This window comes from Rattus norvegicus, chromosome 10, assembly GCF_036323735.1.
Source record: "Rattus norvegicus strain BN/NHsdMcwi chromosome 10, GRCr8, whole genome shotgun sequence".
NCBI classification, from domain to species: Eukaryota; Metazoa; Chordata; class Mammalia; order Rodentia; family Muridae; genus Rattus; species Rattus norvegicus.
Window position 1 is genome coordinate 44810232 of NC_086028.1, and position 60881 is coordinate 44871112.

The 60881-nt window shown below is 46.2% G+C and overlaps 2 protein-coding genes and 1 long non-coding RNA gene across 14 annotated transcripts; 1 reads left to right on the forward strand and 2 right to left on the reverse strand.

Moving 5' to 3' along the window:
• The first annotated feature begins 16067 nt into the window (after window positions 1–16067).
• Window positions 16068–43142, forward strand: Nlrp3 (NLR family, pyrin domain containing 3). 12 transcript variants are annotated; one of them, XM_006246453.5, is made up of 10 exons: window positions 16072–16432; window positions 17954–18579; window positions 22661–22774; window positions 23742–25497; window positions 26862–27032; window positions 30479–30649; window positions 33216–33386; window positions 40816–40986; window positions 41401–41571; window positions 41717–43142. In XM_006246453.5, the coding sequence occupies exons 2-10, from the start codon at window positions 18297–18299 to the stop codon at window positions 41814–41816; spliced, it is 3108 nt and encodes a 1035-aa protein (XP_006246515.1). In that variant the 5' UTR covers window positions 16072–16432; window positions 17954–18296; the 3' UTR covers window positions 41817–43142. The 12 variants fall into 12 exon arrangements, 10 of the variants coding, with proteins under 10 accessions (XP_063124680.1, XP_063124679.1, XP_006246515.1 ...); XM_063268608.1 differs by having other exon boundaries at window positions 18259–18579; XM_039085394.2 differs by lacking the exon at window positions 16072–16432 and adding an exon at window positions 17153–17405.
• Window positions 16492–17695, reverse strand: LOC134480694 (uncharacterized). The gene is made up of 2 exons (XR_010055371.1): window positions 17523–17695; window positions 16492–17159 (listed from the first exon to the last, which is right to left on the reverse strand). It is a non-coding gene; the product is annotated as an uncharacterized LOC134480694 (long non-coding RNA).
• A 4578-nt stretch (window positions 43143–47720) lies between the features above and the next one.
• Or2b11 (olfactory receptor family 2 subfamily B member 11) lies at window positions 47721–48677 on the reverse strand. Its single transcript, NM_001001097.1, has one exon. The coding sequence runs from the start codon at window positions 48675–48677 to the stop codon at window positions 47721–47723; it is 957 nt and encodes a 318-aa protein (NP_001001097.1).
• Window positions 48678–60881: the final 12204 nt, after the last annotated feature.

A 60881-nucleotide genomic window follows, 5' to 3' on the forward strand; every position in this document is an offset into this window, starting at 1 on the left:
AGGTTCTGCTTAAGAGAGGGAGGAAAAGCAGGATGGAGGGAGAGAAGAGGGAGGGAGGGAAGGAAGGACTCTATCTGCTCAGTTGGAGCCCAGCGGAAGTGCAGAGCAGTCAGGAAAAGCATTGCAACAGCCTCTTGAGACCAGTTCCCTTTTTTTTTTTTTTTTTTTTTCTGGTTTAAGAATCTCAGTTCATTAAAAGGGAAGTGGCAATGCCGCTGTGACATATAGTGTTTCAAATGCCACATCGTCTAAACCCTTCTTAAAACTCGAAATTCAGCGCACCGGTAAATTTTAAAGATGTTCTTTATTAGTATATAAATTATAGGTAGTGATGGGATTAGTTGTAATACTCTCCTATGTGCACGTTAGTATATTTTGATGACATATTTTGATCATGTTACCTTCTCTCTCCCACAGGCCCCTTTCCAAAGCTACTGTGTGTGTGTGCTCCAGTGAATTTCCTTAGGGCTGTTCAGGAGTACCTGTACCTTACTAGTGGCTACACCACTAAAGAAAACATCTCACTCTTTCATCAAGCATTAGGGGTATAAGTCCTTAGATTATACAACACATTTGGGTTTGTTTTTTTTTTTTTTTTTTTTTTTTTTGGCAAACCCAGAAAAGGCATAGGGCAATGGCTCTCAACATGTGGGTCACCAGCCCTTTTGTAAGCCTCTGTCTCCAAAAATATTTACATTACAATTCATAAAAAACAGTAGCAAGATCACAGTTATGAAGTAGTAACAAGAATGATTTTATGTTTAGGGTCACCCTAACATGAAGAACAGAGTGAAAGGTCACAGCATCAGGAAGGTTGGGAACCACTGGTGACTGAGGCACAAGTTAAATGATCTCATTATGGGATTTTTTCTTTCTTCTGTGCTGTGGATCCCAGGCCGTGCCACTCAGTTGCATTTCCGCCCACACTCCTTACTCTGGGACTTTTGACATTACACCATTAGGAATCAGAGTGACAGATGTTATTAAAGATGAAGAAAGGGATCCTGACCCTAGTTGAAATAGCAAGGGAAACTTTACTCAGGACCACTGAGGGCTGGAGGGAGCAAGTGAGCGAAACTGTAATCCAACAGAACAAGTGGGGGTTTAGATATACAACAAGGTGGGAGTCAATGAATGGAGAGTTAACTGTGGTGTGTGTGTATCTGTGTGTGTGTGTGTGTGTGTGTGTGTGTGTGTGTGTGTGTGTGTGTGTGTGTGTGCAGGTATAAACACTCTGAGAGTAGCTCAGTGCTAGAGGGGGTAGCATGCATGAAGGCCTTGATTTTGCCTACTAAAAGGAGATAGCAGGGGTCACAAAGACACAAAGACCAACCAGTGCTCTTGGCCACCAAGTCATCTCTCTAGCCTCCTGTGCTGCTGCCTTAGTAACTTCATCTATTGTCCCCTTCCTCAGTGTCCCCAGCTGTTGTTGGTTTTGTCAGCCTGACACAAACCTAGACATTCTGGGAAGCAGAAATCTTAATTCAGAAAATGTTTCCAGAAGTTGGGCCTGTATGTGAGTCTGTGAGGATTAATTGTCTTGATTAAGGATTGGTGCAGGAGGGCCCAGGTTACTGTGGGCTGTGTCACCCGTGGGCTGGTGGTCCTGGGTTATTTGAGAAAGCAGGCTGAGCAGGCCATGGGAGCAAGCCAGTAAGCAGCATTTCTCCATGGCTTCAGCAACAGTTCCTGCCTCCAGATTCCTGCTTTGAGCTCCTGCTCTTACTTCCCTCAGTGACTGGAGAGAGTCATAAGAGGAGATAACCCTTTCCCTACCTAGTTGGTTTTGGTCATGGTGTTTTAGCACAGCAATAAAAACCCCAAGACAGCCAGAGATTGTAACTTTAATTTTTCTCAAAACACTTAACCCTCCCTTATAGCCTACTACCCAGCAGAGGTAGTAGAAAAGAAAGGATACAGGAGAAGTGGACCTGTTTAGAAAGGTTCTTTGGACTAACTCCCATCTGTGTTGTCTAGAAATTAGCAGTTCAGTTCACAGGTCAGCAGCAGCAGCTCGATCCACTTGCAAACACTTCATGGATACACCAGCAGCCCAATTTAGTAGAGTCAGGTTAGCAGTAGCAGTGACACGACCTAGCAGAGACAGCTAGGCCTTAGCCTCAGCACTCATCAGCAGGAGGGACCAACAGGAACACCAGGAGAAGTTTTCGGCCTCTATCCAGGAAGCAAAAGTCAGTGAAGACGGGAGACCCATAAGTGTTACGCAGCTAGCTGTACTAGCAAGTCAAGCTCTGCCTCTGTCACTCAGTGGAGTCCTATTTATACCCTCTAAACATCACGTGTCCTCCACGTGCCCTGCTTCAGTGTGTGTCTTGTCTCAGCACATGCATCCGATCTGCCCAAGTCCTTGGAAGTGGAAACAAACTGCAGCACACCGCCACACACCACCACACGCCACCACACACCACCATATACCACCACACACCACCATACACCACCACACACCACCACACACCACCACAGGCTTTTGGTGCATTTCTGTCTATGGAGTTCGAACAAATGCAGCTCAACAATGCAATGTAAGGCAGACCAATACAAAGAATCCTTCATCACATGTCCTTTCATAGGCTTGCCTCTCTCCTGTGCCTGCTTTAGTGAAACATTCCTTCATGAGTCTGCCTTAGCCTTTCCTACCTGTGTCCACTTTAATGAAATGTTCTTTTATGTGTTTGTCCCAGCAAAACACCATCCAACCGATTTTCCAAAGAGCCCTTAAGTTTCTGCTACAAGAGATGCTCTGTTTTTGTTATCTTTGTTGAATTTGGAGTTAGGCCCAAACTGTACTGTAAAACCAGATGGCTAAGGTCCAGAAGAGAGTCCTCCTTGCTGACCTTAACATATTTGAAATGATTTTCCTCTTGCAAGGCTCAGGGAAAGCATTTTGGGAATGTTGGGAATGAGTAACAGGGTTGAACGTTGAAGGTAATGAGACCTCTGATATGGGGGATGTGTCGGAAGGATTCTTGGAACTTGGGCAAGACTGGTGAGGACCATGTGAACCGAGGCTTGATGAGAAAAGGAGAGCCCAGTGGAACTCTGGGAATCTGTTCAGGAGAGTGTACTGTTACCTGAAAGTCTGGGTTTTAAAAATTACATTATCTGTCACCTCCACTTCATCCCTCCCACTCTGGCAACGGTCAAAGAGACACCTCGGCGGTGTTCCTATATCAGTCAGGGGTGAACAGATGGCAGTCCTTTGTTCATCCTAGTGTGATGGCTGCCTTAGTGGCCAAAGCTTTCGTATGCCTAGGTCTCATAGAAATCAAATCAAATCTAAGCAGTGCAGCACACGAGGAGGAAGCCAGAGACCTGCAGACTGCCATGCCACCCACAGACCTGCCCTCCACCACATGGCACAGGCAGGCCATAGACTCCTGCTTGCTGCCACACCATGTGGAACGGATGGAGGATGTTGCCGGGGGGGGGGGTGTCGCCAGCCACTTGGCCAGCCTGCAGTAATAGCCACTATAATGTGTGAATATGTGGTGGTCAGATGGGAGAGCACGTAGATCAGCTTGAGCATTATGAAGAGAGATGGGGCTGGAGACTGTAGGGTGGAGAAGACTGTTACAGGTGGCCAGCCCCACCCTCTGCGGTCATGGTGAGGACCAGCCTGAACTGCCGCAGGGGCAGGTCTGAGTCCGTGGCTATACCACAGCAGAGGTTGGTGTTGATGTCTGAGGCTCACATTACCATTAGGAGCATGGGGATGTCCCTGTCTAGGGCAACCATGGAGACCACGTGGATGTCCAGGGGCTGTGCATAACCGGCCCCGCTTCTCACTGGATGTGGCATTCTCTTACCAACAGCAGCACTCAGAAAAGCAGGCCCTGCACCTTGCCTGCGCAGCCCTGGTCAAGGGGAGCAAATAAGTCATCCCCCGAGGATAGTGTAATAGAGAACTGGCCCACCATTTTTCTGCTGTGTGGTGGGTGCAGGAACGGGGTGGAGGGAGGTGATGCCCTCCCCACTTGCTCCTCACCTCTGTGGCAGTCCGGAGAACTGACCCTGAGGTCATGAGAGCTGTTGAGGTATCACTGCCCCTTACCAGCTGCAGCACTTGGGAGAGTGGGCCCTGAGCCTTGACTGAGCAGCACAGTGGACCTGGCCCCGATGAAGGCATGGGTGAGCCAGCCCCAAGGGTGTGAGAGGAGGAGAGTTGACCCTGCCTTCGGTTGATTGTGGCATTGGGTGGGCTAGCCTGAACAGTGCTGGAGAGCTTGCCCGAGTGGTGCAGATAAGGGAGCTCACAGGCTGACCAGCTCAGCTACCATCCAGACCCGGGGCCAGGGTTCTGAATTGGCTCACCCCAAAATCTGTATCACCTGTGAACAATTGGGATGCGTGAGAAGGCCAGTCCTGCTGATCCAAAGCTGCAGGACCTCCATGACACAGGACAGCAACGGGATAACTGGGAGGAGTCCCCATGAGGATCCAAGGTTGATGGTGTCACGAAGCCAGACCAGCGACTCGTTGCAATGAAGATTGTGAACAGAGGGGTACACTGTGGGTACCCCTCACTATGACGTACTGCAGCTTCCACCATGAGATGTTCTCTATCCTTTTCGTTTTGTTTTTGCCTTTGTCTGTGTGTTTTGTCTTGAGAGGGAGGGTGCAGGGGCAAAGGGTAGATATGAGGACATGGGGAGACAAGCAGGACTGCGGTGCATGATGTGAAACTCACGAAGAATCAGTACAAAGTTTTGTTTTGTTTTAAAGAATAAGGCTGGGCATGGTGGCATGCGCCTTTAATTCCAGCACTCAGGAGGCAGAGGCAGGTGGATCTCTGTGAGCTCTAGCTCGGTCTGGTCTACAAAGTGAGTTCCAGGACTGCCAGGGCTACAGGAAGAAGCCCTGTCTCAAAAAAACAAACAAAAAAGAGACAGGTCTTACATAGCCTGGGCTGGCCTTGAACTCAGGACTCAGTGTAGTGGAAGATAACGTCATCTTCCTGCTTTTCCCTCCCAAGCGCTGGGCTTGCAGCAAAGACAATCCTTCTGACGCGTCTCTCTCAATGCAGTGCTAGGGACTGAATCCACGGCCTCTTGCATGCCAGGCACTTTTCCCCCCCATCTTTATTAACTTGAGTATTTCTTATTTACATTTCGATTGTTATTCCCCTTCCTGGTTCCCAGGCCAACATCACCCTAACCCCTCCCCCTCCCCCTCCCCCTCCCCTTCTGTATGGGTGTTCCCCTCCCCATCCTCCCCCCATTACCGCCCTCCCCCAACAATCACGTTCACTGGGGGTTCAGTCTTGGCAGGACCAAGGGCTTCCCCTTCCACTGGTGCTCTTACTAGGCTATTCATTGCTACCTATGAGGTCAGAGTCCAGGGTCAGTCCATGTATAGTCTTTGGGTAGTGGCTTAGTCCCTGGAAGGTCTGGTTGCTTGGCATTGTTGTTCATATGGGGTCTCGAGCCCCACTAGGCCCTTTCTTAACTGTGCTACATTCCATTGTGTTTGAGACATGTATATATGTCTGTAATCCCAGCACTCATGTGCCGAGGTAGGTGGATTAGAAGTTAAAGGTAAACCTCAGCTACATATATATATATATATATATATATATATATATATATATATATATACATACATACATATATATGTATATATATGTGTGTGTGTATGTATGTGTATGCATGTATATGTATATATGTATACATACATATGTATATGTGTACATAAATATAGAGTATGCTTATTAGAGCTGAGGCTATAGCTTAGTGTAGAACTCTTACATCGTGTGAATAGGGTCCTGAGTTTCATCTCTGGCACCGGAACAAACAGAACAAGCGCCATTGTGTTCTGACCAAAGTTATTGTGGTTGGTTTAAATGTCAACCTGCCACAAATTAGAATCACACGAGTAGGGAGCCTCATCTGTAGAACCATCCTGGTTGATGTGCAAAGAGCCACCCTAGTTGTGCTTTCTGGTAGCAGCCCAGACAAAAAGGGGAAGGAGGAAGATCATCTTGCCTTTTGCTCTCTTGACCTTCCTTTTTGCCGCTGAGTTGATTTGCTTTGTTAGCTGCTGCTGCTGCTGGGGCTGCTGCTGGGGTTGCTCCTGCTGAGGCTGCTGGGACTGCTGCTGGGGCTGCTGGGGCTGCTGGGACTGCTGCTGGGGCTGCTGGGGCTGCTGGGACTGCTGCTGGGGCTGCTGGGGCTGCTGCTGCTGCTGCTGCTGATTCCTTTGCTGACAGTATGTTGTGTGAAAGCTTTTCCTGGGGAAACCCAACGCACACATCTCCCCACCCCAGACTGGGAGCCCAGCACAGACCAAACTATGGGTACCACCAAAGTCCAACTTGGTGAGCCAGTGTGTTATTGGGATGACTTGCAGGGATACAAGGGAAGATGGTTATTTATAGGAGTGGAAATGGCTCAAAGACACCAAAAAAGTCACCCCAACCTGGAAACCTGGAGCATACCGTACAGCCTCCAGGCAGCTCAACAGGCTGGGGCATGTCTCTTCTGTGCCCCAGATGGTCTGCAGCTCTCCCACACAGCTTGGCAGACCTCCTTTGCTTCTCTTTGCAACTTGGCTTGTCTGAGACCGACTCTCAGCAGCTTTTAATGCTAACTCCTGAAATGGAGGGGACTAGTGAATCTGATCACTTTCAGGGACTTCCTGAAGGTTTTGAGTTGCTTATTTTCTGTTTTAAGAAACTTCCCTGCAGGATGGAGACTTTCTGTCTCCAGGCAATTGCTACTCAACATAATAGATACAGTATTTTCTAAGCTTTCACCTTGAAACAGTGACTGTAGCTGTCCAGGAACCTTTCTGGCTTCTGGAACAGACTGAATTATTGAGGAGCCCTGCCCTGTGGGCTGACTACTGGTCATTGCCCGTTCCCCTCCTCCAGAGAGATAGCTATTCTGGGATACTCTAATTGTTGGATACCTAGCCTCAAGTACTGAGTAGGGGGTTCTCAGTTCTAAGGCGTGATTTGGTCATTGTTACTAAGGGGACTCTGGCCAGCCCAGCATGATAAACATGGCTTTGGCAGGCCTTGCCCTTCTCCCCCATTCCCTCTGCCTCACTAAAAACTGTTAGAGCACATTCCTAAAGTGAGCCGCCAAGATCTAGTCCTGTATTTGGTCACTTCCTCATCCTAAGGCTGACTACCAAGGTCCGGCTAGCAAAGTATTGAAATACAGCAACCAGAGGCCCCATTGGGTCACCTAATTAACATGTCCAATTAAAGCAAAACACTTTTTTCTAGCACAGGATTTCCACTTTACCTTTATAAACCATCATTTGTCTGTGAACCACTTATGTCTCCTCTCTGTCCAGAGGCAGTCAGTGCTTTGCCCCATTCCAGGACAAATGCCCCTTCCCCCTCCTCCTTCATCCTCTATCTCCTGCCTTTGTCCCTCTCGGGCTAATAAATCTTCTTCATACACAGAACTTAGTCTTGGAGTGTCCTGGGCTGATACTTTTCCTTTTAGTTACTACTTTAAAGTTTACTGAATGAATTCTGCACAAGTGTGTATGTATATGGTGTATATGTATAAACACACACACACACACACACACACACACACACACACACGTTTGTTTCCTCTAGAGGACCTCCACTAAAACAAAGTAATCTTGGGACTAGGAGGAAGGAACGAGGTAGGATGCTCTGTGGGCGGCTGGCTGAACCTGTGGTCACAGTTGTATGAGGAATTTGTGTAGAGATAGACCAATGTGCAACTGAGAGGCTTCTGGGGATCTCACCTTCCAGAGGATGCTGAATGAGCTTCTTCTTCTTTTTTTTTTTCTTTTTTTGGGAGCTGGGGACCGAACCCAGGGCCTTGCGCTTGCTAGGCACGTACTCTACCACTGAGCTAAATCCCCAACCTCTTTTTTTTTCGGAGCTGGGGACCGAACTCAGGGCCTTGCGCTTGCTAGGCAAGCGCTCTACCACTGAGCTAAACCCCCAACCCCGAGCTTCTTCTTTTAACTTGCTTTCTGTTATGGGAACCACATCCTGAGTCCAGGTAATTTAAAAAGAATAGAGGTGTCCCGTCCTGCAGGACAGTCAACGAGGGTCCAAAGGGTACCTGGAAGAGAATGGGGGACAAGAGACACGAAGAAGGACGCCAAGACAAGAGTCTGATCAAGGCAATGAGTTTAATGCTTGCAGGCTCTGGTTATGTACAGGAGCGGGGGGGGGGAAGTCTTCAGGGGGCCTGGGAGACCTTGATGCACTAGCCAATAGGGTGGCTGGCTCACTCCTGCAGGATGTTGGCCTAGGTCTTGTAGGAAGTGGGCTCTCAGCAATCTGTGTGCAGAAGGTCACAATCCATGGGTCTGTAGGAAATTGGCTCTCAGCAAAAGGTCACGAGCCCTGGGTTTGTAGGGGTCTGTATGAAGCTAGCTCCCAGCAAAAGGTCATGAGCAAACCTGTGGGACCACCAGATTTGTATCAGCCCTTCTAGCAAGCCAGTTCCTGAGCGACGCTGACCACCGGATTGGTATCAGCACTTCTGTAAGTTTAGCTAGGACATTGGGTTTTTTCCACTGAGCTTGTCCTTTAGATGAACTTTCATATGTTCTTTGTCTCTCTTAATTAGCTCAATGTTGGGGTCTCAGGCAAGTTGGCTCCCCACATGGAGGTTTATCTGGCTTGCAGTTCTGGGGTTTAGGGTGCTTGGGAACATGGTGCTAGTAACGTCTCCTTAGTAACAGCTGGAAATCCTCTCTTCCTCCTCTCCCACCCATCATCTATCTATCATCTATCTATCTACCTATCTATCATCTATTTATCTATTTATCTATCTATTATCTATCATCTATCATCTATCTATTATCTAATTATCATCTATCAGTCATCTATTTATCATCTATCATCTATCTGTCATCTATCTATTATTTAATTATTATCTATCTATCATCTAATTATCATCCATCTATCATCTATCTCTCATCTAATTATCATCTACCTACCTATCTATCTACCTATCTATTATCTATTATCTATCATCTAATTATCATCTATCTATCTATCTATCTATCTATCTATCTATCTATCTATCTACCTATCTATCTATCTTTGTGTCTGTGGATGTCTGTGTATCATGTGCATGTCAATGCTGGTCAGAAGAGAGTGGTGGATCCATTGGAACTGGAGTTGCAGATGGTTGTGAGCCCCCATGTGGCTGTTGGGAATTGAACTCAGGTCGTCCAGAAGAACAGCCAGTATTCTCAGTCCCTGAATCATTGAGACACTTGACCAACTGCTTTTTTTTTTCTTTCTTCTTTTTAAGATGTGGTGTTACGACTCCCAGACTGGTCTCCAACTAGCTATGTAGCTGAAACTGAACTGAATATCTGATCCTTCAGCCTCTGTCTCCCGAGTGCTAAGATGACAGATGTCCACACAGTTCATCCACAGCTGGTGGCTACTCCCAGTGATTTGTACAAGTGAGGTAAGCACTCTACCAACCTAACCTTTGTTGTTGTTAATGCAGAATGGAAAAATTTTTTTAAAGAAAAATTGAATAGGTGTGATGGACAGGCCTATAATCCCAGCATTCTATAGGCTGAGGCAGGGTGATAGAACAGTCTGTCTGGGGGTTGGGGACTTAGCTCAGTGGTAGAGCGCTTGCCTAGCAAGCGCAAGGCCCTGGGGTCCTCAGCTCCGGGGGGAAAAAAAAAAAAAGAACAGTCTGTCTGGGCTACACAGTGGGATCTCATCAAAAAAAAAAAAAAAAGAAAAAAGAAAAAAATTAGATATCTTGTTGATCATAGTCGGCCCGATGGTGTGTGTGTGTGTGTGTGTGTGTGTGTGTGTGTGTGTGTGTGTGTGTGACCAAGGGCATGTTCTTGTGTGGCTTTTTGGCTCTATCACCTCATGCATGGTAAGGGCCATACCAAGTGTGGGAAGCCAGAGAGCATTTAGGAGCCAGGGTTATCCTTCTAAGAACTCAAGAGCTCAGGGGCTCCACGAGGTCTACCTCGATCCTTTTCCCAGGAAAATGACCACACCAAGCACCGGGCGCCGACATAAGGCTCTAGGGTTACCACTTACAAACCAAGAGTTTTACCACAATGATTCCACCTGCTTTGCTGTGAACAGCTGCAATCCCTGTGTGTTTGTGCCTTTCGTCTGCCGATGCCTTTTCTGGTTTTGTTCTGTTTATGCCTTTCCCCCGCTTGCATTTTCTTTTGTTAATTTCTATAGTTTCCATGATGGTTTCTTTAAGAAAATCGTAACTTTTATTCAGGATAATGGATCCCCCTCCCCCATCTGTTGAAATTTGGTTGTAGCATTCAAGAGGCAGAGGCAAGCAGATTTCTGTGGGTTCAAAGCCAGTGTGGTCTACACAGTGAGTTCTAGAGCAGCCAGGGCTACATAATGATACCCTGTCTCAATAAGTAAGTAAGTAAGTAAGTAAGTAAGTAAGTAAGTAAATAAATAAATAAATAAGTTAGAAGGGGGTTGGAGATATAGTTCAGTGGTTAAAAGCACCTGCTTTTTTCAGGGGACCTGCGTTTGGTTCCCGGAACTTAAGGCAGGAAAGGTTTATTTAAACATTAAAAATTTTTATTTATTCTTATTTTACATGTTTTGCTGTATGCCTGTGCACTACATGTGTGTGGTACTCTTGGAGGCATTGGAATCCCCACAAATGAAATTACAGAAGGTTGTGAGCTGTCACATGGCTGCTGAAAACCAAACCCAGGTCCCCTGTAAGAGCAGCGAGTGTTTTTAACAGCTGAGCCATGTCTCCAGCCTGGGAAGGTTTGTTTTAACTCAGGGTTTCAGGGGGATTTCAGTCCGTCATGGTGGGGAAGGCAAGGGGCCTGGAGTAGCTCCATCTGTAGAGGTGGGAGTGTGTGGGATCCAGAAAAAGAGTTAAACTTTCTGGGTGCTCTGCCAACCAGGTCCCACGCTCTAAATGGTCTGCAACCTCCCAACACAGCGCCACATGCTGGGGGTCAGAGGTACAAACACATGAGCTTCTGGCAGACCTTTCTCATTCAAACCCTTACCCCTGTCATCTGTGGCTTATTATGTGCTTGAAAATGTTATTGTAGAAAGGATCCATATTTGCCTCAGGCCCACAGTGGGGTGGCAGCTCAGGCAGATGAGTCCAGCCTTCCTGCTTTCATATGCTTCTGATGTTCTGCTCAGAGGGGCGTGGTCCTCTGAAGGCCGATCAGAATCTTGTCACATATCTCACCCCTCACACCACAGATGTCTTCTAATTTAACTTGGGCTACTCCCGCTGCCCCAAAGCAGCAGTTTCCTCTCCCCACTGACCACAAGAAACCTCCTGCTTCTATCATATACACACCCCTCTTCGCTTGTCACAATGATGGTCTACGGTGGTTAAAGCCTTTTTGGGAGTTAGTGTGCAAATTCAATTTAGCATTTACAAGAAGGGACCAGAGGTTCAGGGACACGGATTCCTGCTAGTGTGAGCAGCTTATGTGCAGAGCCTACATTCTGTTTAACTCCCCTATGACATCATCTCACCCTCCTCTAACTGTGGGAGCAAGCCTGCCGGGGGCACCATGTAGCTAGCTGCTCCTAGCCTGTCTTCCCTCTTGTCTTCAGTGGTCTTTGTACCAAACGTGAGTGTGAGTTTTACATGGTTTCTGTTTCCCTCGAGTTTATTTGAGTTTAAATAATGTGTGGTAATTTAGCCTTCCGTTTCGGGTCACTGCTCAGAGTAAGATTTTGGGACTCAGGAAAGGCAGTAATTTTTTTTTTCATATACTTACTGCCTCTGTGTGGCAGTTTCTGCCTCTGTGTGGCTTGTGTTTTCACAAGATGTGCAGAGAGTGGCTGGGTTCTACTATGTGTCCCGGCAATGTTTGTTGGTTTGGATGTCCTCATATCTGAAACGAAACATGGTGACTGTCTTCTTGACCAAATGTCATCATCGTCCGTCTTAGTCAGGGTTTCTATTTCTACACAACCGTCATGACTAAGGAGCAAGCTGGGGAGGAAAGGGTTTATTCAGCTTACATCAACGTTGCTGTTCATCACCAAAGGAAGTCAGGACTGGAAGGTCAAGCAGGTCAGGAAGCAGGAGCTGATGCAGAGGTCATGGAGGGATGTTACTTACTGGCTTGCTTCCCCTGGCTTGCTCAGCCTGCTCTCTTATAGAACCCAGGACCACCAGCCCGGGGATGGTACCACTCACAATGTGCTGGTTCCTCCCCCCTTGATCACTAGTTGAGAAAATGCCTTACAGCTGGATCTCATGGAGGCATTTCCTCAACCAAGGCTCCTTTCTCTGTGATAATTCCAGCATGTGTCAAGTTGGCACACAAAACCAGCCAATACATCATTAGAGGATCTTTTAAAACATGAAAACCGTAAAATACTACTGTTGTCTTCCACTGTTGACCATTGTCTTACAGAAGAGGTAGTGAGTGAGGGCTGGGCTGTCAAGTGGTTGCCATATTTGGGAGTTGGGGACGCTATTGAGCCCTCAGGCTGGAACACTGCCTGTTCTCCAGGAGCCTCCAGTTTCTCTGAGAGACCTGCATTCTGAAATGGTTGCAACCAGCTTACGACTGCACAATCCCTCTCAGAACATTTCTGCTGACTTCCCTAGCTTCACAGAAATTCACGAGAAGGGCTGGCTTTGCAAATAAGACTGCCAATTTTGGAACCACATGCTGGCAAGGGAGGGGAGCAGGTGGTGCCCTTGCAGCCTGCTCTGGAAAGCAAAGGGTGTACAGCCATTTTCCAACTAGTCTGGTCATGCCTTAATCAGGGTTGTGTCGCAATAACAGAGTGACGGGCCTGAGCTTTCTTGATCCTAATACAAACAGCAGTGTGCAGGGAGCATGAGGAGGCCCATTTATACCCAGAAGGACGGCTGAGTCAGTGATATTCTATTCCTAATGCATTTAGAACCTCCATATTGGTTTCCCACCCCCCGATATACAGATTTATATTTTTAGGATCATGGGGTTGTTCCTTCTCCCCTAGCCAACGTTTATCGTCTTTTTTGGTAATATTTATTCTATCAGGCCTGAGCTAATAATGTCTCATTATACTTTTTGTTTGCTTGTCTGAGACAGAGATGTATACCTGAGGCTGGTCTGGAACTTACTGTGTAGCTTAGGATTTTTCTGTCTTAAGTTCCAGAATGTTAGGATTACAAAAAAGTGCTTCTAAGCTTGGCTTGGTTCCAAGGGAAAAGATTGATGATGATGATGATGATGATGATGATGATGATGGCAGTGGTGGTGGTGATGGTGATGATGGTGGTGGTAATGGTGATGATGGTGGTGGTAGTGGTGATGATGGTGGTGGTGATGGTGAGGATGGTGGTGGTGGTGGTGGTGGTAGTGGTGTGGTGATGATATGGTGGTGGTGGTGGTAGTGGTGGTGGTGATGATGATGGTGGTGGTGGTGAGGATGGTGGTGGTGGTGGTGGTGGTAGTGGTGTGGTGGTGATGATGATGGTGGTGGTGGTGGTGGTGGTGATGATGATGGTGGTGGTGGTGGTGGTGATGGTGATTAGTTTCTGTAGTATTAACCAACCAGGTAAGATGAGTCTACTGGTGTTATGGTGTTATAGGAAGTAAACAATCAGCTTCCAATTAGTTTTGAGCCCTGAACATAAAAGGGAATTCATATCTAGTATTATAAACATGGTCAAACTCCAGTTTCAGGGGTTCTGATGCCTTCTTCCCACCTCTCTGGGCACTAAGCACATGCCAGGTGCATTTATACACATGCAAGCAAAAACACTTATACACATAAAATAGATACATCTAAAAATGTTTTTTTAAAAAAGACTGCAGTATCCATTCCATACCCAGGAGACAGCATTTTATACCTCCCACTCCTTCGTCTCCTCTTACATTTCTTTCTGTCCCTACTGACAATGTTTCCCAAGCCATGAGTGAGTGAAATACATGTCCCATCTAGGGCTGAGCATACAACGGTCCCTTCTTTCCAAGTGTTTTCAGGCCAGGTGTGGTAGTGCATACCTGCAATCCTGGCCCTCACGAGGCAGAGGCAGGCAGATCTCTGTGAGTTTGAGGCCAACCTGGTCTACATAGCAAGTTTCAGGATAGCCAGTGCTACAAAGAGAGACTCTGTCAATAATAATAGTAATAGTAATAATAACAGTATATTAAAGAAAACTTTTCTATAGTAAATTTTATTGATGAACATTTTACAATCCTATAAATTATATTTGTTGGTTTGCTTGTTTGGAGGGGGTGGGGCATGCCACAGCACAAGTCAGATGACAACTTCTAGGAACTGCTTCTCTCTTTCAACCATGTGGTCATCAAGTTCACAGCAAGCTCCTTTACCTGCCGAGCCATCTCGCTGACCTTTCACCGACGCTTATCTCAACACTTTGGCCAGTTATGAGTCTCGGCAGTATTCACTCTATGTAGATAAGGCTGACTGACCTTTAGCTTTCCGGTGCTGGGGCTCTACGTGTGTGCTGCTAGATACCATTTTTATGTGGGACTGGGGCTCGAACGGGGGGCTTCATACATTCCAAGCAAGCACTCTATCTGCGCTCTGTCTATGACTTCTTGCCATTTTGATTTGCTATTACCGGAGGGATGGTGATGTTGGACACTGTTCACACCCCTGTGGGCTTTTGGCTTTCTTTTGAGTGGTGTTTGTTCATGTCCTTTACTATGGAGTCGAATGAGGGTCTTGCATATTTTTGCTATTAACTGCTTATCTAACCCGTGGTTTACAAATGTCTCCCTCAAGGTCGTTAACAGCCTCTCCACGCCACTCCTTGTGTCCTCCGAGCGTTTTAGATTGGATGGTCCTGGTAGTTTATTTTGCCTCTCGTTCCATTGCTTCTCGGGAGACAGAGTCAGCACTGCCTGTATTAACAGGCTTTCCCTGTCTTCTGGGTGTTCAGGGCTTCAGATCCGCTCAGACCTGTATCACTTTGAGTGGATTGAAACGTGGTGTGAGATCAGGCAGGGTCCAGTTTTATTCTTCACCATATAACTACGGTGCAGTCTTTTGGAGGCCAATCATTTATTACTTCTTACTTTTTGCAGTACTAGGGATGGAAACCAGGATCTTGGGCATGCTAGGAAGGCTCTACTATCTAGCTGTATCTCCCCACTTCCTCTTTATTTTGAGACAGGGTCCCACTCAGCTGCCTGGGATGGCCTTGAACTTGCAATTCCCCTCTTCAGCCCCCCAAGCAGCTGGTATTGTGGATTTGTACCACTGGGTCTGGCTGAAGAACATTTGTTGGCGAGATCAACCTTTCCTTTTTACCTTCTTGGTTGTCCTTGTCAAAAATCAGTTGCTCACGTAAACTTGGGTTTATTTTTGCACTTTCTACCCTTTCCTATTGATCTATGTACCTCTTTTTATAAAGGTGTGGATTTTTGTTACATGCAAAATATAGTTCAGTCAACTCAATTTTTAAGAAAAAGTTCTCGGGTGCAGATAGGTCTCCCAACCCCCTTGCCATCCTGAGTGCGACAGGTCTGCTTCTTTTCAGTTTTAGCATTGAATTCTTGTCACTTCTGTCCCTGTATCAGCAGAGTCCCTGAGATGTGGGTCTGCCCTTTCACCTGCCTCATTCAGGACACTGAGAGAGTACCTCTTGCTCAGAGTTTGCTAGAACTGTGCCCTTTCAGACAGTGGACTTGCAGTTACCAGGAAACTGCGGCAGGGGAAGCAGGTCTGTGTGGTCATCAGTTCCCTCCTTCTTCAGGGGTAAAGAAAACCAACCACTTTGGCCTTTTCCTGGGACACAGTCAGTTCTCTACCTCAACCTGACAAGTGAGTCCAAAAGTCATGGAGTAAGACTCCTACTTTTAAAAAGTAACAGGAGATGTCAAACACTTGGAGCTGCCCGCTGACCACCTCCATGAGAGGAGAAAGAAATTAGAATCTGGGGTTTCAGAGCCTGACCCTGTCTCAACTCTCCACATACCAGTTCTGCTCACCACTGCTTACTTCCCTCTCTCTGGAGTCCCAGCCCTGCTTTCAGAATCTGACCCTGTCTCAACTCTCCACATACCAGTTCTGCTCACCACTGCTTACTTCCCTCTCTCTGGAGTCCCAGCCCTGCTTTCAGAATCTGACCCTGTCTCAACTCTCCACATACTAGTTCTGCTCACCACTGCTTACTTCCCCCTCTCTGGGATCCAAGCCCTCACGGAGCTGCTCACTGCCTGTGCTGAACCCTGCGGTTTCACCTTCTCCCACTGTTTCTAAAGGCTTCTTCATGGAACCTGGGGAATTCTGGTCTGCAGCCTATGCTTACACTCAGAATTCTATTGCTTGGGTTTGGAAAATCCATCCAGATGAGTAACTGTTAGTCCGCCTTTGACAGTGATGCAAGCTTGCTCACGTCTTGAAGCCACATCCTTCCTACTTCCAGTGTCACAGTGACCCCTATAAATTCATCTGGTTTCTCCTTTATCTGTACCCAAAGCTGCTGTCTGGGTGAGTACAGTTTCATGGAGCAGTGTGGGTAAAATGTCCAGGGAAGGAATGGGAGGCTATTTTTTTTAAAGATTTCTTTATTTATTAATATCTAAGTACAGTGTAGCTGTCTTCAGACACACCAGAAGAGGGCATCAGATCCCGTTACAGATAGTTGTGAGCCACCATGTGGTTGCTAGGAGTTGAACTAAGGGCCTCTAGAAGAGCAGTCAGTGCTTTTTTTTTTTTTTTTTTCTTTTTTTTTGGAGCTGGGGACCAAACCCAGGGCCTTGCGCTTGCTAGGCAAGTGCTCTACCACTGAGCTAAATCCCCAGCCCCCAGTCAGTGCTCTTAACCACAGAACCATCTCTCCAGCCCGGGAGGCTATTTTTAATGGCATGATTTATCTTAGACAAGGGAGTTCCTTTAGACTAGTCTAACTTTAAAGTATTTCAGGTATGTTCTGTTTGCTGTTACGTGGTTCGTGCATGTTGGGGAAGTTTGTGTGCATGCACACAGAGAAGAAGCAATCATAGCTTCCTAGGACTTCAGTGGTATCCACTCAGGGCAACAGAGGGTGGAAGGCCAGTGAGGGAGTATGCTGACAGCCCAGGGTGCAGCTAATGTAAAGACCACAGCTATGGTGGTAGCAGAGATCAGAGGGCAGGAAACTTGGGGTGAAGGCCAGGAGCTGAGGGCTCAACTTCTAGGAGGATCCATGGAGCTGAGGCAACAGTCAGCAAGAACCCTGGAGATGACAGAAAGAAAGATGTGAGGTGCTGCAGGAAACTGGAGAGGTGGTGCAAGAACGGACACAAAACAGGGATGGTGAGCTTGAGGCACCTCGAATGTCACCTTGCCGTCACATGAATATCATTTCGGAGGCTGTCACTATCTTCCAGACCCTTTCCTCTACCAGCTTCAGTCTGAGAAGGCCACTTAGTGTCTCTACTACTCAGCAGAAGGAACCAACACACCTCAGTTGGGAAATTAGGTGAGAAAAAGAAAAAGAATCAGGGCAGCAGCATCTAGTCAGGGGCTCTGACTGAATGTGAATCGTGATGCTTGTTATAGGTATGAGATGCTCAAGAACTGTTAAAGGGATACTCACAATCAGTCTTCCTCTTTCTGTGCACTCAATTCCACCCGATCGGATTCTGTTCATCGGTGGGAAATGGAGGGGCATTGAAAGATTGTCTGTCTGTCTGGGCTGAGCATTGAAAGACTGTGAGTGTTTGTTGCTCTGCCATTACTATAGCTGATTCTGCTGGCTCCCTCCTTCCTTTGTTCCTTCCCGTCAGATGAAAATAGAAGCAAGAAACCAGAGCCTTCCATTCAAAGAAATCGGGAAGCAATCTCTTCTGCTTTCTCAGTGACTGAAGGAGGAAGCTGAGGTTGAGAAACTGTGAAGGCCATGTCCAGGTCCCAGACTCATCACCATGGGTTCTGGTCGTACACGGGTCCCGGTGACCTTGTGTGTGCTTGTTCTCTGCATGCCGTATCTGGTTGTGTTAATGCCTTTCTTCTTTTTAATTTCTACAGAGGAACTTTGCTTCCATGGCTCAGGACATGATCCTGGATCAAGCTAAGAGAACTTTCTAGGAAGCCTTTAGCTTGCTCAGCTCTTCCTAAGTCAGAGATGACGATTCACAGAATCAAGTCGTAGTTTTTTTCCTTTGAGTTTTTCGAGTTAAGAAACTTTAAAAACTGTGCCAGTCTATGGGGTACCCTGAGATGTTTCAATATTAGCATCTAGTTTCCTGGATTTCTGCTAACGCCGTTTTCCGGAAGTGGAGACTTTTGACTCTTTTTTTACTCACACGGAGTTTTCATTCCTGCTCTGCCAGCGTGGATCTAAGCCCAAAGACCCTCGCAAGAGGTGCTGATGAAGATGATGAGTGTTCGCTGCAAGCTGGCCCAGTATCTAGAGGACCTGGAAGATGTGGACCTCAAGAAATTTAAAATGCATTTGGAAGATTACCCACCCGAGAAAGGCTGTGTTCCGATCCCCAGGGGCCAGATGGAGAAGGCAGATCACTTGGATCTAGCCACACTCATGATTGACTTCAATGGGGAGGAGAAGGCGTGGGGCATGGCTGTGTGGATCTTTGCAGCGATCAACAGGCGAGACCTCTGGGAAAAAGCTAAGAAGGACCAGCCAGAGTGGAGTGAGTGAGAAGGTTTTTTTTTTTTTTCCTTACAGTAAAGTCCACCGGACACAAAAGGTAGAATTTTAGTAATTGGACGTGTGTAGCTTAGTAACAAGGAAACATATAGTTATGCAACCAACTTCTCATCTTGCACAACTGAAGCTCCCAACACATTAGATGTTAAGTCCCCATTACCTAACCCCATCTCCTAGCAACCACCACTCTGCTTTCTGTCCCTGTGAACATTACCACTATGGGTCTCTCACACAGGTAGAATGATGAAGTGTTTGTCTCTTGTGGCTGGCTTGTTTCACTTAGCGTAATGTCTTCAGATTTCCTTCTTTAAAAAGATTAACAAATTTAATCTTCATTCACATCTTCATTTTACATCGTGAGCATCTCATCTGTGCATATCCGTTTGCTATGATCTGTGCATATCCATTTGCTATGATCTGTGCATATCCATTTGCTGCCATGGAAACTGTGTTTATTCAACATCTTCCTTTCTTTGCTTTTGAGTTAGAGTCTCAAGGATCCCAGGCTGGCTCCAAACTCAATCCTCCTTCCTCTGCCTTCTAACTGCTGGGAGATGATGTCCTTTACTATACAGAAGTTAGCATGTTTGAAATGTTAATTTATTATCATCGGTTTTCCTTCTCCCCTGGTGAGGTATGAGAGGGTGGGAGGGAGCAGTGTGCTTTTTCTAATTCTGTAAAAGCTCCGGTCTTTGCTTTACTCCTGGGGGCCTGTTGTGGTTGGTATCACACTCTCCTTCCCCAACTGGCTCAGAGCAGATGCTTGTCTGCTCTAAACCAGGGAAACAGCAGAAAGGATTCAGAATAACCTGAGAAGTCCCAGGCATCCTCTGCCGAGTAGGAGCAGGGCGGAAGGAAGTAATCACAGGAGATAAGGATGCCTGGGGTGGTGTTATTCAGTAGTAGAATGCCTCCTTGTTATGTACAGAGACCTGGGGTCCATCCCTACAGCACTGGGCCAGTTGGAGTTGAGGAGGTGTGTGGCAAGGCAATGGTGACCCAGGAGAAAGAGATGGAGCTATGAGGCAATCCAATTGCCTGTCATTGTTCCTGTACCGAGAATGGGTACAAGAGGAATGAAGAGTTAATCTCAGCAATAGAAGCCCTGACTGAGCAATTTTAGATCTTTTTCAAATTAAAACGTTAAACCTTTCAGCTATTTATTTTGTGTGCTTGTATGTGTGTGCTAATGTGTGTGCACATGTGGAGGTCAGAGGACAATTTGTAGGGTTTGGTTCTTTTTACCGTGTAGGTCTTGGGGATTAAGCTGTTACTCCCTGAACTGGCTCTTTCTGGCTCTATACTAGGTAGTTGGTTTTGTTTGTTTGTTTTTTGTAAGATTTATTTTGGACTGGATGTAGTAGTACAGGCCTTTATTTCCAGTACTTGAGAGGCAGAAGCAGGTGGATTTATTCAAGTTCGAGGCCAGCCTGGTCTACAGAGCAAGTTCCAGGACAATCAGGACTATGTAATAAAGAGATCAGGTCTCAAAGAAAATCCAAAAAGCAAAACCCAGAAAGCAACACAAATTTTACTTTATATGTAGGAGCGTTCTCCTGCATGTCTATGTGTGCACCATGTATTGGCAACTGAAGAGGCTAGAAGAGGGTATCGTATTCCCTGGAACTGGAGCCACCATGTGGGTGCTGGGAACTGAATCCAGGTCCTCTGGAAGAGCAACAAGTGCTCTTAATCACTGAGCCACCGCTCCAGGAGCCCTGTACAAGGTGGCTTCAGTGGGTTTTGTTTTTCTTTCAATAACCCCATGACATAGTTCCTAGTACTGTTGGTGCTTTCAGGTGAAGGACGAGAGACAGGGCGTGGTTCTAATTACCCAAGGCTCTCCCGTCAGGGCCAGCCAGAGTAAGAGCAAAAGGCCAGGCGAGACTATAAAAGTATAGCCATGTGATGTTGGCTTTTATATCTAGATTTTAGGCATAAAAATTGTCATCAATATTTGATGTTCTTTTGGGGGTTGAAGTGAGATATTATGGGAGAATTGGGCAGAGGTTTGGGGTTGCATGAGTGTTTAGATTTTTGTTTTGTGATTCCATTACCAGTGGTGCTCTCTCCTCTCCTCTCCTCTCCTCTCCTCTCCTCTCCTCTCCTCTCCTCTCCTCTCCCCTCCCCTCTTCTCCCATCCCCTCCCCTCCCCTCCTCTCCCCTCCCCTCCCCTCTCTTCTTCCTCCTCTTTTGTCCATCCTTCTTTAGATCTCACATATCCCAGGCTGGCCTCAAGCTCACTGAGTGGCTGAGGATGACCTTGAACTCCTGATCCTCCTGCCTTCACTTCCTGGGTGCTAAGTATGTGTACTAACACCCCACCTGGCTTATATGCATGCTAGGAAGATATTCTACATCCCTGACATTATCTTCCAGAATAATTCTACATCCACAGGAGTATGTCCGTGTCTTTGATCTGCTTTGTGTGCTTTGTGTGGGAACTTTTGTTATATTCCTAAATTTCCCCTAGGAGGAAAGTCTATACCATTGGGATTCATAGCTCTTGGCTGTAGGTTCCCATTGGCATCACCTTGGCCTTTTCCATGGGTAATAATGCCTAAGCCTCAGCACAGAGTAGAAAGAACTCCTTTGAGTAGGGTATTACCCAGCATTTTCAGACCTCTCCATGTGAGTTCAGTAAGCCATGGTTCTGAACTACTTAACTGACTGACAGTGTTCACTTGTGAAGACCTGGAAATCTAGACAGGACAGCACAGGAAATGACCCTCATGGGTTTCATACGTCCAGCTGAGCTCAGGGGAGGGTGAACCTGTCAGGAGAGCATTGTGACTCTTGCACATAGACCCTAAGTTAAGGTGCCAGAGACAGCCAGGGACAGGTGACAACGGCAAAGGAAACACCGTTTGATCTCATCTGTTCTCTAACGGATTTCTGGGCCTGGGAAAGACATTCTGAGCTTGGGGACGCAGTTCTGTCTAATGATTGACAGCTTCCCTTTGAAAGCGAGGTGAGCGGGGTTGGGGATTTAGCTCAGTGGTAGAGCCCTTGCCTAGGAAGCGCAAGGCCCTGGGTTCGGTCCCCAGCTCCAAAAAAAAGAACAAAAAAAAAAAAAAAAAAAAAAAAAGAAAGCGAGGTGAGCAGAATCATGCCTACTAGGCTTTCAATGCCATAGCTATCAAGATCTGCAGCTCTTGAGCCATGCTTACTCCCCTATCCCCCTACCTTTTTTTCTTTTTTTTTCCTCTTTGAGATGTGACCTCATGTAGCCCAGGCTGGCTTTGAACTCATTGCGTAGCTGAGGATGACTCTGAGGTACTGATTTTCCTGCCTCCATCTCCCAAGTGCTGAGCTTAGAGGGATCTGTTCTCATGCCTGGCTAAGCCACATTTAATTCAGAAGGAATAGGGAGTAGGGGGGCCTTTGACCTACCCCAAAGACTAGACTCCATTCTATCCTTTGTGTTAGGACATTTTATGTATTTTGTGTTCCTGTAAAATTGTAAAAAAGCTTTCTTTTACTCCACACTAGATCCAGCACCTCAGTGCCCCAAGATATTTGGTAGACATCTTCATCTCAGTCAGCAAAGCGTCTTACCCGCTCTGCTCCATCCCATATCACACTGCTGATGGCTACTCTCTGAGCCTGGCAGCAATCTCTCTACCCATCTAGTTTTCAAAGCAGGTTGCCACCATGCCAGAAATATACATCCCAATTCCGTGGCAGCCTAGTGTCTTTGGCCACCACATACTCTCTTAAACTTAAATCACCACAAGAAAGAACACACAACACAATAACCTCTGATCCAATTGATAAGGTATAATTGCCCACCTAAACATACAAAGCCCTGTACACATCCATCCCTTAAGAATATTCATAACAACCTGTAAATGTGCAGAGAGGAATCTCAACATCTGCCTCCATGTTCTCTCCGCTGCTTCTCCTGACTCCTCCAGTCTCCTCCTCTCTCTAAATCTTTTCTCCCGCCCATCCTTCCTTCTCATCCAATGACAGGCCTCGTTCTATCCTGTACCTGCCTTCACCTGTATGACATCCTACAACTTTGTGTTTGTTTTTTTTTTGTTGTTGTTGTTGTTGTTTAGATGATGCATGCACGTCTAATCTCTCCATGGTGTGCCAGGAAGACAGCCTTGAAGAGGAGTGGATAGGTTTGCTGGGATATCTCTCCCGCATCTCGATTTGTAAAAAAAAGAAAGGTATGCATCAACCTGCTGTTCTCAACTTTGTTTTGAGACTTGGGACAGGGGACTAAGGAACTAGAAAGCAGAGACACTTGGCCACTCTACAGGGAAGGAGGCCTGCCTCAGGAACTCCACCTTCACTGAAGAAGCAGATGCACATTTTCATGCCTTCCTTCCTAAAGTCCTGGGGAAAGGGTTTACTGCAAGCAGATATGGGCTTCAGACTAAAGGTATAAAGGCTTGAATAACATTTTCTGGCTGGAGGCTGCAGTGCTGACTTTCTGCCCTATCGTGAGTGGGAAGTGATTGACACCAGAATTTTGGGGACCTGATAACACTTGAGCAATAGGGACAAATTACACCTCCTATTTTTCTTGTATTTTTGGTTGTGAGCCTAGCCTTTAACAAACTAAGGCCCCGTCCATCTGAACCACCTATTTTTCTAAGCCAGTCCTTCCTTTCTCTAGAGCATAAGCCACTGGCTTTCCTTCTAGGCACGTGGCCATGCCTCTGTACAAATTCAGAAAACAGTAATAGATATAATGAGAGATCCCTGGAGAGCACATTGCCACCGGGGCTTATGGACTGCAAGCACATAGGCTTCAAACCAATCACAGAATGGTTGGCTGTTGCCATAACAGTTGCACCACCGCTGCATCAAGGACTACACCTCGCTGTGTACAGTTGAACGTTTGGCGAGCACGTTGCTCTCTATCTAGTTGGCAGTCAGCACTCTGCATTTTGTCATTGTTCTCGAATCCTCATAATTCTTTTTTTTTTTTTTTGGTTCTTTTTTTCGGAGCTGGGGACCGAACCCAGGTAAGCGCTTCCTAGGTAAGCGCTCTACCACTGAGCTAAATCCCCAGCCCCAATCATAATTCTTAATGTTCCTCCTGTAACAGCACAGGCCTGCTGACCGCTTATTGTTGGGGAATAGATGTGTGGGCTCTTCCTGGATTCTGCCTTTCTGTCTCTGCTGCAGATTACTGTAAGATATACAGAAGGCATGTGAGAAGCAGGTTCTACTCCATCAAAGACAGGAATGCACGTCTAGGTGAGAGCGTGGACCTCAACAGACGCTACACCCAGCTCCAACTGGTCAAGGAGCATCCAAGCAAGCAGGAAAGGGAGCATGAACTCTTGACCATTGGCAGGACTAAGATGTGGGACAGGCCCATGAGCTCCCTTAAGCTGGAGCTGCTCTTTGAGCCTGAGGATGAACACTTGGAGCCCGTGCACACAGTGGTGTTCCAGGGAGCAGCAGGCATCGGAAAAACAATCCTAGCCAGGAAGATTATGTTGGACTGGGCCTTGGGGAAGCTCTTCAAAGACAAATTTGATTATTTGTTCTTTATCCACTGTCGAGAGGTGAGCCTCAGGGCACCAAAGAGCCTAGCAGATCTCATTATCAGCTGCTGGCCTGACCCAAACCCACCAGTCTGCAAGATCCTGTGCAAGCCTTCCAGGATCCTCTTCCTCATGGACGGCTTTGATGAGCTGCAGGGGGCCTTTGATGAGCACATCGAGGAGGTCTGCACAGACTGGCAGAAGGCTGTGAGGGGAGACATTCTGCTAAGCAGCCTCATCCGAAAGAAGTTGCTGCCTAAGGCCTCTCTGCTTATTACGACGAGGCCAGTAGCCTTGGAGAAGCTGCAGCATCTCCTGGACCACCCCCGCCACGTGGAGATCCTAGGTTTCTCTGAGGCCAAACGGAAGGAGTATTTCTTTAAGTATTTCTCAAACGAGCTGCAGGCCAGGGAGGCCTTCAGGCTGATCCAAGAGAATGAGATCCTGTTTACTATGTGCTTCATCCCCCTGGTCTGCTGGATTGTGTGCACAGGGCTAAAGCAGCAGATGGAGACTGGAAAGAGCTTGGCCCAGACCTCCAAGACCACGACTGCCGTCTATGTCTTTTTCCTTTCCAGCCTGCTGCAGTCCCGGGGGGGCATTGAGGAGCACCTCTTCTCTGCCTACCTGCCAGGGCTCTGTTCATTGGCTGCGGATGGAATTTGGAACCAGAAGATCCTATTTGAAGAGTGTGATCTGCGGAAACACGGCCTGCAGAAGACCGACGTCTCTGCTTTCCTGAGAATGAACGTGTTCCAGAAGGAGGTGGACTGCGAGAGATTTTACAGCTTCAGCCACATGACTTTCCAGGAGTTCTTTGCGGCTATGTACTATCTGCTAGAAGAGGAGGAAGAGGGGGTGACCGTGAGGAAGGGACCAGAAGGCTGTTCAGACCTTCTGAACCGAGACGTGAAGGTCCTATTAGAAAATTACGGCAAGTTCGAAAAAGGCTATCTGATTTTTGTTGTACGCTTCCTCTTTGGCCTTGTAAACCAGGAGAGAACTTCTTATTTGGAGAAGAAGCTAAGTTGCAAGATCTCTCAGCAAGTCAGACTGGAGCTGCTGAAGTGGATCGAAGTGAAAGCCAAGGCCAAGAAGCTGCAGAGGCAGCCCAGCCAGCTGGAACTGTTCTACTGCTTGTACGAGATGCAGGAGGAAGACTTTGTGCAGAGCGCCATGGGCCACTTCCCCAAAATTGAGATCAACCTCTCTACCAGAATGGACCACGTGGTTTCTTCCTTTTGCATTAAGAATTGCCATAGGGTAAAAACACTTTCCCTGGGATTTCTCCACAACTCACCCAAGGAGGAAGAAGAAGAGAAAAGAGGAAGTCAACCCTTGGACCAGGTCCAGTGTGTTTTCCCAGACCCTCATGTTGCCTGTTCTTCCAGGTAAGGAAATTTGGCTTCAGGCAGATAGTAGCTGTAACTTTTGCTTTCTGGCTACTTTTCTTGGTCCGTCCATCAGTCCTTCCTTCCTTCTTTCCTCTCCTCTATTTCCAATTATTTTACAAATATAATTGGCGAGCTTCGTGATAACGTGACTGCCACCCTTTTGCTGAGAGCGGCTTACGCTAGGTAGATGAATGGGATGAAAACAAAACCCAATAAACTAAGAAATAAGCATCTGGGGAGAATATGGCTTCGGCGCACAGTATGGGGCACGTTGTGGCATCGCGTGGCTATGTCTGTAGACACCCACTGCTTGTACTTTAGCTTACATCTAGCACACTGGCTGTTCCTCAACCCACGCTGCTATATGGATGCCCTGGACTAGGTTATTTTTGATTTGAAAGGCATATGTATTACAGTTGTGGAGGATGGGAGGTGTAAAGACAGGGTCCCACAGGCTGGATTTACCTGGCAGAAGGAAGAAAAGCAGCTCCACAGGTCTCCCTTGCACAAGATGCTAAGATTCTCTACGAGGCCCTGCCAGCATGGTCAAGCATCCTCCTCCTGATCCCGTCCTTCTGAGACGAGGGTGTCTATCTGTTTTTTTAAGGGTAGGGTGAACATGCAGACTGTGCCAGTGGGAGAGGGGAAGAGAGAGGAGGTAAGGGAAGGCAGACTTGCTACTTCAGGGCCTAATACAAGGTGGAGAGAGGATGAAAGGCCTGATAAGGACTGCACTCTGATGAGGAAGGGCAGGGACTCTGCTACAGCCATCGAGAAGAGAGCTCTTACTTCAGGCAACGGCCATTTCCCTCACACCATAGAGGTTTATCACAGAACCTTCCAAGAGGACAAGCTAAGCGCATATCCCCCATCAGAGGTCCAGAGTCAAAAACCCAGACCTGCATCTATACAAAGAAACTGCTCTTTTTTTTAAAGCTAGGGTTTCATGTAGTCCAGGCTAGCCTTGAACTTGAACTCAATTCTGTAACTGAGAATGACCTTGAACTCTTTATCTTCTAGCCTCTGTGTTCTGAGTACTAGGATTAAGGGCATTGACAAACATGCGCTGTTGTTATGTAGTGTTAGGGGCCAAATCCAGGGCCTCAGATAGTCAAGCCTCTACCCCTGAGCTACGTCCAGTCCTGAAGGCTCTCTGCATTATAATAACTGCTACGGGGTATTCCAATGGGACTCCCTGGAAATGACTATTGTTGCTTCTCTCCTCTGGAAAGAACAGTGGATCTGTGACTGGTGGCTTAACACTTAGGAGACAGTTAGGTGCCAGGACCCCTGTCCTGAGCTCTGGTTTGTTGTTATTGGGAAATAATGTTCTCTTCTGGCCTCCTCCCTTGCCATTCTAGACTGGTGAACTGCTGCCTCACCTCTAGCTTCTGCCGAGGTCTCTTCTCAAGTCTCAGCACCAACCAGAGCCTCACTGAACTGGACCTCAGTGACAATACTCTAGGGGATCCAGGCATGAGGGTGCTGTGTGAGGCACTCCAGCACCCAGGCTGTAACATTCAGAGACTGTGGTAAGTCTCTGTGTGCGTGCGTGCGTGTGTGCGTGCGTGTGTGTGTGTAAAAATGTATGTGAGAGTGAGTGTGTAAGTGTGTGTGAGTGTGTGAAAGTATGTATGAGTGTATATGTGTGTGTGAGAGTGTGACTGTGTGAGTGTGAAAGTGTGAGTGTGTGCGTGTGAGTGTATCTCTGTGTGAGTGTGTTCGTGAGAAGGATTGGGAGGAGACAGTAGACAAAGATGGTTGATAGGTCAGGTCAGTTGTCCCTAGAACTACTGTAAAAAAGGACCAAGGGCCAAGCCCTAATGGCTTTAATTCAGGTTTAATATTAGAAGCCCAAAATCACATATCCATTGGTTGATTTGTTCTGAGTCTCTCTCCCTGGCTTGTAGGCGGCCATTTTCTCCTTGAGCCTGCCTCATCTTCCAGCTGTGTGTCTGTTCTCTAACCTCTAACAACCTTTCCTTGAACTGATACCAGTCCAACTGCACTAGGGCTAACACTGGATTCAGTTCACCTACCTGTTTGAAGTGCCTGTTTCCAAACATGGTCATACTCTGTGGTCTTATGGGGTGGAACATTGGCACATGAAGGGACACACTCGATTCTGTTCTAAGTGAGCTGACTGAGTGGACTGGATGGAAGTTTAGAAAGCTGTAGATGGGGAAGATGAAGAGGAACTGAAAAGAGCTGTTTGTTGGTGGCAAAACAAAGGCTGTGTCTTTCATTTCTTCACGGACCAGGCTTCTGGGTGAGAACCAGGAAGCTTCATCGCAGATGCTGTTCTGGGATGAAAAGTGTATCTCCCAGGGCTGGCCTCGCTAGGGCTGGCCTCTACCCACGCGTTCAGCCTCCTGTGATTTACATAGTCTGAGCCTGAGTCTCCAGCTGGGCTCCATTTAACACACACTCTGGAGGCCCGTAGCATCTGAATTTCTTAACAAGGTACTCAGCTCTTTAGATTTTGTTTGCTCATTTATCTACTTATTTAAAAGACAGGATCTCAGTGTGTTGCCCAAGCTGACCTTACATTTTCTGGCTCCAGCAATCTCCCTTCCCCAGCGTTAGTGGGACTGAGGGTGGGGTGGCGTCCTGGCCATTAAGTTCATATCTTTTGAGCATTTCTGTATCTCCCGATTGCTCCCACTATACACCATCCCAACGCCATTTTTTAAAACTCAATGTTATTTTCTGTTTAAGCTGCTATTTAGTTTCTCTCATCCTCACTTGGCCAGCCCAGGGTTAGGAACATTGTGCTGGATGTTACAGTAATCCTATGACTCTCAGGGGAACAATTTCTGTTATTTCGTCATGGTCTTTGCAACACCAGCGCATGCAGGTCTCTAAGAGTGTGCATCAGAAGAAGGTTGGGTATTTTGTCTCTCCGTATCTGCTTTTTCTTTTCTTTTAGATTTATTTATTTTATGTGTATGGATGTTTTGCCTGTACATATGTGTGTGTGCCAAGTACCTACCTGGTGCCCTTGGAAGCCAGAAGAAGGTACTGGACTCCCTGGAACTGTAGTAACAGTTAGTCGTAAGCTACCACGTGGTGTTGGGAACCAGACTTGGGGTGTGGGAGAAATAGGTTGGCAGCTAAGAGCTCTTGCTGTACTGACAGAGGACCCAAGTTTGGTACACAGACAGCATGCAGGCAAAACATTCATAGCACAAAAAGTAAATAATTCCCCCACCCTACTTTCCATGTGGTTTCGTATTATTGAGAATTATACATTATTTCTGAATGTATTGAAGACTAATGATTATTCCATTCTCCTTTGTGGGCTTGTTAGCTGTGGATTTTTGCTGTGCTCTTTTAATGAATTTTCTTTTGGATGTATTCCCTATATATTTAGCTTACTATAGCATTGCCACAAAGTCCATTCCATAATATACTTCAGTGACTCCCCTTCTAGCCTATGAACTATATAATTGTCTTATGCTTCTGAATTTCATATACCCACATTCTGTGCTTTATTTTGTTTAACTCCAAATATAAGGAACAAGAAATTTTAAAATTAAAAAACCCATACACTTAAGAAAGAAAATTTCTAATTTGTAGTGTGTGTGTGTGTGTGTGTGTGTTGTGTTATCTATGTTTGTGTGACCTGCACATGTCACAACATGCATTTGGAAGTCAGAGGACAAGTTTGGAAATTGGTTGCTGACATAGATAGAACTGAGGTCATTAAGTTAGGGTGGCAAGAACTTTTTACCCAGTGAGTCACTTCCCTGGCCTTACTGTGGAGAACTAACTGAATTCTGAAAAAACTCCTCTAACTCCATTGGCGAGCAGTGCTTATAGTGACATCATTATTTCAGACTTAGCCTCACCGCTTAAAGGTTTCAGCTCCTTTCATATCACCATACTGAAGAACAAGCTTCTGACTGTGGCCTCCTGGGGACAAACCACAGCTAAACAATAAAAAGAATCACAAATTGGGGCTCTGACAAAGACCTGAGCTTTGCTTTGTTGACATTTTCCCTACAGCTCTTCTCTGTGGTTCACGAAGATCTGTTCACTAAGAAGGAAACTGAGTCAAGCACACGTGTACCAAGGTGTTGGCACTTTAGGAAAGTGCTAAGGACCAGCCCAGCATAGAGAGACTCTAACTTCCCCCCAGCCTTCCTATCTGTGTCTTCCTCATTGTGACTTTGATGTCCCTGACCCACCCAGAAGAATAGGAACGTTATGAGATTACCTGTCAGTTCTGCTTCCTAAATTTCTCCTCAGTCTAGAGAGAACACTGGGATTAAATTGTCATAGTGCATGTAAAGCAACACGCATGCCTAGTGAGGGAGCTTCAGCCATTACAAACTCTGGAAAGCAGGGGCTTCAGGCTCACTACCTTATTCATTTACAAACCAGGATGTGCCCATTGTGCACCTGAAATATAGATCAACACGAGCTTGGTACATTCCCCACAAGGCCCCCTCCCACTTCTAAGGCCCCCTCTTGCATGTTGCTCAAGAACTCTGGTTACCCCAGAACACATCTGCTCCTGACTGAGGCAGAAACTGCATCCGGACTGGAGAACGATAGCAGTGAAGGAGGCTGTGTGAGTAGGCTCTCCATCCATTAGATGAGTGCCTGTTTGGGCTCATGGTTTTAGCCCATGGTCAGTCTGTTGCGATAAGCCATCATTTCGTGGTAGCATTGTATGGTAGTGGAGTCCATGCACATCATCATGGCTAAGGAAGAAAGGAGGAAGAGAGCAAGAACAAGGGGGAAAAGACAGACAGACAGACAGACAGACAGACAGAGCGCTCGCAATATTTCATTATCTCCTTAAGATCACCCCTATCATTGTCCACATGTCCCATGTGTCTTCCTCTAGGCTCCACTTCCCAGAGGTTTCACCCCTCCCCGTAGTTTGTATGTGTAGGTGTGGGGCACACATAGGATCTTGATTCCGGAGAGAGGCCGCACTCTGATGTCTGATTCTGTACTTGCTGTGAAGGTTGGGGCGCTGCGGACTGACCCATCAATGCTGTTTCAACATCTCCTCTGTCCTGAGCAGCAGCCAGAAGCTGGTGGAGCTGGACCTCAGTGACAATGCCCTGGGGGACTTTGGAGTCAGACTGCTGTGCGTGGGACTGAAGCATCTGCTCTGCAACCTGCAGAAACTCTGGTGAGTCTGGCCCACCTCCCTTAGGCAGATCGGCTGTGGAGGCCCTGTCGGGAGCTCTGCTTCAGGGAGACACAGGGAGCTCTCAGCTGTGTGAGGATGAGACTATTCTCAGTGGCCTGGAGGACGTCCTGCGCTCCCTTCTGCTAGTTTGACAGCCAGTCAGTCAGTGGTTGCTGTGGGGGGAAGTTACATGTGAAAATAGAGCAGTGGTGTGTATGCGTGTGCATGTGGATATGTGTGTAAATAATCAGGTAAACTATGTCTGTCTTTAAGATACCCGAGAAAACAGAAGCACTGCAAAGCATCATAGTAGAACAGTTTTGAGAATTCATGATAAATCGTCACACTAAGTAGAAAAAAGAAGCAGCAGCGCTGAAGAAATGGAGCGTTTATTGTGTGGCGTCCTTACTCGATGCTTCTAGGAGACTAAAATTCTAAAGAGATAAGACAGTGCTTGGGGGCTGGGGTGCAGCTCAGTTGACAGAGTGCTTGCCTAGTACATGTGAGGCTCCTCAGCACCAAATTAAACCAGCAGACCAGATGAGGTGACAGGAGGACCAAAAGCTCGAACTCATTTTTGGTTACATATTTTTTGGCCAGCCTGGGCTACATAAGGCCCTGTCTCAAAAAACAAACAAACGAACAAAAACAAAAACCAAAAAGACAGAAACAAACAAACAACAACAACAAAAAAAACCCCACTCGATCAGGTGGCGGCAGCAGTGGCGGCCACCATGATTGTAGAAAACAAACCCACATCAAACAAATAAGAAACCAGACTAGTGTGGGTAAGGACTTGGAGAACTGGCCCTTGTTGTCTCTAGTGCAGATGTCTAGTGTTAACTTGTGGGTGGAGACCCTGCTGGGGGTCAAGCAACCCTTTCACAGGAGTTGTCTGAGAGCATCAGAAAACAGGGATATCCACAGAAGCAAAACCACCATTATGAAGTAGCAACGAAAATAATGTTATGGTTGGGGGCCGCCGCCACAGGAGGAACTGTATTAAAGGGTCACAGTGCTAGGACGGTTGAGCAGCCCTGCTCTGGCAGGAGTGTAAAACAGCAGAAAGAACACAAAGCAAGACAGTCAGCACAGTGAGCCTCACACATGAGTATGGACCCGCGCCTGATCCGTGAGTTTTCAGGTGTGTCTGCTAGCTGGGCAACCACGATTGCACACATGAAGTCCGGAGCACGTCAGTAACAGCAGCCAAAGGTTAGGAACTTCTCCGTGTCTGTTGATGGACAATGGTCAGAAGGGGCTTCTGCACATAGGCGGCTTTGAACAAATTGTGACACTTGCTAAAATCTTCATGAGCCTGGAGGGTGTTCTAAGTGAGATGAACCTGTCTCAAAGGGCAAATATAATGTTACTTAAATTCATAACGCAAGGCATAATGGTAGTTTCCAGGGACTGGGAGGGAATGAATGGGAGGCTTTTGTTTACTTGCTTGTTTTGTTTTGTTTTAGTGGGTAGAGAGAATTTCAGTTTTGTAAAATAAAGGTGATCAGAAGTGGATAGTGATGATGAGTGCTCTTAAGGGCACTGAATTCTACTCCTCCTCCTTCTCCTCCTCCTTCTCCTCCTCCTTCTCCTCCTCCTTCTCCTCCTCCTTCTCCTCCTCCTTCTCCTCCTCCTTCTCCTCCTCCTTCTCCTCCTCCTTCTTCTTTTCCTTCTCCTTTTTCTTCTTCCTCCTTCTCTCCTCCTCTTTTCTTCTTCCTTCCCTGCTCCCCTTATCGCCTTCTCTTCCTCCTCCTCCTCTTCCTCTTCCTCCTCTTCCTCCTCTTCTTCTGGTACTGGGGACTGGATCTAGGTTCACTCACATGCTAGGCAAACACTCTAACCTCCCCCCTTTTTCACATTGAGTCAGGGTCTTGCTAAGTTGCCCAGGTACCCCTTAGCTTTTGATCCTCTTGCCTTAGCCTCCTGGGTAGCTAGAACTGCAGGCCTCTGTTACCAGGCCTCAATAAAATTCTGCTCTGAAAGTGGTTAAGATGACAAATTTTTATCTGTCACATACACATACATTAGAAACATGAGAAGAGGGGGTTGGGGATTTAGCTCAGTGGTAGAGCACTTGCCTAGCAAGCACAAGGCCCTGGGTTTGATCCCCAGCTCCGGAAAAAAAAACCAAAAAACATAAGAAGAACTCAGAACACATACAGTAAAAACATGTTTTTATATTATTTATTTGTGTGTGCACGTGTGTATATGTGTATGTCATGGAGTTTGTGTGAAGGTCAGAGGACAACTTTTTGAAGTCAACTCTCTCCTAGATGGGTTCTGGGATTAAACTCAGGTTGTCAGGCTTGGTAGCAAGCGTATTTACCCACTAAGCCGTCTCCCCCAATCCCATATATACACCTTATTTCAATAAGGCAGATGAAGGAGAAGGAAAGATGTTATTGCAGGCCTGCTGCTTCTTCAAACGGGGAAGGGGATGAGAACTGTATGGAGCCAAGGTGCAGATTTCAGCGGGGGGGGGGGCAGTAACAGGTGCAGCCCCCTAGCCCATGGTGCAGAGTACATGAGAGATGGCACTGACCTTGTCCCCTCTGCATGGAAGGTTGGTCAGCTGCTGTCTCACATCTGCGTGTTGTCAGGATCTCGCATTGGTTCTGAGCTCCAACCATTCTCTGACCAGACTGTACATTGGAGAAAATGCCTTGGGAGACTCAGGAGTTCAAGTTTTGTGTGAAAAAATGAAGGACCCACAGTGTAACTTGCAGAAGCTGGGGTAAGTAAGCCAAATTCTCTTTAGAGATCTTTTATTGGAGAAGCATGGATGGGGCCCCTCTTGAGAAGGTTCGTCGGCTGGAGATGATGGTGGGAATCGCAGCATCAGCATCAGAAGTGGTTTGAGGCCCCAGCTTCATGTAGCACACAGCTGGGATTCTGTACTGTGGATTCAGGTAGCCGTGGGTTTAGCCAGCTGTGGGTTAAAAATATTAGGAAAAATCATGTCTGCACTTAACTTAGATGAATGGTCCTCTGTCGTTATCCTCTGAACAGCACAGCATAACTACTTAGAGTGTAACACCCCTGCCATGATGTACCACAGGTGACCAGAGACAAGTACAGTCCCGTGGGAGGAAGCACAGGGGTGATGTACAAACACTGCATTTTACACAGGGGCATGGCCATCTGCAAATTTCAGCACCTGTGGGGGTGTCTGGGGCCAGTTACCCAAGGACATTGGGGGATGGCTGCATTACTGGTGAGACAGGTTCTGCTGACCTCTGGCTGTATAGCCAGGATTTAGGGGTTGGAATCTCTGCTTCCCCCATGGAGCACAAAACTTGCTTCTAAGACATGCGCAAGAACAGTAACCCATTTAACACGTGAGCACTCTCAAGATGACGAGTTACTTCTGCAGAGCAAGTCCTCGGCAGAGTTCCCACCTCCGACAGCAGCTCCTTAGGTGCTGGGCCCTGGTGCTTGCCCTTCTCCACAGGGCTCGGAGCAGCAGCTCCGGTCCCTGGTTCCCAAAGGCGACCTCACACTTACGTGGCACAGATGTCTCTAAATCTGAGGCTGTGGTGTAGCTCAGCATCGCACCGGTCTGGCTGTGCTCTCTGAGGTGACAGCCAGATTGCGGATCTTCCTCTTGGCAGGCAGACCTGGAGACCCAGTGAGACTCTTACCTTCTGTGGCAGGCCGCTCTGCTTTTCAGGGTGGTTTCCTGACGTTTGGTAGTTTTTTTTTTTTTTTTTTTTTTTTTTTTTTTTTTTTTTTTTTGGTTCTTTTTTTCGGAGCTGGGGACCGAACCCAGGGCCTTGCGCTTCCTAGGTAAGCGCTCTACCACTGAGCTAAATCCCCAGCCCCTGTAGTTTTTAAGCTTTCTTTTTTTCACTTATATATTACTTCATTTACTTATTCAGTGTGCACCACAGCACACGCACGTTGAGTTAGCTCTACTTTTACATGGATTCCAGGGATGGAACTCAGGGGGTCTGGCTCTGTAGAAAGCGCTTGTACCTGCTGAGCCATTTTCCTGGCCCTGCATCGGGTTCTTGAGTCTGGAATTCTGCAGCAAATAAAAAAACACAGATGGCCAGCCAGTGGCCACCCGCTGCCCTTCTCCATCCTTGCGTGAATCAGTTCCTTCGACCTCAGGGGAGTGGAGCTCAATAGTTAGCGATGTCTGTATTTTGAGGAGGGGAAAATGAAGCGCAGGAGTTCCAGGGCAGCCGCCTGTTGCTGCTGGCTAGGAAGCAGACACCCTCGTGTGGCCCCTCAGCCTGCAGACTGGCTGTGCTTTGTGATCGTGCTCTCTCCAAGGCCTTGGCATTTGCTCCCAACCCTACCTCTGCTGAATAAGCTAGAAAGACTAAATGTCCACCATGTCGATATCTACAAATAAACTGAATGTCTTTATTCACATTAGAAGTGCCAGTTGGATAAATATTGAGGGTACAATATAACAAGCCTAGCATTGTGGCACAGGCCTTTAATCCCAGTACTTGGGAGGCAGAGGCAGGTAGATTTCTGTGAGTTCGAGGCCAGCCTGGTCTACATATTGCGTTCTAGGACAGCCAGGGCTACATATGAGACCCTGCCTCAGAAAAAAGGTAAGTACAATGTAGTGAGTCTGGAGATGTGGCTCAATTGTTAGTTCGTTTAGCATGTATTATGCCTTCCATCCCTAGTATAGAATAATGTGGGTTTTAGGGTTCACACATGTAATCCTAGCACTTGGGAGGGAAAGACAGGATGATCAGAAGTTCAAGGTCGTACTTAGTAACAAAGGAAGTTTGAGGCTAGCTCGGGCTACATAGGACTATGTCTTAAAAACAACAACAACAAGCACTAACACTAACAAGAGACTTTTTCTGAGGGAAAATCAATTATTCATAATCAATAACCAGTATTAATTGGAAAAACTCTAATGCTTCCTTGGGCTTGTCCTGTTAGCACAGCCCCAGACGTTACCCAATTGCTTTCCTAGAATTTTTTTTAAAGATTTATTGATTTATTTATTCATTTATTTATTTTATGTTAGTTCACTGTAGCTGTTTTCAGACACACCAGAAGAGGGCATCCGATCCCATTACAGGTGGTTGTGAGCCACCATGTGGTTGCTGGGAATTGAACTTAGGACCTCTGGAAGAGCAGTCAGTGCTCTTAACCGCTGAGCCATCTCTCCAGCCCGCTTTCCCAGAACGTTAAGGTGCTGCCATGGCTCTTCCAGAGTAGTGTGGCTTCCGATGCTTTGATCAACACACTGATTTGGCCTCTGAGCTCTCCAGGTACCTTGGACTTGGTTCTGGGTGCTGATGGCAGAAGTGACCTTGTTTGCACACACAGCACTACAGGGTGTGTGTGTGTGTGTGTGTGTGTGTGTGTGTGTGTGTGTGTGTGTGATGGCCTAGAGCACAGAAGAGCGTGTAGCATGTGTTGCCCCTGTCGGTCCTTAGCTTGGCTCTTGCCTCCAGCTTTAGTCCAACCATCACTTCCTCCTCGAGTTCCTTTCCCATGTTTTCTTCTTGGTTTGCTAGCTTCCTCTTCTGTACATTCTGCACTGGCTTCTCTTCCTGTGATCTTTGGGGTTTGCTGCTTACTTTCTATTAATTGCTTCTACACTCATCTGGGATACCTGATGCACCCCTAAGCACCAATGACTACTCATAGACAAATGTCTTCCCAAGATAATCTCACACCCAGATACCACTTGTGAGGTGTTTTGTTTTTGCTACAAAAATAACATACACTTAAGTTTAATATAACGAATTATCCAGACATGCAAGGGAAAATCTTTCTGCCTCTAGAAAGAGCCGCTTACAAACCTGGCCAACAAAATTCGAAGCGCCGTGTTATACACAAACCCCCATCCGTCCACATGCTCTTACATCGTCAATTGCTTTATCCATATACTGACCCATGAGTTTGCTCACCAGTGTATTTATACAAGTATCCATCTTTTTATCCAGACATTCTGTATGTCTGCGTTTACTAAGGTTGCTTTAGCACAGTATCCAAAACATAATGGCTTAGACAACATAAACTGTCTCTCAGTTCTCGAGGTGGGGGTTAAGGGATTAGCAGAGCTGGTGCTTCTGAGGGCCATGAGCAAGAGTTCATTCATGTGTCTCCCTTACTGGCAGTCCGAGGTACCTTGCCTTGCAGAGGCATCACCTGATTGCGGCCTTCATCTTCACACGAGCTTCTCTCTGCGCCTCTGTGTGTAACGCTGAGCCCCAAGTTCTGGTTTTATTTACTTATTTTTAATTATGTGTATGAGTATGTGTTGGGGAGACCAAGTGCAGTGCCAAGGAGGCAAGAAGAGGCATTGGACCCCTGGAGTTAGCATCGAAGGTCGTTGTGGTCTGTCTGACATTAGTGCTGGGAACCAAACTTGGGTCCTCTGGAAGAGCAGTAAGCTCTCTTAACTGCTGAGCCACCTCTCCAGTCAGAAGTTCTGGTTCTGATGAAGATGTCAGTCATTCCAGATTTGGGCCCACCTAGTGACCTACCTCATCTTAACTGATTACATCTGTGAGGTTGTGAGGTTTGGTGTCCAGTTATGGTCACATTTTAAAGAACTGGGATTTCAATATAGGAAGTTTTGGAAGAACAGGATTCAACCCAACACTATAGTTAGCTATTCAAAGTACAAACACAGTAGAGGTATTTTCCTTTGACTTGCTTTTTATGTATCTGGATACATTTCCCTATGGCTTCTAGTTTGGAGCACAAAAACCCGTAGTACCAATCACTAGCATTCATCCAGCCACTCATTAAGCCGAGGACTTCTGGGTAAGTTTCTACATTTTTACTGTTACAAGTCACTCTGTAAAACACATGCTTGTATATGTAACTTGATGCATGTGTGTGTGTGTGTGTGTGCACGTGTGTGTATTTCTTTCACAATAGTGTGTAGCATAAATGAACTAAAAATTTTAGCCATCTTATATATTATCTTCTTCTCTTGAATTTTAGCACAATATATTCTAATCTCACTTCCCCTTTGCTACAGAAGTGTCACACATGGACACTGGGCTTGGCTGTTATAACACCCCTTCCGTCCACCACTGTTAAATCCCTCCCTGCCCCGGCTGGAACTTGCTGAGCAGAGGACTGTCCAGAGGTTTCCCACAAGTTCACAGAGGGCACTTAAACTTTTTACTACTTTCAGTTCCTTCTTTCTCTCCCTTCCTTCAGAGGAAAGCCAGCCTTCGTCCCTACTTTCCCCTGGTTCTGTGTTGTACTGAATTAGTTTTCTGTTCCAAAGCCTGCTCTTCTGTCTTTCCTCATCATTCAGAATCTCCTTCTTATGGAAGCTTGGATCCTGCTCTTCCCATTGACAAGCAGCGATCTTTCATTATCTGTCAAGTAATCATTCTGGTTGGTAATTTTAGGATATTCATTTATCTTTTGTGGGGTGTGTGTGTGTGTGTGTGTGCGCGCGTGCGCACGTGTCTGTGTGCACACCGTGTCATGCATGTAGAGGTCAGATGACAACTTGTAGGGCCCTTATTCTCTTCTTTCCTTCACTTTGTGGGTCATGGGTTCAAATTCAGATCAGGTTTGGCAGCAAGAGCCTTTTTCTACCAATTCATCCCGCTGTCCTCAAATAATTATTTTCCTAATTATAGGTAAAGCTATGATGGCTGGGGTTGTAGATCAGTCAGTAGAGTGTCTGCCTAGCATGAGCAAGCCCTCCGTTTGATCACTAGCACTTCTTAAATAGGGTTCGGGGGCACATGCTTGTAATCCCAGCACTTAGAGGCAGAGGCAGGAGCATCAGAAGTTCAAGGTCTTGTTAGCATACACAGCAAGTTAAACACCATTCTAGGTTACAAGGGATTCTCTCCCAAAAAGAAACAAGGGAAGGAATAAAAAAGAGCTCCTCTCTTGAGTATGTAATAATGAAATAAAACAATCACACTCGACACCGTTATCCCACAAAGTAAGTGGTCAATACTGTTGGAACTTTGGTTTTCATCAGGAGGCAGTTTTAGGGAACAGGGGGATTGCTGACAGGTGGGAAACCCACATGGGGTTAACTGAGTGCAGCACCTATGTTCAAGACACACAAAAAAAAGCCACCTGGTGATTAGTGGCTTTTACTCAGACAGTACACTCGAGGGAGGGAGGGAGGGAGGAAAGAAGGCAGGCAGGCAGGCAGGAAGGCAGGCAGGCTTATTGTGGTTCACACTGTGAAGGGACAGCTCATCACAGGGAGGGGATGGGAGTAGGAGATGGGGGTAAGGAGAATGGGAAGGCACAGCGGCAGGATCCTGAAGCAGCCAATCGTGCTGTTCTACAAACAGGAAGCAGAGAGAAGAGTACAGGTGCTCACTTCCTCATTTTTTTCATTAATTCAGTCTGGGACCCCGTGGGTGGTGTTACCCACATTCCAGGAATGATTCCCCACTTTAGTTAGCCCAGTCTAGAAACTTCCTCACAGGTATGCCCAGAGATTTGTCTTGAGGGTGATTCTAGATCTTGCCACGTTGACAGTCAATACATAAACTGTCACAGCTGGATTGACTGGAAGTGAGCTATTACCGTGGGCGGGCTGACAATGTGTGTGTGCTCGATTTTCTGAGCATTATATCCTGCATTAAACACACTTATCCCTCAGCCTCGATGGGTACCAATATCCTACTCACATGGATTTTCTGAGGAGATAGGAATGGAACTCAGGACCTCACACATGCTAGGCTTGGATCTAGGTGACCCCATGACAGTGGAGATTGTTCCTCTCTGGGAGGATCTGGAAGCAGAGCTTGGGTCTGAACCTGGATTCCCAGGCACGCCCTCTGGTCTACTCCCTCCAGGGAGGCCACACCTCCTGAAGGTTCCACAACCTGGCTAAACAGCACCACAAGCATCCAGTGAATCTGTAGACCGTGTTCGACTTGACCTCAGAATAGTAAATCAAAAATTCTTGGACTTTTGCGAGGTTCCAGAGGTAAAGGCTCCTGCCATCAAGGCTGACATCCTGAGTTCAATTCCCGGGACTCACAGAGTGGAAGGTGTCTTAGTTATGGTTTCCATTGCTGTGAAGAGGCACCATGACCAAGGCAACTCTTATAAAGTTAAACATTTGATTGAAGCTGGCTTACACATTCAGAGGTTCAGTCCATTATCATCAAGGCGGGAAGCTTGGCGGCGTGTAGGCAGATATGGTGCCAGAGAACGAGCTGAGAGTTCCGAATCTTAATCGGAAGGCAGCCAGAAGACTGTTTCCAAACAGCTGGGAGAAGGGTCTCTAAGCCCACTCATCCAACAAGAGAACATCTACTCCAACAAGGCCACACCCACCCTAACAAGGCCACGCCCACCACAACAAGGCCACACCTGCCCTAACAAGGCCACACCCACCCCTAACAAGGCCACACCCCCTAATAGTGCCATTCCCTGGGCCAAACATGCAAAACCACTACAGAAGGAAACAGCTAATTCCACAAAGTTGTTCTCTGATCTACAAACACGTGGATGTGCTCCCACCCTCATAAAATGTAATAAAAATTCTCATTCTATTAGTATTAACACAAATCAATGCCTTTGTGCTCAGAGGAGTAGGCAGATGGATGGAAAATGTGACAGAGAGTGGATGTTAGAGAGGATGGTGAGGTGACGTCACCACACCTTGCCTGGCCCACTCCGCCCTGCCCCCTCCTTGACATGCCACTGTAAGTTAGGCGTCACTGGGACTCAGAATACCAACCCTGAGCCTGCTTCCTGCCTGTCACACATCTGCTCTTTGACTTTCAGCGAAACCCAGTTTCCTGACCTTCAATTTCAAATTTGTGACAGGGGTGTGGTACTGACAGCTGTACTGTTACCTTGCCAGTGTGGTATCAGAATCAAGATGGGTCTCTGCAGTGTCGGGGGCGGGGGATTAGTTATGGGAATATGGAGTGTTCTTTTAGGTGAGGTGGTATGGGGGTGTGTGCACTGCCAGAGGGAATCTATGAGAGAAGTGTGGGCGCACCTGATCGCTCGCTTCTCTGTTGGTCTGTCTGCCGCCCCTACCCCCGCCCCCGCCCCCGCTCCATCTCCCCTGTGGGATTCAGAGACGTGGAGCCGTACTTCGGATGCAGCATATTCAAGACACTGGCTTCTGACCTTTAAGTTGGAAGGATGCGGTTCACAGCGATGCACAATGTCCAAGAGAGCCTGGGCACTGAGAACTCCTTCTTCTCTTCTTCCTGTAGGTTGGTGAATTCCGGCCTTACTTCACTGTGCTGCTCAGCTCTGACCTCTGTGCTCAAAACCAACCAGAACCTCACACACCTGTACCTACGAAGCAATGCCCTTGGAGACATGGGACTCAAGCTCCTCTGTGAGGGACTTCTGCACCCCGACTGTAAGCTACAGATGCTGGAGTGAGTCCATGGGCTGCCTGAGGTGGTGGGAATATGAGGTGTGATCGTGGGGCCACCGTGGGGCAAATCTGTGTCTGAGGAGTGAGGAGTTCCTCCCGTCCATTAGAGAGAACTGGGAAGTTTCTAGATGGTGCAAAGCTTAAGAGTTGAGCCCCTGCCACCACAGTCTAGCGATCTGCAAACAAATTCATTTGATTCTTTGATACTTTGTGGAAATCTGGGGGCGGGGGTGGGGGGTACATCAATTGATGTATTTCTGTTATTCTTGTGGTCTGCACAACCCACTACATTGGGAATAGAAACTTCCATCTAAAGAGGAGGAAAAGCAACAGTATCATGTAGAGTCAGGCTTGGAGACCCAGAAGCTTGGAGGATAGAGGCTCTTTTCTTTATATCACTCTCCTTTTCTCAAAGGTTAGACAACTGCAGCCTCACCTCACACTCCTGCTGGGATCTCTCCACAATTCTGACCCATAACCAGAGCCTCCGGAAGCTGAACTTGAGCAACAACGACCTGGGCGATCTGTGTGTGGTGACGCTCTGTGAGGTTCTGAAACAGCAGGGCTGCCTCCTGCAGAGCCTACAGTGAGTTGGGGTCCCCCCCCCCCAGAGCTTCTCGTCGGTGGGGTGGGGAGGGTGGGAGGAGAGGACGACAAAGATCAGAGTTTCTCTGGATTAATTTGCAGTTTTCTGAAGAATCTAACTCAACGCTTCCTTTCTGTTTTCGCAGGTTGGGTGAAATGTATTTAAATTGTGAAACAAAACGTACCTTAGAAGCTCTCCAGGAGGAAAAGCCTGAGCTGACTGTTGTTTTTGAGATTTCTTGGTAGGTGTGGAAGCAGGACTGCCAGGTGCCCCGGTCCCACCCCAAGCCCTACTGTTCTTCAGTGCTGCAAGCCCTCCTTCACCAGCAGGACCAAGCCAGGGCGCTTTTAGTGTAGGGTCTGGAGCAAAGGCCTGTGTGGGAACAAGTATGCTTTCTCCAGGGAAGACACTGATAATACGAAACTACTAGAGGACGCCCTTCCTGTCAGGTCCTCAGTCAGCAAGTTGTTCCCTCTTGGTGACCTGATGGGACCATTTTCTAGAAAATGCATTTTCTGTCCTTTTCCTCCTCTTCCTCCTCCTCTTCTCCCCCACTTCTCTCTTGTTTTCTTGATATGTGTTCAGAGCATTGCTCTTGTCTTCTTGTTAACTGACCATACCATATAAGTAGCTGGCAAGTTTGTGGCAGCCTCTCAGCTACGTCTTTGCTTTTATTTTTATTTTTTTATTTATTTATTTTTTTTTGATTCTTTTTTTCGGAGCTGGGGACCAAACCCAGGGCCTTGCGCTTCCTAGGTAAGCGCTCTACCACTGAGCTAAATCCCCAGCCCCTGTTTTTATTTTTTAATAGTTATGAAAACTCAGAGATTTATAAGATGCATTTTTGTGTTTATTGTATGTTTGTACTGCTTTCTTAATTTAAAAATGTATCTAGAATTCTTTTAAGTTATTTATCCAAACTTCTAAAAATAAATCACTTTAAAATATCTCTTTGCAAAATGATTCTACTTTGGTTAATGGGAGGGCAGGAATCAGATCACTCAGGTCTTGGAGGAGAAATTTCAGCTCTGTTAGCATAGAGTATAGCGTCATACGGGGGAAGGCTGGCTCACTGGAGAAATGAATCCTTCCGCATTCTCAAATAGAAGCATAGCCTCGTTTCATCTTGCCCGTGGGTGACAATAGCTTACCTTAGGTGTATCCATTTGAAAAGCAGCTCCTCTCCTAAGTGACATGGAGTAATAAGTCACAGATAAATTCTAACTTCCCTGTACACAGAAACAACTTTTAGACTGCTGGGGACAGCATGCCATGACAGGGACTGCCAACAGTAGGCTGGGACGGAGACATCTCAGAAGCCCGTGGCAGCTCCTTATAAAAAAAAGAATGGTGTCTGGAACCTGAGAAGCAGAAGACACATCCCTCCAGGGGACTGGCCATCTGAAATAAGGGACTATCCGAAGTAGGCTGGGATGGAAATATCTCAGTAGCCAAAGGCAGCCCTTTTTTTTCTCCTAACCAGCTGTACAGATTTCATTTGTGCGTGACTGCCTTTCAGTTGGCTTTGTAGTGTATAATTATTCTATTAAATCTGACTTTCCTACTCCCTTCTTCTGCTTTGGTGAATTCTGTGAAACTAGATGTTCCTTGATGTAATGATTCTTAAGTAATTAAAAATTGAGGCATAGGGGCACCGCACAGCATAGCCCTAATGGCCCAGGTGCATGCCGTGTGTTCTCATCTTGGAAACGATGTGATAACTGCACAATGGTAGTTCCAGATTGCAAAGAAAGACTGAAGAAATTATTAGAAAATGAAACAGCCAACACTGGAACCCTGAGAAAGGAAAAAAAAAAGCTATTGACGTTATGAAATAAGTTTTGCACAATATTTGAAAGTGGTTCCTGGATAAGCAAGTATAGAATGCATAAAATTATATACTAGTAAAACTAAGTCAAAAACACTGGGACTCTTAGGAGAGAGTCATTGTGTGCAGAAGCAGAAAGCTAGCAGAACTGCTGAGTTAAGGGTTAATGTTATTCTTTCTGGCCAATGCCTAACAGCTTTGCCCATGTCATTTATCATTGAGCGTCACAGGAAAATGCAAATAGCTGACCTCAGAGCTCTGAGCTCTGAAGTATAATAAGTCAAAAGTTAAAGTCTAAATAATGATAAGTTTGCCATTATTATTATTTTGGCCACAGGCCTGGGAATAGGGGAAGCTTGAAACTTTGGGGAACAATTTTAATTCTTGATTCTTCATGGGATGTGGCTATTCTTTTGAATTTGATTTAACAATGATTATACAATGTCTTTTTTTCTACCTGCTTTTGGAGTATCAATAAAAGACTGGGGCAAGAAAAAGGTGAGAGAGCGAGTGGAGAGTGAGTGGAGAGTGAGGTGCACATGAGGTGTGCATGACGTGAGTGTAGAGTGAGAGAGAGAAGAGTGAGTGAAGAGAGAATGTGAGGTGTGTATGGAAAGTGCATGTGTGATGTGTGACGTGTGTGTGAAGAGTGAAAGGGGTGTGTATGAGTGAGGGAATTTGAGAAAAGAAACGCACACAGGAGAAAAGCAGAGTGCACAGGAGAATGCAGAGTGCGTGCAGCCTCAAACTGAGAGAGAGAGAGAGAGAGAGGGAGAGAGAGAGAGAGAGAGAGAGAGAGAGAGAGAGAAACTTTAAGCCTTGAAAAATTGCCTGTCTGGGGTTGGGGATTTAGCTCAGCGGTAGAGCACTTGCCTAGCAAGCGCAAGGCCCTGGGTTCAGTCCCCAGCTCCGGAAAAAAAGAAAAAAAAATTGCCTGTCAGTTTGTACCCAAAAGTTGTCCGTTTATTATGCACCTTCCAGATACCCCTGCTTCCAGTTGAGAACTCCGATCCTGTGTCGAGGCTGGACCCCAACATTAGACATACAGCATCACCTCAGAGTGGAAATATTGTTTCCTGTTGTCTGGTGGGGCCTCCAGACCTTTGCTATGGAGATGTGGCTGATGAACTGTTACTATAAGGAGATTATGCAAGGCAAAGCAACCATGTAAACAGTCTCTTTACACAAACTGGCTTTTAAAAATAGAGCCTATGTTCCCCCTTGAACTCCTGAGCCTCCATGTCCCATCTCTCCAGGGCTGGAATTACAGGCATGTGCCACCACGCAGTTCATGTGATGCTGGAGCTCAAACAAAGGGCTCTGTGGATGCTTGGCAAGCATCCAGCCAACCAGGCTATCTCTTTCTAGTAAGGCTAATTAATTTAATTTAATAATTTAAATTAATCTGATGTAAAACTATGTGGTGCACAATTCAGTGGAAACTCTTTGCCTGCTTAGAAGTGTGTGTGTGTGTGTATGTGTGTGTGTGTGTGTGTGTGTGTGTGTGTGTGTGTGTGTGTACAGTAGTAGTAGTAGCAGCTGCAACAGTAATGATGGTGATTTAAACTCTAGTACTGAGCTGTACTTCAAGTCTTGGTCTAGGGCTTTGAATATTTATCTACATATTTGCTTTCTATATCATGGTAAGCTGAATTGTGACACATCATCTCCCTCTTGTAAATTTTTGACATGTGTTATAAAAAAATCTACTTTTCTTTCTATTATATATTAATTTGTTGTGTCAAAATGCTTTAATTTCCTGGAGAGTTTAATCACTTAGATACTTTATAACTCTGAGTATTAGAAGTTCTCAGAACTGGAGAGATGGATCAGCTGGTAAGAGTGCTGGGTGCTCTTCCAGAGTACCTGGGTTTGATTCCCAGCACACACATGTTGGCTCATAACCATCTGTAACCATCTGATTCCAGAGAGTCGAACACCCTCTTTGACCTCCATAGGAAAGACACCCACAAATAAATTAAAGATGATTTTATTTTAAAAATAGAAATTCTTTATGCTTATCCTGTGGCATCGCCTGCTTATGAGCCCATGGATATTCTAAGGGTCCCCTGTTGCTCCTTGACAGACAGCCCATGCCAATACCTAGGACTTGAAAATAGTGACTATTTACTATATTTTATCATCATGGGCCCATGGATTCCTTCAGGGTGCTGCTGGGTGGTTCTTCTGTCCAATAGTGTGGCTACCTGGTTGGAGGATCCAGCCCCATCCAAGAGTCAAAGAGCAGGGTGTAGGCCTGGCTCCCATGGTGCTCCAGCATGGCCAGGCTTACAGATGGTGGACCTCCTGGTGACTTGGGATACCTGAGATTATCACTAAGTAAAAGTTCCAGGTGTTTCACAGCTTTGTCCCAGAAGCCCCAGAGAATCTCTCACTGAGTTTTAGTGGTCAAGCAAGTCACTAAGCCTAGCCTTTCACAGAGTTAAGAGAATTTGAGGTTGTCAGCCCAGCTGTTTTTGCGAAACACAATTCTCAAATGTTTCCTAGAATTAGATCAAATCATTATATTGATATATGTACTGGTTACCTCTTTTGATGATTCTTATCATGTCGATTTTATTGACTGGGGCTTGGATTTGTACCATTGCTTAAGGGCTCTTCTGTGTTACTCTGGGATATACAGGGCTTTGAGGTCCTACGCAGTGATTGTTCTATGGAACTCATTGGAACAAGCACCGTGGTCCTGGACTGGTGTGGACATTATTTTTCACATTTCTTAAATCAAATTCTCCAGCTCTGTGACTTGCCTTTAAGCCTTGCCTTCACAGTTGGAAACACTTTCTTCATTTTCCTTTTTTTGTAATTTCCATCCATTTGTTAGCTTGCTAGTCTTGGTTACATAAATAGTGTCCTCAAGGCAGTAGGATAGAAACAAAGTTAAGTGTAAAAGGATTTCCAGTGTGGAGTGGGGTGGGGGTGCGGGTGGGGACAAATGCAAGGTGCTGGAGGGACAGCTCAGTGGTTTGCTTACTGTTCTTGCCAAGGACTTGTGTTCAATTCCAACTTTAGTGGATTGATGCCCTCTTCTGGCCACAGAGAGCAACTGCACCTACACACATACCCCCCCACTCCCCATATATACAGAATTTAAAAATCAAATAAAAATTTCAAGAATTATCTAAGAAATAAAACCAAACACAAATACATCTAAGATGCCTTAAATGGCTCCATTTCACTGAGGGGGCAGCCAGTAGGATGTCGGTTTTCTCGGCTACCAGAGCTCTATCATAACTGGTGCACTTACTACAGCCTTTAATAATTGGTTCTTACGTGAAAATGAGATTTGCAAAAGTGATTCTATCATGAAGATCAGTACCATACAGATCTATACTTGCGAACACTCAGTGTATCTACAGCATCACAGAGACCTTCTACGAATGTTAGCTTGAACAACCAATCACCTTTCACATTTCTGTGTGAGGTTCTGGGCAGCAAAGCCAGGAGGGACCCGGCTAGGCAGGAGCTCTAGGGCTGAGCTAAACGTGCTTCAGCTCTTCAACTTTCTAGGCTAGGTTTTACTGTTTTAACTCTTGTATCTGTTGCTGTATTCTTCACTGAAGATGCCCATCTGGAAGGTGAGAGGGGACATGTACTTGTTTGCACCCCTGTACCCTAACAGGGGTCATCTAGCTTCCCAGCAGAAAGTTCCCAGACAATGATGGAGAAATTTCCTATAAAGACAGCTTGAACCGGAGGAAAAAGAAAACCATCTATGGTTATTAAAGGAAGGATTCAGTCACGTCATTCATGTGACATTTTGGGAAAAAAAATACAAAATTTCATCGGCTTTGATCCATGAAGAACAAATGTTTATTGTAAGTGAGGTAAGACTCTGTGTCAGGTTCGTATTGTACACATCCGGAGTGACTATAATGGAAGAAAGGGGCTTAAAAAGATACATGGGAAACGGGAGAGGAAATATAGGAAGAGGAAGAAAATGGGGAAAACTAGGAAATTAGAAATTAAACAGTCTAACGAGTATTTGTGAACACGAAGTCATTTAAGCACGTCTTGAAGATATGCGGCTTCTTAGAATTCTGCTCTGAGAATGAAACTTACCCTTAGATGTGGGACTTTGAACATTATTACTACATGGAAGGTGAAATGTTCTCAGCTTTTTTTTCTTTCAAATCTGTTGAAGAACCTACTGTTCCAAGCACTTCCTTCGGCCCTAGGGGTTGAACTCAGTCCTTCCCACAAGCCACGTAAGTGCTGTGCCACCACTGAGCTGCAACCCCATCCCCCCGGAGTCTTTGCTCAGGAGTTCTGCAAGCTGTGTAGGTCTTCCAGGGCTGCACTTTCACCTTCCACACAGCCTCCCGGTCCTTGCCAGGAGTCTTCCGAGAGCTCCCTTCACGTCCTTATTCCTCAAGGTGTAGATGAAAGGGTTAAGGGTGGGCGTGATTATAGAATAGAAGAGGGAGATAAACTTGCCCTGCTCTTGGGAGTAGCTGGACGGAGGCTGCAGGTACATGTAGATGGCGGGCAGGTAGAAGAGGGAGACCACCAGCAGGTGGGAAGAGCAAGTCCCGAAGGCCTTGCGCCGCCCCCTGGAGGACTGGATCCTCATCACTGCCTGAGCAATGAAGCCATAGGAGAGGAGGATAAGGGCTAGAGGGACCAGCACGAAGAAGGCCACCAGCACAGCCAGTGTGGCATCATTCGCGGTTGTATCAGCACAGGACAGCTTGATCATGGCTGGCACCTCGCAGAAGAAGTTGTTCAGCACCTGCCGGCCACAGAAAGGCAGTTGCACAGTCAGGATGACCTGAACGAGGGAGTTGCCGAAGCCGCTGAGCCAGGCTGTAGCCACCAGCCGCTGGCAGAGTGGGCGGTGCATGATGATAGCATACCGGAGTGGCTCACAGATGGCCACGTAGCGGTCCAGAGCCATGGCAGCCAAGACAACGCACTCGGTGCAGCCCAGCCAGTGGAAAATGGCGTATTGCACGGTGCAACCCCCGTAACTGATGGTCTTCCGGGAGCTGCCCATGTTGAACAGCATCTGAGGGACGGTGGTGGTGGTGTAGCAGAGGTCCAGGAAGGACAAGTGGCTGAGGAACACGTACATGGGACTCTGAAGCTGGGGATCCAGCTGGGATACCAGGATGATGGAGATGTTTCCAAGCACAGCCAGAATGTAGAACACCAGGAGGACCACAAAGACTGGGAGCTCCAGCCATGGCCTGTCAGAAATGCCCAGGAGGATGAAGTCCTTTGGGGTGTCCCAGAAGCAGCTTTGGTTGGCACTTCTCATGCTACGGCATCTTCTGGGAGCTTCGATGAGTGAAGGGAGCTGGAACGAGTGACTGTCATGGGAGAAAATGAGTCATTTTCTCCGTGTCTGCTCTCCCTTAGGCTTCATCCTGTCTGACCCTCCTTGGTCTGGATGGGGGTCAGGGCAGCAGTATGTCGCCTCTCACCCTCCTACTCTGACCTTCACCAAGCCAGTCTTTCTAAGCTTCAGTTCCTGCATCTGTTACCATGGGAGTGGGGAATGTGGCTCACCTCAGCTGCAGATCCTGGAGAAGACAGAGAGGCTTCTGTGCCAGAGTTCCACACAGGCGTAGGTTTCAGTCATGTTCAGCCACGACTTGTCGTTGGGACATTTGACTTCTCCACAAACACACTGACAGGAAAGTGTCCACTTTCTGAGGCTCTTTTATTTTGTCCTCTGGAGGCAGAGACAGGAGAGAAGAAAGAGGTGATATAAAGCAGGAAGAAGGGCTTTGCGAGCAGAACGAGCAGGGAGGGACTCCTGGTAAGATCACAGTCATGCAGCCTTCTCACCTCTGATGGCTGACACCTGGCCCTGTCACTGTGAAGAGTGCTCTGGCTCCCAGGACAGCAGAAGCGCTTGCCCTCAGACTGCTCACCATGGCAGCCCTATCACTCACAGTAAAAACAGCAGGGCTCCGGCTGTCTGAATAACTGGAGTTGCCAGGCACAGGAAACTTTAGCTTCTGATTTGTTACTGATTCCCAAGGAGACCTGAGAGCACACATGGTGAGCATGGGAGAAAGCCCTTAGGATTGTTTGACAAAAGATCAGATGGCTCTGGGATGCTATTTCTTTCATATTTAGAGTGACATTCAAATTCCAGGTACAACTTTGCCAAGGAGATATTATCTGAGACACAGGTACGCACGTGTGCGCGCGCGCGCACGCGCACACACACACACACACACACACACACACACAGAGAGAGAGAGAGAGAGAGAGAGAGAGAGAGAGAGACATAGACAGAGACAGAGACAGAGACAGAGACAGACAGAGAGAGACAGAGAGACAGACAGAGACACATAGACACACAGATGCATAGAGGCACACAGACAGAGACAGAGAGCACAGCCAGTTTGATTTCTGGGTGCCTCAACTAGCAGGAAAGAAACCAGTGATTCGTGGGATTGAGGTAGGAGACAACGTGACATTAGCTAGTTAGGAGTTGGCCTCAGCAAGCCTTTGACAGTCTGGAGACCCTCAACCATCTGGAAAACTCGCCTCATGATAATCAAAGATGCTGTGTGAATCAAAGCTCCACTGTGTGCAGGGGCTGCATGAGTCACAGCCTCGGATAACTGTGCTAGCTCATGACGGGGCTCCAGTGCTAAGGAGAAACTTGTCATCTATGCAGCAGAGGACAAGTCACCTTTGTGCCTCTGTTTCTGTGTCCACTGCCTGTACCTATTTAAAACACATAGTTCTCCACACTTAGCCAGCATCCTCTCTTAGAGTCCCTATTTGTTAAAGGTTTCTCTCTCTCTTTCTCACTCCATCTTTTCCTCTAATAAATAGTATGGGTTGAAGTGTTCAACTCGAGTCCATGGCCTTCATTCTTCATTATCTGCAAAACATGACCCCAGGGTGGAGGCAGTCTGCAGTCGCAGCCAACAGCTTGCTGCCTGACTCAAGGCTGCACGGTCATTCCTGAGTTCTGATTTCCCCGTCTTCCCCCAGTATGCCTTTGAGTCCACACTGGAGATGCAGTGCTTCAGGATAAAACTGAAAACCAATCTCACATGTAGGTAGTTTACAGATGAATTAAGAGTTTCATCTTAAATCTCAGTTTGGTACTTCGTGCACACATTGGAAAATTAATGAAGACCTCCTTAAGCAGGCACACCTCCTCCAGCTGATAGTCCAAAGAACCCCAGTGTCGTTTGAAAACAACTCAAACCCTAGAGTTTAGATAGACGAGTGCGAATTTCTTCTGCTCCGTCTTTGCAGAAACGTTCTCATGAGGCTTGTGAAACATTCCGTTATTGCACGATTCTATCAAAAAATTCTTACAAGCGTTGCCTTCAGTGAGCAGGATTTATCTCTAATGAGATCTGGAACTCTGTTTTAACACAGTGAGCTATGAAACCCATGTTTTAAGGCACACACTGGAGACTGAAGCCAGTCTGCCTTCATGGTGGTAGTGGTGGGATCGCAGCCCTATGGTGCCCTTTGCAGTCGACTTGGGGACAAAACAGCTGGATGCCAGGCTGCCGCTGACAGCTCTTTCTTTCCTCCAGTCTCTGCATGCATTTCCTGCTGGAATGCAGCTATCCAGTCACTGTGTCACCTACACATGACCCTTGGTCTCATGCATTCGTCTGTCTGTGTGTCTGTCCTTCCATCTGTCAATCTATCTATCTATCTATCTATCTATCTATCTATCTATCTATCTATCTATCTATCATCTGTCTATCTACCTATCATCTATCTATCTATCTATCTATCTATCTATCTATCTATCTGTCTATCTACCTATCATCTACCTATCATCTGTCTATTAATCTACCTATCATTTATCTGTCTGTCTACTACCTATCATCTATCTGTCATCAAATCAAATCAAGGCAGTCAAATCAAGGTTCCAGTTCCTGTCTCAGTAAGCAGGACTACGCCATGGGAGACTGAGCGTTTCCCTTAGCTGCTACTAACAGGTGCCTCCACAACAACGGTGGATATGCAGGGTTATGTCCTGGCTCCATGGTTGCCTTCTCCTTACAGTTCTGACTGGAGTAAAATTTGGCCATTCCCAGCACAATGAGGAAATAAATATACACTCTCCCCATTACCAGTTTTAGCTAGTTTCTGCTCAGTGAAACAAAGGCTTCATTCTACAAACTAGCCTCTACCTGTAGTGTCCAAAAGTAGATGTCACAAAACCTCCCGGTGTTGCAGACTCTAGCTCGTCCAGAGCCCAGGACTGACCCTTACCTTCCATGGATCCCTGACATCTATCTATAAGGGACCTGGCTCAGGGAGGGAGGGAGCATTCTTTGCTGTCTGTGCTGGTCTGAACTGGGGAGAAGTATTTAGGAGGGTGCTCGCTGCAAATGCAGAAAGTGTTCAAGAAAGATGCTGCTACTGTTTGTTCTGATGAAGCTCCTAAGACCTCATGCTTACCTGGCCCTGGCCCCCGGCAGCTGGAGGGAGGTCATTCTTGGCCTGGAAGTGGGAGGGACTTTTCCTTGCTGCAGATATTCTGGGGAACCCCTGGTGTCAGCTGTGCTCTCCTCTGTCCACAGGAAGTACAGAATTGCAACGACCTTGTGCTGTGGACACTGATACGGTGGAGCAGTTTCTACACTTATATAGGCAGTTCAGCTCATTGCCAAAGCCGGAGTGCTTGGGCAGCAATCCAGCCCACATCACACTTCCCTGTAATTTCACAATTATTCCCCAGGTTCAACTTCACTTCATCCCCTGCGCTCTTTTCCAGGAAGGTTCTGCTCCTTCTCCCCAGACACGGCGTAGAAGCTTGCTCTCCTCTGGCTAGGAAGTTATCCCTGATGTTTTATTTAATTAGTGTCTAAGGGATTCACTGATAATTGATGTAGTGTGAACTTCTAGTACTTGCAGTTAATGGTACATACTAAAAGACCAGAAGGTCAGAGGAAATGGAGTAGGCTCGAGGCATGGAAGAGTTATTTCTTCTTTTCCTCCTCTTCCTCCTCATCTCTTTTCCTCCTCTTCCCCCTCTTCCTCCTTCTCCTCTTCTTGTTCTTCTTCTTGTTCTCCTCTTTAAGGTTGGTGAGGTGTTCACTGTAAAGTTAATAGAGGACAGATTTATGTAGCTGTGGTTCAGGTAGAGAACAAGCAGATCTGGCTTTGGCACCAAAATCAATCTCTGGGTCTCTAGACAGGTCACCTGGCTTCACTGTGCCCCATCTCTGTCTGCAAAGCATGAGAAATACTGGCCGTGCCCTCCAAAGCACAAGGGAGAGATTCATCTGTCTGTAACCTACATAGAACAATAACTAGCATAGAGGAATTCAAGTTCAGATCCGTCCCTGAGGGCTAACGTTGTCTGAGCTGCCTGTTCCGTTTGTTGTACGGAAGGGATGAAATGTCTGGATAGAGACCAAGCATGGAGGACAAATCCTTAGTCATGAGCAGCAAATCGCATGAACAAAAGCCAGCTGTGGAGCTACCATGAAAGGGAGTGCTTTAGACAGTTACTTCTTCCTTCTAGTTAAAGAAAAATTGTAGGGGCTGGGGAGGTGGCTCAGCAGTCAAGAGCATCTGTTGCTCTTGCAGAGTTCTCAGGCTTGACCAATATGGCGGTGCACAACTGTAGCTTCAGTTTCAGAGGATCTAACACCCTCTTCTGACTCTCTGACTCCCCATGGTTACTAGACACACATATAGTACACAAAAAAAAAAACATAAAGGCAAAACCATAAGATAAAATACATAAGATAAAATATATAAAATCTAAGAAGTTGTTAGTGTATATTTGTGTCTTTTCCTTCCTTTTCTTAATAAGGCTGAGGAATTTCCCCATTTTTGTCCAGCTTTTCAAAATATTGTCTATACCTTGTATAGTTTTTTTTATCTGTATTTCGAGAGCTTATCTTTTGATTATTTATTGCAGAGAGCATGGAGATCCTTGTGCCCACAGATAAACACTAGGGGAACCAGGAATGTTAGACACACAGGGCTGTCCCTTCAGAGAGAGGATGCATAACCTGATATTCACCCAGAGGCTGGAAGCAGACATGGTTAATAGCCTGGTGACCTCTGCACCACCTGTGTGGCTGAGACTGCACCAGGTCCTTCCCAAGACCCTTACCATGAGCTCGTTTTTCTCAGCCAATCTTTAGAACCCACGTCTACAGTGTACAGAAGGTGTTAGATGTAGTCAAGCTATAGAAGCCATCTTTATGGAAGGCTCACGTGTACCTTACAATGAGTTTTGAGGTAATCACATCTGATCTGTCTTTAGCTTATTTTGTTCCTCCAGGATATTTATTGTACAGACAGGCTTGAGTTAATTATTACCAGGAATGTTTTCACCAACTTGTGCTTAACTATGCCTAAAATAAACTACTAAGGATCAGAATCCCAAAGTTTGAATCAACGCTGGTTATTTAGTCGTGCTGAGTGGAACTGGCTTCTTGCTTCTCACAGATCATTACTCTGCTGTCCATGGTGGTCCTGGAGCCCCCTCACAGATTGTTACATTGTTTCAACGGTTTTTTTTTTTTTGGTTCTTTTTTTTTGGAGCTGGGGACCGAACCCAGGGCCTTGCACTTCCTAGGTAAGCGCTCTACCACTGAGCTAAATCCCCAGCCCCTGTTTCAACGTTTTAAAAGCTGTTTCCAAGGCCTCGAGGTACATCTTCAGGTCACTGACTGGAGATTTCTCTGACTTTTCGGCATGCTCACTCATAGCTATAAACTTTCCTGTCTGAACCACCTTGGCTGCATACCAAGGGTTACCAAGGGTTACCAAGGGTCCTAGGACTCATGCTTCATTTTCATCTGACCATGGGAATTTTTAAACCTTTCCCCCCTGGTTTTCTTCAAGGATAGCAAAGGCCGTTCAAGAACGTAATTCAGTCTCTTTGTGTTCATATAGTGGCTGTCACTGCTTTTTATTAGTAACCTCTAGGGTTTTTCTATTATGATCTGATGAGATACAGAAAACTTACGTTCGTTAAGGTTGACTTATGGTCCAGAACGTTGTCTCTTTTGGAGAAAGTCCTTGTGTGCTGAATGGGGGGAGCATCCTGCAGCTCTTGGATGGACCGTCCTGCGGATAAATGTGCCATCCTTCTGAAGAATGAAACGGCTCAAGCTTGAGGGTGTGGGGTAGGCTTGATCGGGATCACCTCTCTATTTAAGTTGCCCACTAGTGTTGAGGCTGAGTTTATTTATACCCGTATGACCAGTGTTTGTTTTATGGGACTAGGTGCACTAACATTTGAGTACATGTTTGTACTCGCTATGTCTAATTGATAGTCTGCAACTTTTATGGAAAATGTACTGACTTAAAGCACTCTTTTTGACCAATTCTGGCTTGATATCTGCCGTGTCAGATCAAGAACAGCTATTCCTTCTTGTTTGTGGTCCCCGTTTGCTTGGAATATACTGTTTCATCCTTTGACATTCAACCTGTGAGTCCTTGTGGATTCGGCGTGTCAGCGTTAAGGCAGCTTGCAGCTGTATCTGTGTCTGCACCCAGTCAGCTTGTTTCCACGTTTGAATGGGGGAATGCAGACCATTGACAATTGGATTATTACTGAGAGGAATTTGATGATACCTGTGATTTTGTTTGTTTTCTCTGGCAGATTCATATCTTGCTTGCTCTTTTCTTTCTCCCACATTTGTGTTAGGGATTTATGGAGTTGGTTGGTATCTGATTCTTCATTAGTTCTGGCTTATATGTCTGTGGTTCTCATGAGATTTGTTATTTCATGGTCTCTTGTTCTGGGACTGCCCTTCTTCTGCCCTGTGTGCAGGGGTTTTGTTTGTTTCGTTTTTTGTTTTTTTTAATCTATCTTTTGCAGATAGGCTTGGTGGGTGTGACATGCTTTAGTTGGTACTTACCTTGGGATATTTATTCCTTCATTAACTTAAAAAGGTTTCTTTGGTGGGGGCTGGAGAGATGTCTTGGTGATTAGAGCTTGCTGCTCTCTTGGAAGATGGGGCTCCAATCCCAGTACTCACGTTACGACGCTCACAAGTGTCATGGAACATTGGTAACGGTAGCTCCAAAGGATCCAACACCCTCTTCTGCACACATGTGGTAAACATAGACACAGACACACAAGTGAAAGTAAATCTTAAGAGATCGGGAATGAAGAGGTAACTTGGAGGTTAAGAGTGTTTGTTGCTCTTCCAGAGAACCTGAATTCAGTTCCCAAGACCCACGGCCAGCAGCTCACAACGCCCCGCAGTGCCAGCTCCAAGGGATCCATCTGGTTTTCACAGGCACCCAAACACATGTAGCTTTTACAAGCACACACACACACACACACACACACACACACACACACACACACACACACACTTTAAAAACGATGAGATGTCTTTGCTGACACCATCATTTTGTTTGGCAGTATTTACTTTCAGGGCTTGAGCTGCACCATCTAGTCCTTCCCTGGACTTTAGTGTTTCTGTTGCTAGATCTAATGTTATTCAGATGAACATGTCTTCGCGAATGAGTTGACTTTTTGGCTACATTAAAAAATAATTTATTTATTTTTATTTTATATACATCGGTGTATTGATGGCATATATGTCTGTATGAAGGTGCCAGATCCTCTGTAACAGGAATTGCAAACAGTTGTGAGCTGCCCTGTGGGTGCTGGGAATTGAACCCTGGTCCTCTGGAAGAGCAACCAGTGCTCTTAATTGCTGAGCCATCTCTCCAGCCTGTTTTTTGGTACACTTATTATTTGTCTTCATCGGTGTTCTATTGCTGTGAAGAGACACCATGACCATGGCAACTCTTATAAAAACAAAGCATTTAATTGAGGTTGGCTTATAGTTTCAGGGGTTTAGTCCATCATCATCATCATCATCATCATGGCAGATATGGTGTTGGAGAAGTAGAAAAGTTCCACTTTCAGATCTGCAGACAGCAGGAACACAGAGAGAGAGCCTCTGGGCCTGGCTTGGGTTTCTGAAACCTCAAAGCCCACCCCCAATGACACACTTCCTCCAACAAAGCCTCACCTATTCAGTCAAGCCACACCTCCTGATTCCTTTCAAGTAATGCTGCTCTCTGGTGACCAAGCAGTCAAATCTGTGAGCCTATGGGGACCACTCATATTCAAATCACCACACTTCACTCTTTGGCCCCCATAGGCCTCTCATGATATCATAACGAAAACTGCATTTTTAGTCTAGCTTTAAAAGCCCCATAGTCTAGTACAGTTTCCAAGTTCCTTCTGAGACTCAAGGCAACCTCTTCACTGTAACCCCTGTAAAATAGAAATCACAACACAGATCACATACTTCCAACATACAATGGCACATCACCATGCCAAAAGTCACAAGAGAGAGTTTAGCCATGAAACACTGGGCCAGAGCAAAATAGAAACCAGCAGGCAAACTCCCAATTCTGAATCTCCAAGCCTGATGTCAAAGTACTCTTCTGCTCTTCTTTCAACTGTGTCAATTGCAACAAACTTACCTCTCTTGGGTTGGTTCTACACTATGCTAGCAGCTCTCCTTGACAGGTATCCCACAGTTCAGACGTCTCCAACATCTTGGGGTCTCCATGGCAATCCAGGCTTCAAATCCACATCTTCATGCAGTGGGCTCTCTGGGCTCCATAGCAGGGATATTCCTGACACACACCTGGCCTCAGTGGCTTTCCTTAGCTGCAGTCAGAGATTCCACAATCCCTATCTTGTATTCTTTTTTTAAATTTGGAGCTGGGAACCGAACCCAGGGCCTTGCGCTTGCTAGGCAAGCATTCTACCACTGGGCCAAATCCTCAACCCCCCCTATCTTGTATTCTTGACTCTAAAGCCAGAACCACATGGCCAAGTTGCCAAGTTCTGCTGTTTGCTGGGCCTGGAACATGGCTCCCTTGTTCAAAGGGCCTGAGGTAGTAGACGACACCAAGGAAACAGTATCTCCCAGACACGACAGGACAGATAACACCTATGAACTCCCAGAGACTGTGACAGCATGCACAAGACCTGCACAGGTTCAAACCAGACAAAATCCCAGCACTGAGAAGGGGAGTGGAAACAAAGTCCTGCCCCTGACCAAGAAGACATCTGCAATTGCTATCTGCTAGGAAAAGGAAAATCAGTTTTCTCCAGTGGGTTGTCACTGTGGATATCAGTCACACTCCATGGCAGGGCCCACACACTGGAAGAGTTGGCTAGGACAAAACAGACTCCATGGTGTGTGTGTGTGTGTGTGTGTGTGTGTGTGTGTGTGTGTGTGTGTGTGTGATTTTTTTGTTTTATTGGTTTTTTGTTTGTTTTAATTTTCAGTTCTTTTTTTAATTTTTGAGAGAGAATATGAAGTCGGGTGGGTACAGAGATAAGGAGGATCACAGTGATCCTCAACCTTCCTAATTAAACAGTTCCTCGTGTTGTGGAAACTCTCAATCAGAACATTATTTAATTGCTTCTTTATAAACTATAAATTTGGTATTGAAATGAATCATAATGTATCTGTTATATAGGATATCTGATATGTAACCCCCGTGGGAGGGCTGTTTAATTCCCAGAGGGGCCCCGACCCACAGGTTGATAACTACTGAAGGATCTAGAGGAGAGAAAGGAAAACAAGCAAAATGTATTATATAGTAAAGATTAAAAAGCCATTTATTAAAGTCCTTACTGCATGCCATTCCACTGTATGCTGGTGATACAAACATGAAAAATACCGAATCTTGTCCTCAAAAACAAACACAAAGTCAAGGTCTGAGTACAGGTTCAGTGATGGAGGAGAGTGCATGCCAGGAAGCTATCTCAGTGGCATGGGCACACATAATGACATGGTTCATTTCATCCCGGCTTCTCTCTCATTCGCTAAGCTGTAAGAGAGAGCAGGCATATTAGTCAGCTGACACGTTGGTGCTCTGAAGGACTGGACTTCTTTGGTAGTGTAGACTTAGCTCAGGGACTCCTTACAGTGGCTTTATGGGCCAGCTCTAACCTGGTACCAGGCTCTGTGATAACCCAAATTTGTCAGCTATTACAGCCCTTCCACCCCCAGGCCAGGCACAGTGACACACACCATGAATCCCAGAAACAAGTAGATCTCCATCAGTTCTAGGCTAGGCTGATCAGCATATAGTGAGTCCCAGGATAGCCAGGGCTATCTTCTCTCTTATCTCCTCTCTCTCTCTCTCTCTCTCTCTCTCTCTCTCTCTCTCTCTCTCTCTCAACATTTTTATCATGATTTTTCTCTCCTCCAGCTCCAACCAGCTCTTCCCTACCACCCAATTTTATGTTTTCTCTCTCTCTCTCTCTCTCTCTCTCTCTCTCTCTCTCTCTCTCTCTCTCAGAAGTCAAAACAAACCAAAAACTCAATAAAATAAAAATAACGAAACAATTTTTAAAATCCCATTTAAAAAAAAAAAAGGAGCGTATTGTGTTCACCAACTATTCCTCTGCATGGGTCCTGCCATGGAGTGTGGTCGAATACCCAGAAACAACCCACCATAGAAAACTGATTTCCCTTTTCCTAGCAGGTATCAAATGCAAACATCTTGGTCAGGGGTAGGACTTTGTGTTCACTTCCTTTCTCAGTGCTGGGATTTTGTCCGATTTGAACCTGTTCAGGTCTTGTGCACGCTGTCACAGTCTCTGTGAGTTCATACATGTTGTCAGTCCTGTTGTGTCTGGGAGACACTGTTACCTTGGTGTCATCTACTATGTCTGTCTCTTTCAATCTTCTTGCCTCCTTTTCTGCATAGATTCCTGAGGCTTGAGGGGAAGGGCTTGATGAACACATCCCATTAGAGCTGAGTGCTGCTGAGTCTCTCACTCTCACACCGTCCACTTATGGGTCTCTGTGTTAATTCCCAGCTACTGTAAAAAGCTTCTCTGATGGGGGTGGAACAAGGCATTGATCTATGGGGAAAGCAGCCTGTCATTCGGAGTCATTTTAATAGTCATCGATGTTTCGTTAGCAAAATAATAGTAGCAGGTTTTCCCCTCGGGCCATGACTTATCTAGTATTGGGTTCTTGGCCTCATTAGCAGTGTCAGGTATGGGTCTCATCTCTGGAGTGTGGATTAAATACAATTTTAAATGTAGTTGCTTAATACCACGACATTCATGCCATGGTTGCAGGTAGGTGACTGTTGTAAGCTGCAGGGTTTGTGGATGGTGGTGATTATTGGGCATTGATGATTATTTTCTCCTCCTGTAGTGTGTAGAGAGCCTTACAAGTATCATGAGATTTTGTCCAGTTAATAAGGGTGAAACTTAGATGCCAGTGGTGAAACTTTAAGTTAGACACCAGCTTGACTTCTCTGTATTTGTAATGACATTAGTTAAGTGTTGTCTTTAGCAATAGGGCCTTACCATCAGGTTGTTGAGGGAAACCAATGGCCTTGGCAATAGTCTGAGATGTTTTGGGGCTCCGGAGTACCCATAGCTAATAAGTCAGCAAGATGTATTCATTCCTCGCACAGAAAGTCTTACTCGATCGCATAAAATGTCTAATTGGGGTATTGTCTCCATTTAGACCCCTTAAAATATATGTGTATATTTTAAGACGTTTATATAATAGTATGTTTCAATATTTGGGGGGTGCAGGATAGGGAGAGAATATGGGTAAGGACTTTTCCCACCTTATTTTTAAAATCTCCTGTAACAGGTTTACCAGCTCGGGCTTAGCAGAGGCGCTGTCCAGGTGCTGAAAAAACTGCATGAAAACCTAGGCTCTGGATTTCTGTTCCTGAAGGACACTGAGCTTCTCTCAGTTCTGGAATGATAAATACTGGTATTTCATTGTTGTTATTTTGAGATGGAGTCTTACTCTATAGGCCAGGTTGGCCATGATCTCACTTTGTAGCCAGTCCGGCCTCAAATTCATGACAATTTGGCCTCAGTCTCTCAAGTTCCAAGATTACAAATGTAAGCAACAATGACACAACACACTGTTTTTGTTTGTTTGTTTGTTGTTGTTTTGCTTTTGTGATAGGGTTTCATTACACCCTGGAACTCCCTATGTAGACCAGGCTAACCTCCAACTCACAGAGATCAGCCTGACTTGTCTCCCTGAGTGCACCATTATGCCTGGTTACTGTGTTCTTGAGAGAAAGAAAAGAAAAGAAAAAGAAAGAAAGAAAGAGAGAGAGAGAGAGAGAGAGAGAGAGAGAGAGAGAGAGAAAGAAAGAAAGAAGGAAGGAAGGAAAGAAAAGAAAATATTTACTATGTGTTGGGTGCAGATGTATGTGTGGACGTGAGCCATGGTGTGCATGCAGGTTAGAGTACACTTGAGGATGTTGGTCCTCTCCCTCCACCATGTTATGTCCAGCATGGAGCCCAGGTTGTCAGACTTGGCAGTAGGTGCCTTAATCCACTGAGCCTTCTCTTCAGTTCTGTACTGGTTTCCTTGAACAGAGTCCTCCATGATCACAGAAGTACGCGGCGTGTGTATGGAAAAATGTGTGTCTACTCAATGTGTGACAAATTGTATCATAACAATAAAAATATAGGTGGTATGCGTTAAGATGGAGCTTTTCCCTGTTTCTCATTCCT

Excerpts from the sequence above, each read along its gene's own strand:
- Or2b11 (NM_001001097.1), bottom strand. The coding sequence starts at position 48,677 with ATGAGAAGTGCCAACCAAAGCTGCTTCTGGGACACCCCAAAGGACTTC.
- Nlrp3 (XM_006246453.5), top strand. The coding sequence starts at position 18,297 with ATGAAGATGATGAGTGTTCGCTGCAAGCTGGCCCAGTATCTAGAGGAC. Across the intron at positions 27,033-30,478 it reads TGTAACATTCAGAGACTGTG|GTTGGGGCGCTGCGGACTGA; the intron begins GTAAGTCTCTGT and ends CTTGCTGTGAAG. Across the intron at positions 30,650-33,215 it reads TGCAACCTGCAGAAACTCTG|GTTGGTCAGCTGCTGTCTCA; the intron begins GTGAGTCTGGCC and ends TCTGCATGGAAG.